Source organism: Gorilla gorilla, chromosome 15 (assembly GCF_029281585.2).
Source record: "Gorilla gorilla gorilla isolate KB3781 chromosome 15, NHGRI_mGorGor1-v2.1_pri, whole genome shotgun sequence".
NCBI lineage: Eukaryota > Metazoa > Chordata > Mammalia > Primates > Hominidae > Gorilla > Gorilla gorilla.
Genome location: NC_073239.2, coordinates 99,655,500 through 99,727,588, shown reverse-complemented (window position 1 = coordinate 99,727,588; position 72,089 = coordinate 99,655,500). Strand labels below are relative to the sequence as shown.

The 72,089-nt window shown below is 36.7% G+C and overlaps 1 long non-coding RNA gene across 1 annotated transcript; it reads right to left on the bottom strand.

The window, feature by feature from the left end:
- Positions 1-31,143: 31,143 nt before the first annotated feature.
- On the bottom strand, positions 31,144-67,305 carry LOC129526632 (uncharacterized). Its single transcript, XR_008671322.2, has 3 exons — positions 67,199-67,305; positions 65,068-65,208; positions 31,144-31,296 (listed from the first exon to the last, which is right to left on the bottom strand). It is a non-coding gene; the product is annotated as an uncharacterized lncRNA (long non-coding RNA).
- Between the last annotated feature and the right edge of the window lie 4,784 nt (positions 67,306-72,089).

Sequence of the window (72,089 nt, the reverse complement as noted above, 5' to 3'; positions counted from 1 at the left end):
AAAATAGGAGGGTTATCAGGAATATTTAAATTTCTCTCTCAGATGACTGAGAGAGTGCAACCAGCTGCACTCAAATTGCATTGAAAATAGATACTTTGCGAATTCTCATCTAAATGAAAGTTTAAATTACCAAAAGCAGTCTGACCCGTTATCTTTGACTAAAGTGGCTTACGATTTGCATATAAACTTCATTTCTTTTTCTAATTATGCTGAATAAAATGCATTCATTTTCTCTTTGATTATAGGCCAGCCCTGCCAAACACCTGTGACTGCCACAAATCCTAATTTGATATTTATTTACTTCGAAGCAATCTTATTACCTAAATGATTTGAGGCATCAAAGGCCTTAATTATTGATAGTCAGTTCAATAGGGTTAGCTTCCGTGTCCTTGGGTGGGTAGGAGTTTCTGATTTGCTCTTTCCTTTTTAAGCACTACTTGGCTGTAAGAGGCCATATGATTCCACTATTAAGGGTATTGGAAATCACATTCTTATTTAATTGAAACTAGATTTAAACAGTATCAAAGAGCCCAGATTGACAGGTGCAATCTGCAGGCATCCATGTATTTATTTTAGTAACATTTACTTATACTTAGTCTTCTATATTAGCACTGTATCTTTATGTACTTTCCAACCCTTTGGAGAAAAGGAACAACTTTCTCATTTCTCTGAAATTTTAGGATGAGCCCAAGGTTTTCTGGAGAGACAAGATGCTATAAATGGCATTCTTTAGGCAAAAGGGGGATACTGACGGGAAAATCACTGGATAAGGGGGCTGAAGACGGCTGGCATTGTTTTGATTCAAAATCCTTTTTCAGCATGAAATTTACAGAAATGGAGGAGGTAAGTGGATGGGTTAAATGTGAAGACCCACCTTAGCAAGATTTTACAACTCACAATCAGTGTCATAAATAGTTCATCTTTCTCCAAACAATATTTCATTGGAAATTAGTGGTCACTGAAGATTTGAGTGGAGTTTCAAAACCATTTGTAAAGGTTTTTCAAAATGTACTCCTGGGACAATCAAGGGTCCTAAAGAGTGATTTACCTTTTTTACTCTCATTTTCTCAAGAGGATACAGCGGAGTATTCCAGTGGCTACATGTGACATTTGATACTGCAACAGAGTGATCTCAGAGGCCAATATGAAAATCCAGTTGTTTCTATTAAGCCAAATTTTTGAGACTGGCAAACATATAAAAATAATGCTACTCTTTCCGTGAATTAGTCTTCTTGTGGAAAGTAGATATTTTTCATAAAAATATGGCATTTATTTTACCATACAACAGGTTTATTGCGATTTTAGGAAATGAATTAATAAGTATTTTTTAAATGTTAGGCAAATATTAATATATGTACTCCATATAAGCTGAAGCTGTTTGTGTAGTTAATACTTTGTAATCGCATAAAGAAATCCTGAGACTAAAATGTTTGAGGACCTCTGATTTATATGAATGCATATGCATTCTTCTTAACACTGTCTTTTTCATCACTCATACATTCTTTGACTGCATTCTTAGTGAGTCTTTCTCTTTCCTCTGTTTTGAAAAGCTCCTGTAATAGCAATGGGGATATAGATTTTGGAAAGCACACAGTCTGGTGTTAGCACACTACTTGCAAAAAGATAATTATAATATAATTGATATGCTCAGTTGCTGTGGTAACACACATGATTAATGTGACAAACTGCTTGGGAGAGTCAGACAGGAATGGGTAGATGATGTTTGGCTAATCATATTTAACCAACATTAAACCCCTGTTCTTGCCTTTCTTTCTACCATTCTCTCCCCGCACATTCCAACCAGTACACCTAGTGTTGCGTCCTCTCAAAAACACTATTGATACCTCATGTGTGGCTCCATCCAGCAACCTTGGGAAAGTACTTGGAGCATTTCTTCCCCAAAAGTAAACTTTTAGTGAAGCAAAACATGGGCAGGGATGTAGTAGGGCAGGTTAGGGTACGGGCTTACAATACTGTTGTAGATGAAGCAACATCATCTTCATGGCCACTAAATCAATTTAAATGGTCCCGTGATTAAATCACATTAGAAAAGGAAGGGAAAGGGGAAAAGATTACAGTGCTCACATGATTTGCAAATCAGGTGGTCAGGCAGATGGGCTGTGGGTTCTATGAACAGCCATCGCCAGATCAATGAAATGCTTTCTTTAGGCTCACTCTGAGCTATCAATTGTCAAGGCTGATCTCTTGTTGTGTTCTTCAGAACAGAGGCAACGTGAACACAATGTGACACTCAATTAACCACATGCGTCAATCAGGAGAAACCCAATGGATTCCACTTTGTCAGCAGCTTGGCTCGCCTTGTGTGGGTGGAAGACAAAGCCTTTTCATTACCAGCACTTTCTGGAGGCCTCCAGTTTCCAGGCATCACCCAGTTCAATTCTGTAGACCTCCACTAATGTCTCAGGATGAAAATCTAAAAGGTGAACCACAGGATTGCATTTATCTTCTCTGCTTGTTACACTGCTCAGGACACAATTTAGTCCAGGGAGAGGTTCACGAAATAACTTCCTTCTTCCTTTCTTTTTGGCCTTAAACTCAGATTCCTCACTTATTTGACTGCTTGTAATAATATCAGTGATGAGGACTGACGGTATTTTTTTGTGGGCGTAGTTATGCCTTCAGTCTGCACTTCTGGCTCCCGACTGGAACTTTTCTGAGTTAGGTAAATTTGGTTTGGTCAACAGAGATATTTTTAAACTTTTCTTTAACTTGTCTTTAAACCCTAAATTCCAAGGAGCTGTAAGGAAACCCCAGCTAACATCCCTAGTCTATGCATTTGTTTAAAAAAAGTATTTTGTTAAATGAATAAATGAATCTTGTCACACATTTTACAAAAACCCAAGTAAGAAAGATAAAACTTTCATTTTCCAAGAGCATGATTTTTATTACATTCATAAAAAAATCATTGGGTATTCTAACAACACAGATTATTTAATGCTTTTCTTCCATTTATTTTCTTATATAGGGATATATAAACACACACCCCCATATATATCTCTACATAAAAATAAATATATATTCATTTTTATTTATATTAATTTAATATAAATGAAATATAGTGAATATATATTCATAATATATTATATTAATATAAATACAATATAATGAATATATATTATATGAGTATATATTCATTTTTGAATATATAAATGAATATATATTTATTTATAATATAATATATAAATGAATATATATTCATTTATGTAGTCAAAAAATATATATATTTATATAGGATATATATGTGTGTTTGTATAATAGATAATAGAAAAATGAATATATATTATATGTATATATAAATGTATATATAAAATGTGTATTATATATGTATATAAAATATATATGTGTGTATATAATGAATATACATATACATGTACATATAATATATGTACATATGAATGAATATATGTATATATGTATATATAAATGAATATATAATACACAATTATATATAATGTAGAAAATAAATATATATGTTGACTGTATATATAAACACAAATATATATTCATTTTTCTAAATTGCCTCTAATTTCTAAATTACCTCCAATGTCTTCAGGAAATGATTAATTTCCTGAAGGTAAATCTGAAGGAGGTGGTCTGCCTTTACATTTACACAATGAAATTTTAATTCAAAATTGTAAGAATTAACATGCAGTGAGAAAATGTTGTATATTTTATGACAAAGCAAAGCACTTCTCTAGGTAAAGTTAGTTAAGAAAACCAAACACGCCACAGCATCTTGCAGTGAGGAAGTGCTTCCAAGTGAGGTCTACTCCAGCTCTGAAACCATGCAGAAGGCTTTCTGCATTGAGAAAACCAAGCACCATGGAGATCAGATTGCTCAAGTCTGAATGCCAACTCTGCCATCTACTACGTGTGTTGACTTGGACATGTTAGTTAGACTCTATCTCAATTTTATCTTTGTAAAAGGTGGATAATAATATTGACTACCTTATAGTGCCCTTGTGATTTTTGTGATTATTATGCATTTAACACACTTAGAACAATGGGCGAACCCTTGTAAGTGTCATAAAAGCTTTTGTTTGTATTACTTTATTGCTTGTGAAATAACACTGTCATCCAAGTACTGCTAGTCTCAGCTAGCCTATTCATTCCACTTTTATTGCTTAACATTTTTCAGAATATCATCTCTTTATTACGGGTTAAAGCATTTCTGTTTTTAAACTCCATCCATTGATCTCAGCTCTGCTTTATTTCCAGAGTACCCAGGGCAAATACAGTTTTTTTTACATGAGAGGCTTTCAGCCACTTGACTTTAATGATCAGGTCACCACTTCAACTTCACTTGTGTGAATGAATTACAAGCACATTGACTTCGAGTCAGGATCTGGAACCAGGCTGCCCAAGTTCATATTATTCAGCCACCTTTATATATGCAACTATGGGCAGTTTTTTAAATTTAATCTTGTCTATGCCTCAGTTTTGTCATCTATGAAATGGAATAGTAATACTACCTACCTCACAGTGTTTATCTTGAAAATGTGTAAATTTGTAAGCAATGCATACAACCATCCCTCAGGGAGGTGACACATAACTCCCCAACTCTGAAATATGGGTTGAGCCTAGTGACTTTCTCCCAGAGAATACAATAAAGAAAGAAAATTTTCTAACTTTACAGTGGAGAAAAATCTAACAAACGCTACCTCAACAATGCGATCAAAGTTAACAACAGTGACAAGCAATGCTGACAATGTGTATCCTTGATATGATGCGGTGAGAATAGCACTTTACCTTTGTAAACTAATTCCTAAAAACTCATAATCCCAGTCTAATTGCACACAAAAACATCAGACAAATCCTGACTGAGGGACACTTTACAGCACAACCTGATCAGTACTCTTTAAAGATATCAAAGTCATCAAAATCAAGTCAAGTCCAAGAAGTTGTCACAGAGAAGCCAGAGACATGGTGTATAAATGTAATATAGTATCCTGGATAGGATCCTGGGACAAAAAAAAAAAAAAGAATATTAGATAAACGCTAAGAAATACAAAGATATGTAGACTTTATTTAATAATAATGCTTCAATATTGATTTATTCATTAGTTGTGACAACTGTATCATATCAATATATGTTTTTTAAAATAAGAGTAACTAGGTGCAGTGTATAAGGAAATTCTTTGTACTATCTTTGCAACTTTTATGTAAAGCTAAAACTATTCTAAAATAAAAAGTTAGGAAAAGTGAATAAAAAAGTGCTCGAACATACTAAAAATTCAATATGTGTTGACTATTATTATTACACTTGTATAAGGTCTGTTCTTATATGACTTGAATTCCAGTTTAGTTATAGCCAGACTTAAGAAGCGTGTGTATGTGGGCAGGAAGAAAGAGAGGCATAGGTGCTGGGAGGCTTATGCACATACCATTGCCAAGGATTCCAGGTCTTTGCAGTGATATGGATTCAAAAGATAATTTTGCTATTGGGTTCTGGACTTCCCCATGAATTGCCACTATCTAATAAGCCTGTTTCTAGGAGGTCACCTGATTATCCCCCAAATCAATTGAAATCTGAAACTCTAAATTAAAAAGAGAGTGATTGCATTTTTTATTAATGAAGTAGTGTGAATTTCGGCTCCGTGCTGTGTCTAAAATGAAGGAGAGGAATTGACCCTAGAGGTACAGTTTAAAATGATTGGCATTTGCCTGGCCATAGGCAGCCTGCCTTTGAATACCTGACTGCACTTAATAAATGCCACGATTATTCCCAATTAGCTTCACAAAATAGAGGTCTCCAGGGCTCTCCTGCAAAAGCAGACTGCAGTAACAAGACACACATGCCAGTTGATGTTATTGCCTTTACATCTTCTGAAGCTCTCTGATAAAATTGTTGTACCTCTTAGGATCTGACAAGACGGATAGATGCAGGCCTTCAAAATCTGCGGGATGAACAAAATTCCCATGTCCTTTTCTCTGCCACATGTGTACTGATCCTTCGCCTGCAATGTTGGGGAGTGTATCCTTGTAATTTGATTTGGAACTATGTCATTTCCAGCAAACCAAGGCAAACATCATAGAGGCTGAATTATTTCTTGAAATCTGGAAATTTGGTGAATCTCTCTAGTTCTTCTTAGCACTTGTAGTTTTTATTTGACATTTTATTTTCTCTTCAAATTTGGTCATGTTTACCACATCATAAAACAAATAGAACCATGATGTCTTTTCTATTTTACATAAATAGATCCACGTATTTCTAACAATTTACACATAGATGCTGAGAGTATATTTTTGATACGAGGAGGTAAGGATACATAATTCTCCATCACCCCTACTCTACAATGATGCTGGTGATTTCGGATTGTTCACTTAAAGGTATATTCTAGAATTTCAAATCAGGTGTGTAAATCAGAACATAGCATTCCTGAGGTGATGGCCCAGATTATAGAGTAGGCAATTATCTTAATTCCTCACTTCCGTTACTGTACCATCAGTTATACATTCTTTTTCAATAAGTAGTATCCAGTTTCTGACTCACAAACTTTATGTTAGCCATTGACAAGCCCAGCCAAACCTGTTTGTGCAAGCAATGGATGATAAACCAAACCAAAAAAAAAAAAAAAAAAAAAAAACAAAAAAAACAAAAAAAAACAACAAAAAAACCCAAAAACACCTGACAATTTCCAAAGAAAATTCTATGGCAATTGTCATAGAAGTACTTAGTGTTGCAAATACTACTATTTATTTTTTTCTAAAGACAATTTAAGGTTATGATGGCACCTATAAAAAAATAAAATGGTAATTAATTGCATGATGGCGAAGCATATATTTCCATTAATCTTCCAGATTAGTGACTAAAAATATTAAGTGTTACATATGCACTTTCAGAGCATGTTATGTGCACCTGACCCATGATGCTGTTATTTTTTTACTTTCATGTTGCAATAAATTAAGAGTAGTATAGTCTTCACTCAAGTAAAAAGCCTCTAGATAGGCTGTTAATCTTCCCCATATTCCTCATAGTACCTCTTATATATTCATTCTACACAAATTTTCTGTGTTGGAATTACAAAAGTGGCCATATATTTTTAAAGGGGATACATTTTTAATACATTAGTGAATTGCAAAATTACTTTACAGAGTGTTGAAGAGGTCTCTTCAGTATGAGGCATCCAATCTGTGACTGAAAGAATGGGAAGGTGTTAGCCAGGCTGTGAAAGTAGGAAGAGAAGATAGCATTTCAAAGAGAGGTAGCAGTATCCACTCATTGCCTTTGGGGAGAAAACACTCAATATGTGTTTGCTGAATGAAATTTTGAACTAATAGCAAGAACAGTATAGTTTCTGTCTTTCTGTTAGAAGACTGAAGTGCAGAAAATAGTTTTAAAAGGCTAGTTTGATGATGCTGAATGGCATGTCATGGTACTGTAGAGGAACATCAACTCTACATAAAAAACTGTCCACTGAAAGCACAAGGCTATCTTTAAAAAGAATCATGACTGTTCTCACCCAAATATAACACTTTTATTGGCTCCAGGAGGAACCTTTTGCTCAAAAACATTTCCTCCGAAATTCCAACATTAGAGATTTATGCATGTGTCTTAAGAAGCTCAATTTTTTAAATGTCAGTACTACTCGAGGTTAAGCTGGGCTATAATTCATCCCTGGCTTGATGTGGAACCCTGTCACCCAGACGCTTTCTTTCTCTTTATGGCTTAATGTTACTAATTAGGACTGGAAAATGGGAACCTCCATCGGAGGATAAATGGAAAGGTCACCCTTCCTCGTTGTATTAGCAGAGAGAGGATCTGTGGAAAGAGCAGGGAGCTCCAAGGGGCTATAGAGGACACTCAGTGTAGAGAGAGAGCTGTGTAGCATAACACTCGTTAACGTGGCCTTTCAACAGATCCCTCAGTAAAGTATCACTAGCTTTGTTTTGTTTTATTTTGCCTTCAAATGCTATTATGCTTCCAATGTTTTTAGATAAATGACTTTCTTTTAATTCGAAAATCAATATTGTGTTTAGTTTGCTCTTTATCTGTTTTTCTATAACAGTGACCTATTTAGGCTACCGATATTTGAATTAGCAGTAGCTGGTGTCTTTATAAAATATTGGTAGTATATTATATGGTGCAGACAGGAGAGCAAGAAAAAAACACACTTTACTTGTTTTCTTGCTCACTCGTAGGAGTTGTCAGTAACTTCTTATTTCATAACCAGGAAAGTGTAAGAATAGAAGGCCAAGAGAGTGAAAATGTGATAAATTCATTAATAACCTTAAGGAAAGGAAGAATGATTTTATATTTGGATAAACCTGAGTTTAAATCTAAAATATTGAAAGTAGTATTAAACTCTCTGAATTTCATTCGTACCAGCAGTTAAACTTGAATAATATCTATTTTATAAGCCTTTTCAGAGGAGTAAAGTATAATAAAGTGTCTGTCACAATGGCCTGTACATATCAGGTGATCAACTAATCATAACCGAGATAGTAATTATTATGGAATAGTGATGTCATTCCAACTACTATTCAAGATAGGAACAATTAGAAGAGGGGAAAGTAGGACAATGAATCTGTGAAAGAGGTGATATGCAATTACCAGGAACCCTTATATAACGTTTTTTTATAATGGGTCAGGAATGATTTTTCCATATATTAAAAATTTTCTATGTATCTTCATTTATTTTTCCCAATAATCCAATGAAATAAGTGGACTATAATCACTTACATTTTACAAATGAAGAAACTAAGGCATAGATAAGTTAATTTTATCAAGATTAGAGACACAAACAAACAATAAAAACTAAGTGGCAGAGTCAGTATTTGAACCAAAGCAATTTGGCTCAATACAGAGCTCTTAACCATTGCAAAATAACGCTTGTGTAGTCTTTTAAATTCCTTGATCATTTGAAAAATTATTTGTACTGCATCATATTAACATTAAAAAATATTTGTATCATGCTCGCCTGTAATCCCAGGTACTCGGGAGGCTGAAGCAGGAGAATCGCTTGAAGCCAGGAGGTGGAGGTTTCAGTGAGCTGAGATCGCACCACTAAACTCCAGCCTCGGTGACAGAGTGAGACTCAATCTCAATAAATAATAATAATAATCGTCATCATCATCATCATCATCATCTTGTGGAAGGCATCAAAAGTTAATTAATAAGTGAAGATACTTGGAATTAGGCACATTTTAATTCAAAATAAGCATGATTCAAAACATATTCAAAATGGATGACTGTTTGATAACCTAATTTACATTGCAAACATATTGAAGAGGACTTTAATACATACTATATCTTATGCATGCAGTCTTCTCTGTGATAATTATTATTTCAGCATATATAACAAGCACAATGAATTGTCTTTGCAGGCAGAGGAGAAACATGACATCTAAATGAATACTTTCCCCTTCAAAATAGTCACTTTTAGAAGACAAGTGTTTATTTTCATGATGCTTACTGTCTTAGTCCTTTCAGGCTGCTATAAAAAATACCATCAATGACATGGCTTATAAACAAAAGGAATTTATTTCTCACAATTCTGGAGACTGGGAAGTCTAAGACCAAGGCATCAGCAGATTCAGTGCCTGAGGAAGGCATGCGTTCTCGTAGATGAAACCGTCTCATGGTGCTCACATGGAGGAGGAAGGGGCAAACGAGCTCCTTTGAGCCTATTTTAGGAGGTCACTAATATCATTGATGAGAGTTCCACCTTCATGACCTAATTACCACCAAGAAGTCCTACCTCTTAATACCATCACCATGGGATTTAGGATTTCAACATATGAATTTTGGGGGAACACAAATATTCAGACCATAGTACTAACTTTGTTATTTTTCATTTTATTTTTTAAGAAGCCTACAAATCTGAAATATGTTTAATTATTAATCTGTGTTTTCAATGGTAGAAAAATTACCTTCATGTATTGAGTTATACATCTAATTATATATATCCATATATTTCTATCTGTATATCTAGAAATCTAAATCTCTCTAAGTCTCCCTCCATCTCTCCTTTTCTATCTTATAGTGTTGAGGGCTTTTAAATGTTCTGACAAGACATTTTCTGTCAGAAAAAGAATTGGGAGAGAGAGATCAACAAAATTTTTGTAGTCCTTATTAATAGTAAGTAGAAATTCAGGGTTTTAATTATTCAAAAGCACTTCACTATGATTTGATTTGATTGTGACTGAATATGCTGCTCTCCTCGTGTTAGGTTCTTCACTATTTTATATGTACATGCTCATGTCATCATTTTTTTTTAAATGAGTAATTTTATTTCTTCTTTTCCAAACTTGATGCCACTTATTTGCTTTCTCTCTCTCTCTCTCTCTCTCTCTCTCTCTCTCTCTCTCTCTGTGAGATGGAGTCTTGCTCTGTCACCCAGGCTGAAGTGCAGTGGCGTGATCTTGGCTCACCGCAGCCTCCATCTCCTGGGTTCAAGCAATTCTCCTGCCTCAGCCTCCAGAGTAGCTAGGACTACAGGCAAGCACCACCAAGCCCTGCTTTTTTTTATTTTTCTTTTTTTTTTTCAGTACAGAAGGGGTTTCACCAGGTTGGCCAGGCTGGTTTCCAGCTCCTGACCTCACGTATTCCACCTGCCTCTGCCTCCCAAAATGCTGGGATTACAGGCGTGAGCCACCGCACCAAGCCACCTCTTTCTCTTCTCCTCCTCCTCTTTCACCTCTGTCTCGCTTCCACCTCTGCTTTCTTCTGCATCCCTGAACTCTTATTCCTGTTTCCTTTGCCCAGCAAGACCAATGCTCTCTTTTCGGGTCCCATTGCCTCTTTCTATAAAATGCCTCCAGACAGAATCCCAGTATGAATAAGGAGCTCATCTTGCATATCTTCCCTCTTTTAGGAACCTTTGCCCAGCACAGTCTGCTACCCTGTGCCTGAAAATAATTGCTGCATATATTGTGTCCAGATCTACAGCAGTTCACAGTGGGAGATTAGCTTTGGTAACCATTACTGAATCTTGGCCAAACCAATAACCTCTTACCATAAACATTTAAGAGCTGACGTAAAAATCCCTCCACTCCAAAAAAGAAGGTTTATTTTAAAAGCATTCTTTAAAAAAAAAATTAAATGCTTTGATTATATCTTAATTCATTTTCATTGAATTTACATGTTAGAAATATTTCTTTTGGTTTGCATGTGCTTGTAATTTTATGCACAGCCACATGCCATATCTTTGTAAAACCCTGGGGTTTTTGTTTTTCCCCCTATAGATTTTATACAGGAAGCTTGTGGTAGGCTATTTTCATTGATCTTAGTCTCAATACACCATAAGGATAAAAAGTAATGTATTTTTATGATAAAGACAATTTTTGTACTTTTCTTGGCTACCCAAGAATTCCACTATAATGCTATGACGTATAACATTGTCTAGAAAGGATGTATATTTATTTTCATTTCATGTTTATTTTTACTGAAAATTCACATTAATATTACTCTCCAAATATTTATTTTTAGACAGTGTATATTGCTCAAGTGCCAAAACATGCATGTAAAAATTAGGGATACTAAGACTTGTTTTCTATTCTATGTATTATATACTACCTGCTAAAGCAGAAACACACACTGGATGAGCTAAAACAGAACATACCTAGGTCATATTTGATGAGTAAGAAGAGTTCCGTCCGGATTGCTTATATTTAAGTTTCTGTTTTCTTATCCCCACTTTTGTTTTAGATGATAATTCACTGAATAATTGAATCAGTAATAACTTTTTAACATAAATTATTCTGGTTCTGTAATTCTAGCTGTATTGATGTACGTAACCTAAAGGTGCTATATTATTACCGTAAAGTTAATTTGAAATACGACAGCCCTATCAAAATACCAAGAAAAATATAAAGAACATCACTAATATAAACATAATACATTTATTCCCTATGGATTTTGTAACATTTGCTATTCCAGAAGATACTTCAGTCAAAATGCCAGAATAATTTGTAAGCATGCCCTTCCAAAAACAGATGCTAACATAAAACATTTAGGTCATTAAAATTAAATATTTCATGCTCAGACATATAATTAGACACTTGTGTGTCAATATTTATGTAATTTGGGTAGTTAAATGTATGTTTTTCCATATGGTCAACGAAGAAAAAAATAAAATGCATCAATTTTTCACTTCACAGGTTTACAACAAGGCAGGTTGCTGTTTAAATAAAACATGATGAAATTAGTCTTTTTTCTTTAAAAAAGGTGTTTTTAGTTTGATTCTAATAAAAATACCACACATGTGCATTACATGTAATATGGAAAATACAAAAAGTGAAAGGGAATTATCACTCATACTTCTCATACTATCTCATGCTTGCTTTCCCTTTTGTTGTTTGGATATTGTGATTAAAACTACACCAGCAGCCGGGTGCGGTGGCTTACGCCTGTAATCCTGGCACTTTGGGAGGCCCAGGTGGGTGGATCACCTGAGGTAGGGAGTTCAAGACCAGCCTGACCAACATGGAGAAACCTCGTCTCTACTAAAAATACAAAATTATCCGGGTGTGGTGGCGCATGCCTGCAATCCCAGCTACTCAGGAGGCCGCGGCAGAAGAATCACTTGAACCCAGGAGGCAGAGGTTGCAGTGAGCCGAGATAGCGCCATTGCATTCCAGCCTAGGCAACAAGAGTGAAACTCTGTCTCAAAAAAAAAAAAAAAAAAAACTACACCAGTAAACTTAGGACTATCATGGACTTCCTATAGAAAGGTACGACCTAAAAACAGCCATTGATATAGTTTTAGTATATTTTTTCCTGATTTGTTTTTGTTTGTTGTGGTTTTGTAAGGATGTGAGTATGTATGTAAATTTACATGGTGGTTATTGTTGTATTTGTTGGAGGCTCTCCGTAGGCCGAATAGATAGCATTTGTTAAATCCAAAATGTGTAAAAATAAGGAAATAAGATGATGAACTACTAAATGCTAGCCAAACTTCACATTTCTCATAAAGGCTGAGATGGAAGACACAGCTTAGCATGACAACTAAATGGTCCTAAGATATAATATAGACCCCCAAGTTAGGCAGGCATACCTAGGGAAAATACTGGATTGAAACAGATTTGGCAACAGGTGAGGTCTTCCCAGGTAGTACTAAAGCTATTAAAGAACGAGTCATTAAAGATACTTAAAACATTGAAGCACCCAATCCCAGCAAGTAGCTTGCTCCTAAGAGAAATGAAGAAGTTGCTGAGCCAAACTTTGTTTCTCCAAATTTACTCTTCCAAATTTATCAGTCAGATAAGTCACAACACCTCCCTTGGGCCAGAATAAATAATGGGACAAAGAGAGAGCAGGGATGTCACATTGTTGAGCTTCTGTTACAGGGATGAAACTAATAAGAGCGGAGAATACACATCTCCCACAATACTCTCTATATACATTATAAATTATATCCCACATCTTTTCTTTGTTTTCAGAGATAGGGTTGAGCTCTGTCACCAAGCTGGAGTGCAGTGAATTGATCACGGCTCACTACAGCCTTTGACTCCTGGGTTCAAGTGATCCTCCTGCCTCAGCCTCCTGAGTAGCTGGAACTACAGGTGTGTGCGACTGCACACAGCTAATTTTTTTTTAATTTTAATTTTTATTTCTTTGTAGAGACAGAAACTCACAGTGTTGCCTAGGCTAATATTTCATATATTGTAATATACATTCTATATGTTCATAGATTGTCTGTGCTTTTTTAAAAAAATTGAAGAGACCTTGATAAGAAAGTATGGAATAGTTAGGGATGCAATAGAGAACTAGCATGGCAGTGGTGTCCATGTATGAGAGAGTCTTTTAGTCATTATATCATAATGAAAGTTGGGCATAGTGAAAAGACAGGCTCAAATTTAAACATAAATGACTAGACGTCCAGGCATGAACAAGTTACCCAAACTTTTTTTTTTTTTTTTTTTTTTTTTTTTTTTTTTTTTTTTTGAGACGGAGTTTTGCTCTTGTTGCCCAGCTGGAGTGCAATGGTATGATCTCTGCTCACTGCAACCTCTGCCTCCCAGGTTCAAGTGATTCTCCTGCCTCAGCCTCCCGAGTAGCTGGGATTACAGGAGTCTGCCACTACACCCGGCTAATTTTTGTATTTAGTAGAGATGGGGTTTCACCATGTTAGTCAGGCTGGTCTTGAACTCCTGACTTCGGGTGATCCACCTGCCTCGGCCTCCCAAAGTGCTGAGTTACTCAAACTTTTTGAATGTCTACTTCAATTATGAAACAGGGATTATAATACCAATTCAAAAAATTGAAATGAGGATAAAAATCACATATATAAAGCACATGTACCATAATAGATCCTTTGTAAATAATAAATATTTTCAGTTATTATTTTAAACAAGTTCTGTTTTTTTTAAATTCAGTTCATATTATGTACTCCATGAGGCATTATATGGAAATTTTAAAATACTTAGCAAAATATTCATATAATAAATACTGGTAGTAAATTAAACTGTGGTCTAAGTGCATAAATATTATGGTACAAAAATATTTAAATCATCAATCCAATAAATACAAATATTTAGGTTATTCGTTTAATTTTTTAAAACAAAATAGGGGCCAGGCGCAGTGGCTTATGCCTGTAATTGCAGCACTTTGGGAGGCCAAGGCAGGCGGATCACATGAAGTCAGGAGTTCGAGACCAGCCTGACCAACATGGTGAAACCCCCGTCTCTACTAAAAATACAAAAAATCAGCCAGGCATGGTGGCGGTTGCCTGTAGTCCCAGCTGCTCGGGAGGCTAAGGCAGGAGAATGGCGTGAACCCGGGAGGCAGAGCTTGCAGTGAGCAGAGATTGCGCCACTGCACTCCAGCCTGGGCGACAGAGCGAGACTCCGTCTAAAAACAACAACAACAACAACATAAAAAACATTAGGTGTGGTGGTGGGCGCCTGTAATCCCAGCTACTCGGGAGGCTGAGGCAGGAGAATCGCTTGAACCCGGGAGGCAGAGTTTGCAGTGAGCCAAGTTCGCTCCATTGCACTCCAGCCTGGGAGACAGAGCGAGACTCCATCTCAAAAACAAAACAAAGTAGGCTATTTTACTTACCTGAATAAATTTAACTGATAGTCTAGATGTTTTAATAGAATCACTCCTGTGGTGGTAAAGCCAAAAGTCTTTTAAAGCATTTGACCAATATCCATATTTGATATCCAGCCTTAGGCTTAGCTCTCGGGAAAGTGTTGTAAGTTTCATCTTTAATTTATTAAATGAGTTTTGACCTAATATTTCTCAATCACAACAATGTAATTTCCCCCATATTTTGAAATGTTAGTTATATGTGTCACTGAAAACATGCAAATAGCAGGCATGTAAGAAAATATATTCAAAGATAGTTAATTATGGCAGCATTTCACTTTTGTTCAACAGAGTGAAGTATGTTTTCAACCATACACGTTGATATAAATATGACTCCTTATGGAATGTATGGAAAGTTGAAATAATGTATGTTTATTGCATATTTTCTTGGACACTCAGGGAAATGTTGATAGACCACATTATCTCTTTAGTGTATTCGACACGTTAAACAATAATTCTTTGATTTTCATTTGATTACTCATTCATTCATTGAGTCATTCATCGTAAAAATATGTGTTCAGCACCTATACCATAAGGTCATTGAGTACCAGCTATTTTGTAGGTACTAAGAACGCAGAAATAAATATCTTGCTTGCCTTGATTACAAAAACTCAATCTCAAAGGTTTTCTTTTTTTTTACAAGAAAATTTCCTTTTTATTGGAGAGAGAGGAACTCATCTGTTTATTTTATTTTATTTCTGAATTAAACCTTATCTCATTTAATATTTTCTGACACATTTCCTCTTCAGATGATGCATTTACTTTAAGCCACACAAGAGTGTATTTGCACCTTTGACAGCAAAGGAGAGACTGACTAATGGAATTGATGCTTGGTTTGAATAATGTAGGATGTTGTGACAATGACAGTAGCAAGGAATCTTAAATAATAGGCCCTACTTGATGCAATTTAAAAATATGCACACTATTGTCTTAGCCACAAATATGTTAGATTTCATTTCTGCTTCCACGAAGCAGCTGAGCGTAATCCATCTTGATGACAGTTGACAAGAGAAACTAATTTATCTTAAAAGCATTTCCCAATTACCTTTTTTTTCTTTGAAAAACACTAAACATTTTGAAACAAATTTTTTGCTATCTGGTTTCTATATGTAGAAGGACGATATGGAGGGATATGTGAGAACTTAAATGTTAGTTTCCTCCTTGGCTTCCAAAAATTAACTTTTTATAGTAAATGGCCTGGGAACACTTGATTGTAACGAATGTTTAGGTAGATGTGATATATATCTCTAATGAATATAATTTAGAGCAAATAGATCCATACATCAACTTCTTTTGTTCTTTAAACAAATACAGGAAGAAAAAGAAAGAAGGAAGGGAGGGAGGGAGGGTGGAAGGAAGGAAGGAAAGAAGGAAGGGAGGGAGGGAGGAAGGAAGGAAGGAAAGAAGGAAGGGAGGGAGGGAGGAAGGAAGCAAGGGAGGGAGGTAGGGAGGAAGCAAGGGAGGGAGGTAGGGAGGGAGGGAGGAAGCAAGGGAGGGAGGTAGGGAGGAAGCAAGGGAGGGAGGTAGGGAGGAAGCAAGGGAGGGAGGTAGGGAGGAAGGAAGGAAGGGAGGGAGGCAGGGAGGGAAAACATTTTTTTCCATCATCTAAGCAAAACAGAACAAAATGGGAGAATCTTCATTACTCGTATGTTCATTTGCAAAACTATTCAAAATCTTTAAACAAAAACAGCTAAGTTTAACAGCATGCACTACTGAAAAGATCTGAAATATTGTTATCTATACTCTTTTACTTAAATAATGGCCATGTAATGAAAGTTCTCCATGATGATAAAATGTGTTTCATCTCATGTCATTGAAGGAAATTTAAATAGTGAGAGAACGAGTATCCCTAGAATATCAGCAGGATTAAGTATTACTTAACGGACTGCATCTATCATTTCAGTACCATTTCATTTTGTATATTCATCCTAATTTATATCAATCTTTCCTCAACAAAATCGTAATTAATTTTGTAGCATGCCTAGATAAGTTATATGAACTTTTCCATCATTCATAGTGATTTAGTATTAGGGGCAAGATCAATAGTGTTTTAATGGATGAAAGAGTAAAATAAAATACTTTAAAGGGAAATGACTTGTTTTAGTAATGAGACATTATATTATTTTTATTAAGATTAAGAGAGTTGGAGTCCATGTAGGGAAAAAACATGGCCAGAACATTTAATAGGCTTGACGATCATAAAAAAAAGATGAATGTAAGAATGTTTGCAACTGAAATAACATGTAAGAATGAGAAGTTTGTAATATAATTCTAAAACTATAAAGAACATGTACAGTTGTTGAAGAAGAATACAGAGTAGGAAAGTACCAAAATAGTTCAGATATATTTCAAAGGAGATGCTAAAAAAAATTGAAAGTATTTAGAATGATTATTGAAATGCCAGATAACCTTTGATACCCTCACTGGTAACAAGGATATAACAAGTGATAGGACTTAAAACTTGAGAAAGGATTTCAAAAGATTTATTTTGACTGAGCTGTTCTATAAATCCCTCTTCCTTCCCTGCTCTGCCAAGGGGAAGGGCAGGGTTACTAACTTCATATGCCAAAAGTAATTCCAAAATTTTCTGAGCTTCCAGGAAATTATTTAAAGACTGTGTTCACAGAGATTTGTTAGTGTAGCCAGCAATAACAGGTCAGAAGGAGATATACCACCAGTTTTAGATTCCCAGAATTTGCAATTGGATCCTATCACTGATATAGGTACAGGACTTTTCCCAAAGCATTAAAACATATTTCTTTTTCAAAAGGCACAATTACTGCAAACCTCTGTGAATCCTCTGCAAATATATTTTAGCTCAATATATTAAATATTTAGAAACTATTCTGTTCTAAATTTATTATGGAACAAGACCTTCTGGTAAAGGTGAAATAAACATGTAGATTTCCAAATATCTCCATTAACTTTTCAGATAAAGGAACAAAATAAATGATATATTATTTGTCAGCCCTTCAAAGATGGAGTTTCTGTTAAATTTAATTACTCCAGCCTAGCTTTAAATCATGAAGGACTTTCGTTGACGGTGGCTCCCACTAAATGGAAGAAATTTCCCTAAGTGCTTGCTGGGTAAAAGAATGGTGACCAGATGAGTGTGGCTAGAAACTGAAAGCTTTGAAATAAAGTGACTGCATGTGGAAGATTTGCTTATTTATTGATTTAATTCCTGAGGTTGTTGATTTAATTCCATGGGTTTTCTTCCTACTTTATATTCTGAATTAAAACAGAGATTTATTATTTCCTCCCAATTCAAAACCAAAGCAGGCAACACCCATCAGGATGACTTTGATTTACCCCTAATTTATCAGGAAACTGAAACTGAAGGCTCTACTCAGCTGCTGTTTAGTCAACGTTGCGCATACAACTCTATCAAAGGAAATAAACCAATCAACCCACTAATTAATACATACCCACTACCACAGAGCATATAAAATACACCTAATAAAAGGGGGAAAGCAATTAATAATACTAAAAAGGCCTCAACAAACATATGAAAAGGGACAAGTGACTGAAGAGAGAAATTTACTAATGGGAAGTGTTGTTATTGTTGTTGTTTACCTTAATTCTGCTTTTTTGGTTCCTGTGTTGTATACTGAATTTTTTTCTGCAGAAATGCATGGTCTCCTTACCAGGGCTAATTTGTCGTATTTCCCTATATAAATCAATTCTGTTATTTTTTGCCAGTCCCTACAGTGTTGCCAATATTAGCTCTTTTTTGATCTTAGCTCTTATACTTTTATGTTTGAAGCACATCTGAGTGGTGCTTTCTTTATTAAGTGGCATACAAAAAGAAGAGGCTTAGGTATAAAGACAGGGCATAGCATCAAGAGTTTCTGGCTGCAGAGAAGGTGGCAAAGGTCTCATTGGGTGGGCAACCAGCCCTTAAGAAAGCAAAGAAGATGAAATTAAGATCTCATTCAAGGAGGCTGGAGAGGCAGGGTGGTACTTTAGTCGACCTGGAAATGTTGGTGTTTCAATGTTTAAGAAATTGAATCAAATATAACCGTAACATGAGACAAACCACCAAAGCAAGGACTTGGCGATGAACTGGTGCCTGGGCCAAGCAATGCGGTCACAGAAGAGTCATGCCGACTTGCTCTTGAACATGTTAGCCAGAGTTCGAAACAGTTCAGGATCCAAAAGCACAATGGTGGATTTTGGAAAGCTTTACAAACTGAAACAGGGCAGCAGCAGGGACACAGAGTGACTACAATTTTTAAAACCTTGTTTAGATCCTTTAATTCAGGGGTTCTCAACTAAGATGATTTTGCCTCCCAGGGGACATTTGGAAATCATCTAGTGGGGAAAGGCCAGGGTTAATATACTGCAATGCACAGGACTGCTCCCACAACCAAGAATCACCTGACTCAAAAATGTCAATAGGGCTGGGCATGGTGGCTCACACATGTAATCCCACCACTTTGGGAGGCTGAGGAGGGCAACTCTCTTGAGGTCAGGAATTTGAGAGCAGCCTGGCCAACATGGTGTCGCCCTGTCTCTATTAAAAATACAAAAACTAGCCAGGCAAGGTGCCGGGTGCCTGTAGTCCCAGCTACTTGGGAAACTGAGTCAAGAGAATAACTCGAATGAGAAAGCGGAGGTTGCAGTGAGCCAAGATCACACCACTGCACTCCAGCCTGGGCAACAAAAGGAGACTCCATCTCAAAAAAAAAAAAGAAAAGAAAAGAAAGAAAAAAAATCACTAGTGCAGATATTGAGAAACCCTGCATTTTGCCTCTTCTTGAATAATTATTAAAATGCTCTAATTTCACTGTATTTGCACAATTGTGTTCTCATTTTTTTCCCTTTCTTTGGTTATACACTACCTTTTCCCCTGAAAAATAAGAAAAACCTGAAAGGATAGAGAAAAAGTTAAATAGCATAGAGAACACTAGAAAGCAAAAGATTTCACGTTTTTCTTCATTTTATTGTACCCCCAAACCTAATCTAATTTAAAAGAAAGGTGGTACAAAGGATGTTAAAATCCACAAAAAAATTAGTTAGAAGTAAGTTTAAAAAGTACACGATTAAAACAATTTTCTTCAAACAAGAATCTGGAAAAAATTACCAAGTTTACAGATTTTATATTTGGGGAATCAGTAAGATTCCGACTTGCAAACAGAACTGGATTCAAATCTTAGATCTACCAATTAATCATCCTCTGATCTTTCTATAAACCTAAGTTATTTCAGATGTTGAAAAAGTTTGAAAATATTCTCTCTCAGCATTTTTGGTAGGGTTTTCAATATCATATGCAATGTTCCAGCAAACTTTGCATCTGACCCAGAGTAGGCCCTGAGAACTGCAAAAATTCTCAGCATACAACATTTTCCAAACTCCTGCACTAAGAGACTTCACCAAATGCTAGCATGGCTTCTAGAAGCTTAAGGTCGTGCCCCTATTATGACTCCAATTCCCCTAAAAGGTCTGTCCGAGAAAGTTCAATGCTGCTAGAAAAGCTTACTATCTGGTCCGGCTAAAACCTAGTGAGGCTGATAGCTCCCTAAACCTCCTCTTAGAGCAGTTACTTTAGAAAGTTTGCAATTATAAATCCTTTCTCTGCCCCTTTGAGATGGAAATCTACCACCCAGAACTGTCTCCTCAAGGACTGGAAATAATTCTTTGAAATGTAAAGATTCAAGAAAATAACTCTCACTCCGACTCCCTGTGGGAGGCTAAGGGGCTAACTTCAGTGGGCAGGCAATGGGCTTCTTGCTCCAACTTGCAAAACTACGCCTGTCATAAAGACATGAGAATTTTGTTTCTCTTCCAGATAAGTGCCAATTAGCAATCCTGAATAACCAAGTGAGTTACATGAAACAAACTCTCTTAATGACCTCTCAGTGTCTTTCTTTCAGCCCACCCCAGCATTTTAAAATTCTCCTGCCTTTTGGTTTGGCGAAGTTGAGCTCAGTTTACTCTGAACTCTCTTCCCTACTGCAATAGTTATCATTGAATAAAATCTGTCTCTGTTGCCTTTAACTAGTGTCCAGCTTTTTTTCTCTTTGACAACTCTTACAAACAACAATAGTAGCTGTCACAATGTGGCGATTTCTTAAATATCCTGCCAGCAGAATAATGAAAAGAACAATGAGGCATCTGTCTGTAAATGGGAATTTTCTTAAAGACTATTGTTACAACTTTGTAGGCGAAGGAAGACTTTCCTTTCACCCTCTAAAGTTTCTTTAATAGTCTATGAAATATAGTGACAACAGCCAGATCAGCAGGACAAAAGGTATACAAATTTACTACGTGTTGGGGGGCATCACTAGAAAAAGAGTAAATACACAAAAAATAAGCGAGATTTAGAATATATGCCCTCCTCTAAGGAGTGAGGAGAGGACAAATGTAGACAACTTAGGGGAGAGTAAATTATTTTGGGGAAGATAAATGCACCCTTAGAACAAGAGGTGATAGGTTTGTGACAAAGTCTGTCTGGGTGTGGTGCAAACTTCTAGAGTCTCCGCTCCTGTGATAAGAGTTAATCTTGTGTAGGGAACGGGAAAATGTTGGTCAAAGGGTACAAAGTTACAGTTAGACAGGGGCATATTGAATTCTACTAAGTATTCAAGATGGTGGCTTTGTTAATTAGCTTCATTCAATGATTCCGCATTGTGCCTGTGTGTGTGTGTGTGTGTGTGTGTATAATAACATCAATGTGTATCCCATAATTATATACAATTATAATTTGTCTAAAATTTGTATTTGATCTTAAGAAAAAGAATTTTTTAAACGAAACTCCCAGATTGATGAAACTTCCAGGGAAAGGACTGATGACAATTGATTTCCTTTTGGAATATCTGTCTTTACACAGATAAGAGGAGTTCCGAGAAAGCCTCTTCCTGCATTTGCTGTGTTTCAAGTGTCCTCCGCTCAAAGTAATCCACACACCAAAGCAGCATATGTTAGGGTGGCATGTCCTGATCATCTTCAACTTGCTCCTCAGACAAAAAGAGATGAAAATGTCACATTAGTTAAGGTAAGACTAGATATTGTGTATGTTTGCTTTCAAATTTATCATCCATCAAAGAGCTCTGTAGGGGTCACCACAATCTGATCAGGAAAACATTTTGTGTTTGAATATAAGTCCAACACTATTTCCCAAAGCAAGAAAAGAAAAGTCAGTTGAGTCAGGGATGATGTACAGGTACTTACCTCCTCAACTGGATCTTAGGCACAGATGAGCTGATGATCAACACATCTCACATCCCTGATTCAGTAGACGTCTGTAGGAGTCAGTCAGGTTTGCATGCAGGAGTAGGCAGAAGATAGCAAATAGGATTCAGATACCAGTCAGGGGTGGATTTTTCAGTTGATAATGTGAAACCAACTTAATGATTTTTCTCATGATAACAAGCAAAACAGCCAAATACAGGGCTTTGTGCAACCAAGTCACAACCCAAAGAGACCATTAACATCACACTTAATTTCAGCCATGTTAATTTAAAGGAGAAAATGCATGAATCTTGACAGTGTCCCACTTGGAACTGGGGATAGGAGAAGACAACACAGGAAACCTTTCCCTACTCCCCTGCTTCTTTACTCCAAAACATCCAAACATATGTATTTGATCTTCTTGCAAATAATTTAGTATAAGGAATGATCACTTTGATTTGAGCAACAAAGTTACTTTAGGAAGAGCATAAGATTCTAGTCCAGAATCCACTTTAAAAAATTATTTCTATGGACAGTACTGCCACAGTAACTTATCACACCCCAAATCCTCTGAAATCTAGGCACTTTGGAGGGCAACCTAGATGGCAAAGGAAGAACAGGCTCAAGTGACAAGATCCATGAGTCATAGTTCCAATTCACTAGCAGTTTGCTGTGGGAAACTGCCTCTATATCTACAAAATAATGACCTTCAATTGTTTTTTGTTGTTGTTGAATGCCCTTTCAATTGGAACCTTCTCTCTTATTTTTCAAATTGTAGGAGTTGAAAGGTCTAATACTGGGGCCATTGTAATAGGAAAGAGACCTGAACATAACATTTTAGCTGTGTATTTAACAGAAACCAAGAATCAGACTGCATCTGTTTGCATCTTTATATCTTCTATTATTTTCATAATAGTCCTACTTTCCAGAAAGGGAGTAATGAAAAGAAACAATAATAGATTTTATAAAATTAGGGCTCCTTTGTAAATACAGAAAACAAAATTTCATGCCACAAATTAGAAATTGTAAAGATTAAGGGATAGCATGTGGTCATCTATGTTTCTTCGGCTCTGCTAGTTTTAAAAATAATGTAGTGAACTGGGTTTTCCATAGCACTCTCAATAAATGTGCATACTCATTAATTTTTCTACAAATATTTTTCCATTTGTTGACTCATTTGATTATCAACCCTGTGGTAGTAGCTACTATTAGATGTGTGAACAGCATTTATGTTAATACTCATTATATATTGTGGATTTTCCAACTACGTCCAATGGCATAGACGGGTAAGGGAGGAGACCACCCCTCATATTGTCTTATGCCCAATTTCTGCCTCCAAAGAAAGAAGAAGTAAAAACTAAAAGGCAGAAATGAAATCCACAAGCAGACAGCCTGGAGCCACACCCTGGGCCTGGTAGTTAAAAATCGACCCCTGACCTAATCAGTTATTTGCATAAAAAGGCACTGTGAAGATCCCTGTCCTGTTCAGTTGCTTTCTAATTACCTGTGTATGCAGCCCCCAGTCAATACCCCTGTTTGCTCAATCGATCATGACCCTCTTAAGCGGACCCCATTAGAGTTGTGAGCCTTTAAAAGGGACAGGAATTGCTCACTCTGGGAGCTCAGTTGTTGGAGACATGAGTCTTGCAGAAGCTCCCGGCCAAATAAAGCCCTTCCTTCTTTAACTCAGTGTTTGAGGGGTTTTGTCTGCAGCTTATCCTGCTACACAGGTATAGCAAGAAAAAAAAACAGAAACAAAAACAAGAACCAAACTGATGGCACAGATTGGAGGTCATAGATAGCTTTGATAGCGATGAGGAGGGATTAAGAGCCTGAGTATAGTGAACCAAGACAAGAATGATAGATGAGAGAATTGAAGCAGCTAGTATAGACAAACCATTCATGGAGTTCTACTTTAAATGAGAACAGATTAACAGCAGAGAACAAGTAGGAGACACAGAAACTAAGTTAGGGAATATTACAGTATGTTCAAATGCTGATGGGGATAACAAAGCAGAGAGAAAATTTGATTGATAAGATAGCAGATGGTTGAGCTAGTTAGAAAGCTGCCTGCAGGAGGCTGGGTGCTGTGGCTTATGTCTGTCATCTCAGCACTTTGACAAGCCAAGGTAGGTAGATCGCTTGAGCCCAAGAGTTAGAGACCAGCATGGGAAACATGGTGAAACCCAATCTCTGCAAAGAATGAAAAAAAAAAAAAAACCTGGGTGTGGTGGTGGGCGCCCATAGTCCCAGCTACTCTGGAGGCTGAGACAGGAGGATCACTTAAGCCTGGGAGATAGAGACTGCAGTGAACCAAGATTGTGCCACTGCACTCTAGCCTGGGCAACAGAGTGAGACCCTGTCTCAAGAAACAAAACAAAACAAACCAAAACAAAAAAACTTCTTGGAAGAGATAGCATTTTAGCTTTGATTCAATATGCATTTGAGAAGAGAGAGTGGGAGGTGTGCACTTCACTAGTGGTAGTGGGCAAAACATGGGCTTTTGGTTAAGCCCTATCCCATCTGAATTTCCTGTCCACAACAAAGTTAATTATCTGTTGTCAGCAGCATCTTAAAAGGCATTAAAGTAGAAAAGCCACAAGTATCATCAGGCTTTATAACACCATTATTAATGCACATATTCCACAGACCTAATACCTGTAGCACCATCTTGGAAATAGGCCTGTGGAAAATGTTCCTCAAAATGAGAAACATGCTGCCCTATTTATTTCCTAATGTTCATGGTGTTACCTGCTCAGTTTGTGACTCTGATGCAGGCATCAGCTGGTGTATACTGAACTCTTGGAAATCTGTGTATAATGAGATAGGAATTACTTGCATAGTGTGGGAGAGTCCAAATCTCTTCCCAAAGATGTTCTGGTTTCCCTTCTAAGGTTTATGATTATATGGTTGAGAACCAGTAACAACCTGTGCTATGTTTGGTGTTGTTCACGTCCCTGTGATGAAAACAACATCTTTTATCATTTTATTCAAAAGTACACATACTCCCAAATTCCAGTGACTTTAGGGACATTGCTGAGGCCAAGAGGGAGGGCAGGGAAGGGCAATTCATGTTTTGTATGACCCCCGTTGTGCTCAAAAGGCCTTCTCCTATTTTTTTTTCCTTCCTACATTCTCTGTTTGCGCTTCATATTCTCCTTCCCAGACCCCCCAGCTGCTGCATAGTCTCCTCTCTTCTTCAGAATAACTCCTCCCTGATGAGAAATCTCAACTCAAGCTGAATTACCCAAGCAAGCTTATTAAGCTATTTTCCCAATAAAGAAAAATAAATTTTGATGCCTACCTCCAAGAACACAGAACTTTTTCATCTTGTTATTCAACTACTACCAGGAGTATTATTCTTAATTCCTTAGTTAATGAACTAGTTAAGGAATTCAGAATAGGAGTTACTGTGACTCCTGTAAGTAAGAATGCAGCTTTTTTTCGGGACAAACTTCATGCAAAGATTCAGGAAAACAAAACAAAACAAACAACAACAACAAAAAGATGACCGCACTTTTGTCTTTTTCTTCTCCTGAAGCTTTATTCTTCCTAAAGTGTCTCTCCACAGATAGAAAAGTTGGTGCCCATTCAAGTCCCCAGGTTATCCCAGAATTTACTGAAACAACAACAACAACAACAAAAATCTATCAGGGAGTCTGATTGGTTGGCCTAGATAACAGATCCATTGTGAGGAGACCAGTCCCTGGCTTTGCCCAAAAGCACTTGATTTGGCTACTGCCATCACCTTTAGGCCTATATAAGCCAACCCAGGTTGATCAGTAACTGTGGCGAATTTCAATTGTTCTCAAAATCTCTACTTGCATGTGGCTAAAAGCAGGGATATGCCCTGGGATGTTGGGCACCGTGACTGAATACTCCACTGAAAAGCAAGAAATGGGAGAAAATTAAATGGAAAATTGTAGTGGTATTATTCAAGAGAAAAGAACAAGTAAGAATACTGGTTAGACCAAAAGAATAGTTACCAGCATTAATATAGGGAGGCAAATTTGTCCACAGCTATAAAACTCACAAAAGAAGATAGTACTTGCTGAAGTACTGAATAAATTATATATTTATATGTAATTAAAAATAGACATGCATACGCATAAAATTGTCTATATATTGTGTACATATATGTACTAGATATGTATACATGTACATAGATTGCTATGTGTGGATGTAATACACGTACATATAATCTACTATATATTATATGTATACATTTGTGCACATATGTATATTCTAATATACAAATATTTTTTCTACTTAAAATATAATTATAATTAAAAATCTTAAGATATTTCCAAGGAGAAACACATAAAGCCTTGAGCAGATACTTGCCATCGTGAACTACTCTGCAGTCTTCTGAAACAAGTTACTAACTTGGGTTTCGATGTCTTTGAGTGCTTCTACAAAATCCCATTAAAGACAATTTCGTCTCTTATAGCCCTTTGGCTGAGAATAAATTGTAATATAGAAAGTGACCTGTGTATGCATTTCTTACTATGATGGTATACGTGTAAGCCAGAGGAGCAAGGGCCAAGTCCTCTGTGTTAGAATCTTTACCTTCAGTATTCCTCTTATTGCCTGTAACAAAGCAGGGCTCTTGCTAAACTCACATCCCTGCCTTTAGCCCCAGGCAAGTAGAGATTTTGAGAACAACAATTGAAATTCGCCACAGTTACTGATCAACCTTGGTTGACTTATATAGGCCCAAAGGTGATGGCAGTAGCCAAATCAAGTGCTTTTGGGCAAAGCCAAGGTCATTCTGAAGGGCATCAAGGCAGTTATTGGACAAATCCCATTATGCTCTTTGTCCACCCGATTATCTCAGATTGTGTGTGTGTGTGTGTGTGTGTGTGTGTGTGTGTGCATGTGCACATGCATGCATTGCTTATTCTGCTTTAAATAAGCTGCAAGATTCTTTTGAAGGGAAACAAAGGGAGAATAAATTATAGATGGGAATAATCAGTTTGAGATTAAAATGTGGAACTAGAGATTAGAAACCCTTCCATTGCATTCACTTGTTTATTTCCTTAATCATTTATTCTATTAAATTTATTCCACTAAATGTACTATTTAATGAGGTTTTGCTCAGTACCCGGTAGTGCACGCTGACGGTAAAACTGTGCTAAGATAACTTCAGTTATTCCCTTGTTGCCCTTTTGTTTGGTGCTGGGTTATGAGTTAGGTCTTTTGTGTCACCAGCTGGTGAAGGTCCATTGTCATCCTGCTCAAGTCTGCTCTGAGCCATTCTGCAGTCCTAGATATGACAACTGACAGCAACGGTGGACACTCCAAATCCTAGAGCTGTGGTTCTTCTATTAAGGCTGTGGTTCTGTAGGACACAGAGATATGAAGAAAGAGTATATTTGCAGTCAGGATGTATAGTCTCTGGAAACCAGGGGTAGTGATTTGATAGAAAAACTCTTGAAATTGGTCTATTGAGGTTCAGTTTTGGGTATTTCCTCTGGTTCCTACCAGTAGGAAGGGTTAAACTGATTGGCAGAAGAGAAATAAAATTAAGCGCCATAACTTTACTTTTTAAGAGAAATAAAAAATCCATTTTCTTTTAAAATAAAAAAGAGGGCATCTGTCTTTGATTTTTCAATGCTGACTTAATGCTCATTCCCATATCACACTCAAAGTGACCCTGGCAGGTGTTTGATAATGAATCTGCTTTGAAATTCATCCCAGAAAGTTAAGTCTGCACGGGGAATCCAAGACTCTACTATGTAGGGGATAGTTTCACATAAGCCCATACCCTGTTAGCACAGTTACATTTACACTGAAGTTTTCATGAGCTAGTTACAAAAAATATGAGTGAAGGACAGCCAGAAACTTCCATGCGGCCAGCATCTCCTCCGTCTTTCCACAGGGAGTAATATAAACTGTGCCCTTTACTGAGGGATATTAAAACTGGTATTGAATTTAGGAAGATAGTACCTATGTAACTTTCCCTTCAGAACTCGGTTTGCAAATCTCTTACATTTTGCTAAATGTAATATAACTTGAATGATGGTTTTTTAATGTAATAACAAAGTCTAGGAAAGATAAGTAGGTTGTACGTATTCACACATAAATTTATGCAACCGTGTAACAGAATAATTATAGTACAATGAGCCTGTAGCAAACATTTCTACAGAATTTTCACATTTCAATAATTTCTTTCATGTATTTTTAAAATTCAACTTTGGTGCCTCCTGATATAGAAGGGAGTTTGAGAAGTATTGTTTCTCCAGTTTTTGGATTTAAAAAAATGACACCCAGGTATGCTAACTGATTTTCCTAATGTCTTATCTACTGCACTTATGACTCTCTCTGATTCTCTTTCTACCAAAATCTCACTGTACCAAAGTCAGAAAACAAGTAGCAGTTAAATTAGGTGGACTTTGGGATACAATGCAAGGCTGAGTCCGCTATGAATGGGCAGAAGTTCTCTTTACATGGCTCTGCAATTCTCCCATGGTTCAGGTTAACAGTAGAGTCACACAGTGACAGCAATAAAAGCTCCAGAATCAGACCAGCTCAGCTGGGCTTCATTCTCATCTTAATCACTGTCACAGTCAATTACTTATCTTCCCCAAGTCTCAATTTCCTCAAATGTAAGATTTAAAAAAATAGCATTTCCCTCCAAAGCTTTTTTGCAAGGATTTACAATTTGAGGCAAGTAAATCATTGGGCACCATGCCTGGCATCCTGCAAGCTCTCTACAAGTGTTGAGTTGTTACCATTAGCATACACACATATATTGGATTCTTGTAAATGAAAGAAATCTTTCCACACCCACGTATTGTCTCTGGGATCTGAACTGATGGGAGGGACAATTTCTTAGAAATGTGGAGCATGGTATGACTTCAGAAAAAAAAAAAAAAAAAGACAATTTGAAACCCAGGATAGATGAGCTTTCTGTTTGCAAAGACCTATAGCAACTTTTAAAATAGTTCTGGAGCATGGTAGAAGTTCCATTTTAGTAAGTTAAAATGCATTTTATAATGAAATAACAAGGATTTGTATTCTTTCTTAGAGAAATAAAGATAAGGGTGATGGTGGGGAATAAAATAGGTGAAAAAGAAAGACTAGAGAAGGATTCAATAGACAACTAGAATCTCCAGTAACTTGTTGGCAGGTAGGAGGCCAAATAGAACAAAGGTCAATAAAAATTTTACCGTATTAGAAAACACTGACGTACCTCAGGATGGTATTTTTTGAGATAGTTATTTTTGGTGGGTTGTTTATAAGTTTCTTTCAGTAAAATTTTGTTTCATGAATCAACCATATGTTAGTGATACATTGAGCAAAAACAGGTGGGGAAACATGGCTAGGCAGGTAAGTACTGAGTATGGGAAGGTGAGAGGGAGCAGCACTAGAGCCTTCAATACAAATAAGATCATAAAGTTGATGGGGCCAGGAGCCGGGAACATGCAAGCTCACCTGAGAAAGCTCCGAATGTCCTCAATGCACAGAAGGCAGAAATGATTGGAAATAATGACTCTAGAAGGCCAGAGGAGGTAGAGGTGTGCAAATTACACATACACATATATAATAAAAAAGCATATTCCATATATAAATATTTGGATAAAATAGCATGTCTTATGTCCATTGTTTTGAATTCAGTTTGCTCAATTCATGAATCCTTTGCTATGTCATTTTAATGAGGCAGAAAACATGCATTGTTTCCCAAAGTTGTTTGGCATCTTTGGATTTAAAGGAACATAATGGCTGGAATTTCACATTGATTTCTAGACGTTATAGTACTCTTTTTTGCTACCATATAAACCTTCCCCTAACGCTGTGCCTTGTGGCTTTTAAAGAGCAAGTAGCCCTGTGAGTGGAATGGCCCGGTGGGGGGAAAGGATCAGCTATAGCATCTTCGCTGCTCCTCTGTTTCTGGGGTGCCATTTCAGTTAATGATCATTTGCCCCTGCACTCAGCCAGATCCCCACTCAGATCTCAAACTCTTATACTGCCACTGCCAACATGCCTGGCTTCTAGAGACCTCCAATTCCTCACAGGCTAATAATTAAAGACCCTACAAAGGCTGCTGCAAAATGCTAATCTCATTTATGTTAAATAAAGCATGACAAACTGGTAGCTTTGCAAAGGTCAAAGTTACAGTTTTCATTAGGTAGACTTAATCTTAGGATAGTGTCAGCCAAGCACCTAAATAATTTTTATCTAAAAACCACAGAACAGCTCAGACTATTGACACTATTATTATTAAATTGTAACATATTTTGCTAATTACTAACACTAATTAAATCCATAGTCTGTGTCAGATATTTTACTAAGAACATGATAAGAATGAATGCTCACCACAACCCCGTGAGTTATGAACTCATGTTTTTCCCAGTTTAGGGATGAGAAAACTGAGGCTATCAGGTGCAAAATTACTTTCTTAAAGCTGCACTATTGGGAAATGGCAGAATCCAATTCAGAACCTGCAGGTAAAGTGGAGCGATAATGACACCTGTCAATTCAATTCCATTCTCTGTTTGCAGAAGTTGCCTCCAGAAAGAAAGTGTCACTTTCATTCTTGGGACCCAGATGTAGTATCTCGCACCTCCATTCTTGCCTAAAATGCCCCACATGCAATCTCATTCATCTGATAGGCTTGTCCAGCCCCTACTGCATGTCACTCTATATCAGGCAGAAAGTGAGGCCAAATTAAATCTGTCTGTTAAGACACCCAGATTTGCAGCAAGTAGAGATGCTCTTTACTCTTTCTGTGAAAGCTCTGACTGAAAAGACAAAAATAATTTAATCAGTCACTCTGCAATGCCGCTCTGGTAATTGCAAAGTTTTTGACTTGCTTCCCCCATTTGCCTGTCTGCTTTCATTCCAATGCCAATGTGCATTGCTTTGTTTGGGATAAACCCTTCTGGCTAAGCTTTGATAATTGGATTACTCACACACTCTGTGAGTAGCTCTTAGAAGTCAGCAGTTTATGGAGGTGAGCACACAGGCAGGTGCTGGACCAGAAAGGACACACTTTTCCAGGCTTGGCTCGGGGTCTTCATGATGCTTTAAAGTTTGATGGTCTGGAGCGGAAATGCCAGAGCAACCTGCAGGTGATAAAGAAGAACAGGTCAGTGCTGCTAGTCACTCAGGCAAAGAAACACAGTACTGGAAGGCAAACATGCATTTGGACGAATTGTGAATTTTTTGCCGGAATCTCTCTGAATATCCTGTGAGATTAAGGTCAGGAGATTATGGAAATACTTTACCAGTGGCAAGACAAGCTTCCTTAGCAAGACTTATTCAAAAGTAAATGCCCTGGTTTCAGCGACCTTGGTAAAATCTGAGGATGTACATAACTATTTGCCACAAGTCATTAACCAGCTATATTGCTGAACTAAAAGAAGTAGAAGTAGGTCCCATTCATACTTAAACAAAACTTCTCTGTAGTGAGATAAAAAGTGAGAACCCTTGAAAACTGGTTGACGTTTTTGAACAAAAAGGTGAGGTGAGTCATCCCATTACCACCACATGGAAACTCATACAATTCATAAAGTGGGTTACCTTACTGCTCTTCTGCCTAGGTATCACTGTTGCTACCAAACAGAAGCTAAGAGCCAGGTTCATGCACCTCGGGAGGATGCATGTTACCTCTTAAAGAAGGTATCACATTGTAATATATAGTAATTATATGTTTTCTCCCCACGTGACTATGAGTTTCTTTTACATGGCAGTCTTATTCATCTCATTTCTCTGGCACCTGGTATTATCTCATAGAGTAGGCACTCAATAAATACTCCGTTAAATGACATGAAAATCACAATCGTTATTTGGGCATTTGTTCAAAAGGATTTACTTATGTTAATTCTGATCCTTACAGCATCTGTTCAAAATAGAGGCCAGGTATGGTGGCTTGCACCTGTAATCCCAGCAGTTTAGGAGGCCAAGGCAGGTGGATCACTTGAGCTCAAGAGTTTGAGACAAGCCTGTGCAACATGGGGAAACCCCATCTCTACCAAAAATGCAAAAAATTAGCCAGCTGTGGTGGTGCACACCTTTAGTCCCAGCTACTTGGGGGCTGCGGAGGGAGAATTTCTTGAGCCCAGGAGGTGGAGGTTGTAGTGAGCTGAGATTGTGCCACTGAACTCCAGACTGGGTGACAGAATGAGACCCTGCCTAAAAAAAAAAGAGGAAAAAAGAAGGAGTTATATGCATTTTATGAAACAAGAAAATTTAGGCTAAAAAGCAAATTGCTGGAAGTCATATAGCGGTGAGAGGTAGATCAAAGATAATGCTAAAAGGTAGTCTGAGGCCGTAAATCAAGTTTTTCCAGTACCAGAAGGAATGACATAAAAAAACAAAAAAAGAGGCCAGGAAACTTCAACTGCTGGAAGACCCTGTACAGCCTTGAACGAATCATTTAACCTTTACTGCCTCCATTGCAATTCTGCAAATGTAATAATCATTTATTGCCTAAAGGTGGCAGTTAATTTAGATAATCTCATAGGTCACTTCAGCTATAGAAAAAAATAAATTCTTAACAATTATTATTATTGGATTAACATGAAGTCATTATTTAAGACAATATTGAAATATCTTTCATTTTCAAATAAGAATTATACTGTGATGTAAATATCCTTAAAACTGCCCGGTTTGTTCTCTTGTCTAAATATTTTATAAGCATTTAACACAATCTTGAAATTCTTTAAGATAGATAGTATCAAATGACTCGAGACATCTGAGACAAGTTGATAAAAGCTTCTGGAAAGCCTGTTTTCTTTAATAAACCCCTCTTATTGACGATTAAGTATTAAGGAAGGTATAGGGTTGAGAATGATTACATTGAAACGAAACATAAGCCTGTTGTTGGAGGCCTATTTTCATGATGTGCAAAATCATGGAGTTTTGAATAAGGTCAAAAATAAAAACAGCAGCTCTACCAAAAGGAGCTTGTGTTTCTTTTTATCTTTTAGGAGACAGACAGAACTTACTAGGCTGGAGCATTCTAACCAGAAAAAGGCATTGTTCAGGGAAAAACTGAGGCACATAGGTCAGTAAAAATAGCTTTCAGGACCAAGTTCAGGTTAGGTGAAGAGAAAGAATGAGAAGTACATAGATCAAAACTCGTTAGAACACTGACGACTGGTGTTTGGATAGCTGCTTGAATGACTGAGATCTACCTAATACATCCTTTTACTATCCTTTCAAACCCATGTTATCGGTATTCCATACCTATGATTCTAATAAGAGTCCTTTCTTCTAGATTATTTTAATAGTTACAGGTGAAAGCTACAAAATATCTACATGGCAAAAGATTCTTAAAATAATGAAGAATTCATTCTTAAAATAATGAAGACATAGATTATGCATTTATTAATGAAATGAAAGAAACAGTAGCTATATAAATATAAGATAAAGTAAGCCTCAGAGAAAAATAAATTAAAAGAGGCAGAGAGACATTTTATAATAATAGAAGAGTCAATCCACTAAAAAGCCATAGCAACTTAAATGTGTATGCACCAAAAAAATGCAAAATATGTATAGCAAAACTGATTAAACTGATAAAAGCATTAATATTTCTCCATGTTCTCAGTAGAAATGCAAATATTTGTCAAACAATGACTAAAGAATGGAGGATAAAGGCAACCAGATTCATAAAGTGCAACAAATTCCAAAGCCCTACAGAATGAGTTTGATTTCTTTTTTTTTCTTTTTTTGTTTATTTATTTATTTTTTTGAGACAGAGTCTCGCTCTGTCACCCAGGCTGGAGTGCAGTGGCGCAATCTTGGCTCACTGCAACTTTCACCTCCTGGGTTCAAGCGATTCTCCTTCCTCCGCCTCCCGAGTAACTGGGACTACAGGCACATGCCACCACACCCGGGTAACTTTTTGTATTTTTAGTAGAGACAGAGTTTCACCGTGTTAGCCAGGACGGTCTCGATCTCCTAGCCTGGTGATCTGCCCGCCTAGGCCTCCCAAAGTGCTGGGATTACGGGCGTGATGATTTCTAAGACATACAATTCTGAAACAGAAGTTACAAGGAAGGTTCTGGGGCAACAAAAATCTAGAGGATGACTATCAGCGCCTGAGGAACTTCAAATCCTGTTATATTTACAAGGACATGTTCCAGATTTCTCTTCTTTCGTCTTTTATCCTAAATCAAATGAAGATATGGCTTCTGCCTTATACTTCTAAGTGTAGAATAGAGACTGGCAGGAGAAAAACTAGGTTAGATTCGGTACTAAATATGTGTGAAGGGACAGAAGCTGTGTTTCACAAATTCTACAGGGTGCTAAACTGTGTTGCCCAAACAGCTGCTATCAGTTCAGAGGGTCTGAAGCTTCCTTTTGTCTTGGTAACCACCCTATGTGTAGCAGCAAGCATATAAATGAATATTAAATATATATTTGGTGTTGAAATAGAGAATTAGTGAATGAATGTAACTCAGTATTCCAGCAAAAATATCACCACACCATACAAATAAATACAAATGTACATTTAAAAAATCGCATGAGAATATCTTTGGCATGGCTTGAATCTTAATAGAAACCAAGCAATAACAAATAAATTAAAAGTGGCATAGCATATTTAGACCACGATTAGGTTGTGTACATTTTCATGGAAGGCCGTGGTGTTATCAGGCAAATGTGAGCTCATTCTTGATGATAAATAAATGCCAAAGTAAGTCAGAGTATGATGAATATTTTACTGGCCTTTTTTGTCCTTCTTCCAAAGAAGTAACATGTATAAGATATGTGCTTTATCAGTTTTAACTTTAGGGCTGACATCCATCATCACTGATAAATGGCTTAAGAAGAGGGGCTCTCTGCAAAGCCACACCATCTCTTTCCTTTTATTCCTACTTGCCTGTACTTTGCACTTTTGTGATAGATACCAGTTTGGCAAGCATACCTTCATCAATAGGAGAGGATATTAAATAAGTCATCTAACGAACTGTCCTCAAGCCCCACCAACCCTACTCCCTCTTTTCACATATGGGAATGACTATAGAGGGATTTATGCTTCTATGCCATTGGGCTTCACAATCAGCAGTCAAGTGTACATTCTTAATTTAGGATTTGTCCAGTATTATCAAAACTCACCAACCCTGACAGCATATGGATTTTACTTACGGCTGAAGTTTATTTTAATTCGAGGAGTACAAATAGAAAGTAAACAGGAAAAGAGCCACAATTTTCTTTCTTTTTTTTTTTTTTTTTACTGGAGGCTTAGGGCACTGATAGCAATCAGTGTTTGATAAACAGAGAAGGCAACGCGGATACTATAAACTAGTAGATGTAAAATCCATCATCAACACACAACCATATTAAATTACTCATTTCATTGTCCTGTCCTGGCAATGTTCAAGTAAACTTTAGGCTTGCAAGTAAGAAAGATTAATGACAAGTACTAGGAAACAATTAGAGAAGGCTTTTTTCCCATCTTATTTCTTCATTAGTGAATTGGAAACACTGTCAGTTGCATAACCCATAACCTTCCCCCAGATTCCTTGCTAATATAATGCTGATTGTATTTATTACAGCAATATGCTTGGCCTCAGTATCCCTACCATACCTATAATGGTATGCTATAGTTAGGCATACCATTAGATGGTCAGTGAGAACTAGAGCTTCCTGGGAAATCTCTTGGAAAAAAAAAAGGTTCAGGCATAGTGGGCACCTATCTTTTCTCTTTTACTTACTTTGAAAATTAACATGATATTGGGGGTGTGACAATGAGGAGACAGGCATGAGTGACACCTAACATAGAAGGCATGGCAGAACTGACATGTTTGGGTCCCAGATGACATCACTTAGTTTTTGAACCCAATACCCGAAAATGTCTACCTTTTATTATCTGGGAATAAACAAACCAAAAAAAGCAAAATGGACAAACACAAACACCTGTTTGCTTGAGCCATACTTTTTCTGTTACTTGTAGGATAATACAAATCAAATGAAAAATGTGTTATAATTCCTGATATTGGCACTGGACTTGAAATAGTTGATTGTACAATTTCTTAAAAGGGCATGTGGATGTGAATTTCAGTCCACAAGTTCAGGTGTGCAAATAATATAACTATTTTTTTATTCCACTGTGAGGCAGGATAAAACATAAAACTTTTCCATTGTTTCTCTGAATCAGGTTTATCACACAGTTATGGAGTCCTATGTTGCACCAAGGTCTGGGGAAAGAAATAAGAGAATCTTCATCCATCCTGTTATGGGTTCACTCAGGTTAAATAAAAATTGTGCCTGTGGACAAGGCCTCTCTAAGTCCAGGAGAGTTCTGCTATTTACTTATCTGCCCAGGGTCTACAAATTTTGTGACATTGTCTATGATTCTAATTGCCCAGATGTTTACCACAGTTATGCCTTTTGAGAGTACTGATATCTTCCTGGTGTTGTTTTTAAGAAGCAAGATGTTTAGTATTCGTTCCTTTTTATGCACTTAAAACCTGCACGTCTTTATTTCTCTATCTACTTCCTCCCACTCTCCCTCCTTACTTCTTTCCCTCCTTTCCCCTCACTACTCCAGGGAAAAGGTTTCTAGTTGGTACAAATCCTTCTCTTTTCTGTATGATCAAGGGGTTCTGTGTGTGTCTTGGTATCCCATTACCTCTTTGTTGTACTTCACATTTTCTGAATGGAGTAGAGAAGAATGGGAAGAATGGAGGAGTAATAAAAGGAATTTAGAATAAAAGAGTTTATTATCTAATACATGCAGATATGGTGGTGGTTGGCTACACTCCCCCATGGTATTGAGCATAGGGGCATCTTGTGAGCTGGTCTAGACAAGACCCCATTAAACAAATCCCTGTGCACGCTGGATGGTTTTTGTAGACAAGATTGTATGTCACAGCAGAATTCAGAGCTGTTGATGAGATTGTAGCATGTGTGAATAATAAGTTTGAAGACTTATTGAGGGAAGTAGGATAAATAGGTTGTGTTTTTTCAGTTAAATGCCATTTTAGTCAAGTCAAAATATCATAAGCTATTATGAGTAGAAGAAGGTGGTAGCAGCTAGTAGATAAGGAGTAGCTAATGACCCAGCCTGTGTTTTGATTTTTCAGCTTTCATACAAAATGAAACAGCTTGAAATTAATATAAACCAACTTCTGTTCAGGTGAGGTAATTGATTAGTACTTACATGTGTGTGCATGTATATATGTATTTACACACACACATATTTAAATACATTTAAATATTTAATAGTTCATGTCTCCTCCTCTATGGATCTAAATTAATCCTCTTCTTTGCATCTTGAAGGCCAACACTCCAGGCTAGGCCATGATTCTCTCTTACCTAAATTGCTCCAATAACTTCCCCCACTCAATATGATAATTTCTAGATTTAATTTGTAAGATATTCTCATCACCGAAACCCTACTGAAAACACCAGCCTAATAATACTACATGCTTATATCATTCTCCTAAAAATGTTCTACTGGTTCTTAAGCTAAAGTCAAAGTACTTTAAGGGGATTTGAAAGGCCCTGCCCACTACCTGTCATCTCCTCTCTCTCCTCACCCTCATAGGTGTCCCAATTCCCCAGGGACCTTCTCCTTCGCTGTTTCCTCTTTTGCCATGTTAATCCTATTTAACTTTCATGTCTTTCCGTCTCAGCTGGGGATTGACCTAGGCTGAAAAGTGGCATGTTTGTTGCCTCCCCAGCATCCATTCACCCCAGCCCCAACCCTGGACTCCTACCCTCCTACCTGAAAGATGACTGCTCTTGTTCTTGTCCACTTGGCCACCATAGAGCCCATAGGCCTCAGCAAAGGACACTTCCAAGACCCTAAGATAGCCTGACTGTAAAGAAGCCATACTATCTGTCTTTCCAGTGACTGGGGCAAGAAGCCAGGCTGAATTAATTACTCACAGCATTCTCTTAGCCAAGGATATTGACTTGGAAGTAGATATCTGGGCTAATGAAACACAACCTAAAGTTTGTGAGGGGCTTCTAGGAACTTTTTTCTCTTTTCTAAAGAAATAGACATGCAAAGAGACAAACTCATCTTCTGCATGTGTTGTGTGACTGTAAAGCTACAAACTGCTACAGTCATTTATTTAAGAGAGGACAATGCTATCACCAAGAAGAAGGCACAGATAACTGACTGTACAAGAAAGAAATAAAATGGCAGCCACTGAGTTAAGCTAGCTCTGAACTGTACCTGCATATTAGGTTTCCAATTATATGATCTATGTTAGTTTATCAGGGTTTCATTAAAAAATTATCACAAACTGGTTGACTTAAAACAATGCAAATTTGTTCTTTCACAGGTCATACAGTCAGAAGTCCAAAATCAAGGTGTCCACTGGGTTGGTTCCTTCTGAGGGCCCTGCTGGAGAAACTGATCCATGCCTCTCTCCTAGCTTCTGGTGGTTGCTTGCAATCTTTGGAGTTCCCAGCTTGTAGCTGCATCACTCCAATATCTGCCTCCATCTTCACATGGCACTCTCTTCTGTGCGTATGTGTCTCCTCTCTGTCCATCTCCAAATCTTTATAAGGACATTGCCATTCAGGATTAGGGCCCACTCTAATCTAGGATGACCTCATTTTAACTTGATTACATATGTAAAAACCCTACTTCCAAATACTGTTCATAGGTACAGATGTTAGGATTTCAAAATATATTTTCGAGAGATGCAATTCAAACCACATAAGCCAATATATTTATTATGTTTTAAAGCATGCTGTGTCATAATTTCTATTAATTGCAGCTGAAACTATTCTATTCCAGACTCCCTTTCTTACCCTGCCTTCCAAATTTGGGGTGCTGATCTTTATACTCTCTTAGAAAATGGCATTTGCCATCATAGTACTTAATTAATTGTGTGCTGGTTATTTTGATTTGTGATTTTTTATTAGTCTTAGCATGCAGTTGGAGAATTCCTTTTACCTATCCCAATCACAATTCTATGTACAACACTTAGTAGAAAACGTGACTTATATACTTCATGATATATAAATATTTTCTGAATAAATAAGTTAAATAGAATTTAAGAAATATTTAAAAGTAGGAAGTGCCTTTAAATAATACCACTACCCATGGGAAAATACTGTTAATATATATTGGGCAAATCCTAGCACTTTTATGCAAAGTTTTTTATTCCACAATTGTCATATTAATTATAAAAGTGTGTGTCCTTTTTTCACTTTACATAATAAAAGAAACTTTTTTATATTATTGCAGGTCTTTACAAGCTTTAAAAAATTAGGTAAATTCCATTGAGTGATTATCCAAGAATACACTTAAAAATTCTTGAAGGTGGGACATTTTGTATATTCTAATCTTTTTAAGAGTTTCTTAAAATTTATCATTTCTTATACATAAATATTGTTCCAATATATGGGAATATTTTATTTGCATCACTTTATAACTTGATTTGACTAAATTAAATTTTAAGGCCCTTGAAGGGATCAGAAATTCGGGAAAAAGAGAGGTCTGTTTAATGGACGGGAAAAATAAAGAAAGTTCCCATGATGTTGAAGGAAAACAAGACATGTTAGGGAGTAAGCAAGACTGCGCATGGTGAATGAGAATCCAAGTTCCCAGATCAGAGCTGAGTTTCTCACTGTGGAATGTGATGTTCATTGTCGAGACATTTTTAGAACTCCGTGGATCTCTGGATCTTATCTGACTCATAATAAATCAGAAAGAAATAAACTCAAGTTTACAAAATGGAGGTAGAATGTGCTGTAATTTTCTCTTCCTCCCATCCCATCAGTTAATGCATTTACAATAGCATACATATTTAGCTTGTGATATGGTTTGGCTGTGTCCCCACCCAAATCTCATCCTGGATTGTAGTTCCCATAATCCGCATATCTTGAGAGAGGGACCTGGTGGGAGGTAATTGCATCATGGGGATGGTTACTCTCGTGCTGTTCTCATGATAGTGAGTGAGTTCTCACAAGATCCAATGGTTTTATGAGACGCTCTCCCACAGCCCACCCCCTTCACGCTCTGCACTTCTCCTGAAGAAGGATGTGTTTGCTTCCCCTTCCACCATGATTGTAAGTTTCCTGAGGCCTCCCCAGCCATGCTGAACTGTGAGTCAATTAAACCTCTTTCCCTTATAAATTACCCAGTCTTGGGTATGTCCTTATAGCAGTGGGTGAACGGACTAATACAGCTTGCTTTTAGGACACATTCAGATGTAACCTACAAATAAGTCATAAAAATGCCATTTTAAATATGAGGTCTTTGATAAAATAAATTAATAGACTGAGCCTTATTAAATAACTTAGAGTTATTAAGTGGACTGAACACAAAGCCACAGAGTTTGGGACTTTAGATAGAGTGGAAAACAAAAACAAAATCCTCAACTGATAGAATTGTTTATTTTAAATATGTTGAAAACTTTTATTTTCAACCAAACTCTTAAGCTCTTCATCTGCAGACCAGGCGTGCCTGTTAAGCAATAATATAGAGAAATGAATTCAGTACCGAGGGTTGGCAAGTGGTTCTAGTTCCAGCTCTTCCTTCTCTGTTTTGTGCTTTGGAACAAAACATTCTACAGGTTTTCCCACAGAGTTTAGCTCCTACATTCGCAGACCTAATATTGCTTTAGATGCTTTACCCTTTACCAATCTTTGATTTTCAGCAATGCATAATGTAAAGCTAGGCAACTAATTTAAATTTGTTAAATATTGATTTTATCCTGGTAGTAAGGTAATAAGCCAAAGACACAAAGAGTTAATTTCAAAAAGCAAACTTCAATTCAATTTACCAAGGTAGCCCAAGCTCTTGGCAATCTGATAAATGAAAGCTGAAATTGTTTACAAGAAAAAAAATTCCAGCATCCTTGAAAGTTTTTCATGGTTTATCTGAGGAAAAATATTTTTCTGAAATCCACATTTTTCTTCTATAATGGAAACAATTTGGACCCAGCTATATATGACCACGGTGCATCTGTCAGGAATAAAATGTTATGGAAAATTTTTGCAAATATGCGTTACAAATATAGTAGAAATTAAAAGGCAGCTGGCATCATACAATGGAGAATATAAAGAAAAGCAATGACATTTGGATTATTCAATAAACTCTCCTACCCATTCATACACAGTCTGAGTGATTTTGCTGTACTGAATTGAGGTATATGAATGTGAGATTTTTGTTCTGCCTTTAGGCCAAGGGAAATGGAGTCCAGTTCTAAAAAGAGAGGAAGCCTGGAATGGTTGCTGACTTTCCAAGAGCCCACCCTGGCAGATGGCAGTCTATGTATATGTTGCCACATTTTTTTAGTTCTTTCTTGTTTGGGCTCTCATTCAATGATAAAAGTTAAAGAATGGATTGCTATAAACGAGCTTAATATATCTGTAGAGTGATGCTAGTAACACTTCAAATGACAGGACCATGCATATATCAAATGGCATCCAAACTCACTGGAAATTTTGATAATTATTTCAGGTAGCTGATTATGATTATAACATATGGGGAAAATATTAGTACCTGTTCTTACAAGTCATCAGGTAATGGTCTATAATTTTATTTAGACAATAATAGTGGGAGAAAACACAGATATCAGCAGTCATCTGTCCCGCGTCTGATGTTGTTCAGCCAGCAGCCATACTCTATACCCTTGTAAGCCAAATTCTCCCCACCACCCGCTTCTGACTGCCCCAAAAAGCAGTATTTATCAGTGTGATGAAAAGAACAAAGGTGAGCCTTTGGAGGAAATAGAGATCCTCCTTTGGAAGAAATAGAGTTGTAACTTTAAAACCAGTACTTCCAAGTAGTATGGCTGTTAACAAATGCTTAACATTTCTGAGCCTCAGTCTCCTCATAGATAAAATGGGGACCCTAACACTTTCGCATGGTTTCTGTAAGGATTGAATGAAGTCATATGCATGGAACATCTAGTGCTGTGACTGAAGCATGTCCAAAAGCAGTGCCTTCTCTGATCCCCCGCCCAAGCCTTTCTCCTCTCCCTCCCACTGTGGCATCTTGACACTCGGAGGCTCAAATACAAGTAAGCCATGTGAACAATAGATGTTAAATAGGAGAAATTCAGTAAGATATCTTTGAGTTCATCATTTTGTAACTTGATCTTTTATATAAAATTGGGGCAGAAATGAAATGAATTGGAATGGAAGGGGCAGATTTTGAGTCACTGGGACCTGGAACTGGATACACACATTTACATGTAACGAATAGCCAATGAATGAAACAAACTAATCGTTAATGACAATGGAACTGTTGTTAACTATACACCAGTGGCAGTCTGGATTCTCTCTCATTTACTCATTTACTCTGGAGTTTGCTCTGCATCACATCAACTTGCTGTAGAATAGCCCATCTTCAATAAAAAGCATGGTTTCACAAAAAGCAAAACAAAACAAGCATTCAAAGTAATGCAAAACCCACTTGATCCTACATCTCCTACAGCTTCTACCTACTTTCTCATCTCCTTTTTTTTTTTTTTTTTTTAAGAGACTGGGTCTCAATTTGTCACCCAGGTTGGAGTACAGCAGAGCAATCATAGCTCACTGCAGCCAGAAACTTCAGGGCTCTAGTGATTCTCCCACCTCAGCCTCCTGAGTAGTTCGAACTACTGGCATGTACCACCATGATTTTTTTTTTTTTAAGTTTTTAAGGATGGGGCTTCACTATGTTGCCCTGTCGGGTCTTGAACTCCCAGGCTCAAGCAATCCTCCCACCTTAGCATCCCGAAGTGCTGGGATTATAGGTGTAAGCCACTGCTCCTATATTCATCTCCTCTTTATAAAAATATTTTCACAGCCATAAAAAAGAACAAAACCATGTCCATTGCAACAATATGGATGCAGCTGGGGTCCCTTATCCCAAGCAAATTAACACAGGAACAGAAAACCAAATATTGCATGTTCTCATTTCTAAGTGGGAACTAAACATTGGGTCTCAAGGATATAAAGAGCAATAATAGACACTGTGGACTACCAGAGGGCAGGTGTTGGTAAATGTTAAGAAATGAAACTTTGGGGACTCTGCTCAGTACCTGGGTGACAGGATCAATCGTATTCCAGTCCTCAGCATCACACAATAAACCCATGTAACAAATGTGCACATTTATGCCCTGAATCTAAAATAAGTATTGAAATTATTACAAAAATAAATAAAAATTTTCTCAACCAAGTAAAAGTCTCTGCTTTACTTCCTAATTTTATCTTCAGTTAAGCTTTTACTTCAACCATTCCAACAAAACAAGGCAGAGTCCATCAAGAAGGGAATGGAATTACCAGAATTGGGGTAATCTTTAGACTTTAATTTTGGAAACAAAACATACTGGTGACATGGCCAGATTTCATTTAAATGATTTGTTTGCAATTGATAAAAGTGGACAAATATCCTGAACAATTTGCTTTATGTTTACTTGAAAAGTTCTTTCATATAAGATTTATATATATAATTAACTGTGCTTAAAAATAAAAGAAAACAAATTGTTGTAAAATATTTATGTAATGTACTCAGGACTGAATGCACTGCTTATGTATTAAGATTCACGCTAATAATCCCCAAATCTCTGGATGTTCTTCTAATGCTTCCCCTCACCCAATTATGCAATCATAGGCCAGAAAACAACAGGAAGAGAAATAAAAATTCAGTTACACTTATATTCACTGTATGGTAAATTCTGTATCAAATATCAAAGAATTGCTTAATTTGATGTGATCAGCACAAATTAGCTACCTTAGCAACCTGCATCTTATCCTGGGGGAATCAAGATATTGGACATAAATGCTCACTTAGTGGACATGTGCCTCTGTGTCTAAGATCAAACGAAATGCAAAGGTGTCTCATTTCCCCATAATTTATCTAATTCCATTGTCAATTAGCAACTCACACCAGTTTAGTTTTCTAAAAACAGGGGAAGGGGATGTGCAGGGAGCCACCAAGTAAACAGCTCTTCCTATTACACAATATAACATCCTTGAATCATAAAAATTCTAGGAATCATTCAAGTGTTAAACGTTTTTAAAAATGCAGATAATTTAGGATGATAGTAGGGTTGTCGAGGAAACTGATATATTGCTTACTGTTTATTTGTGAAATAAGAGACAGAATCATGTATCTTATATTGAAAGAAAATAGGACTCTTCAACGCAGCATTTTGAATAGCTTGGACCCATATATACTGCGTTAAGCCTAGAATGAAATAGTCCAACTGTTACTTACTTTAGGCAAAGATATTGGAAGTGAAGAGCAGTATTTATCTTTAAGAACAGGCTTCAAAGCCATACCATCAGATGCTTGTAAGTTTCTACCTCAGGCACTTTCACCATTCCCTTTCTAATCAGACAGAGGAGGAGGAAGAAGGAAAGCCAGGTTTTCAGGGCAAACTGGGTTCTGACACTAGACAAGATTTCCTCCCTGGCAGATCATTTCTTACCCAAAATGATACAGCCAAAGGAGTTAAATCCTCTCCTTGAACTTTTCCAGATGACTAATAAGCTTTTCTCAATTGGGGTTTTAAAACCATAGAATTTTTGAATTGACTTCCAGACTGCCTGTATGTAGACTTAACGGAATATGGAAATAAAAAATAGTGTTATGATATTTCTCTGCATTACAGAGCTAGAAGACCACTTAGTCTCTGCCTGAAGTCTGGAGATGACATGGAACTTGCAGCTTAGCCTGGCTGCTGGCTGTCAAGTGAACAGCAACTGATAGAGTAGAAGGGAGAAACTTCACAGAGAAAAGAGAATTCTTCTGTCTTTCAGTTTCCTGAAATTTTATTCTATTTTTTGGTGTTGATAACAACTTTTTACTACTACACAAGGTTATTTCCAATGCTAAAATACACAGCTTTTAAAATATTAATTAAAGAATTCTTTTCGGTGTTTGGAAGATTAAAACAAAATGCTAAACCTTGTATGTGACCTAAAAATTTGGACTTTGTAATACAGAAGAAAACTGAAGAGAGACAAGCCAGATTCAGTTTCTTCCTCTCTGTTATGGAAGAAATTGTGTCTCCCTAAAATTCACATGTTGAAGCTAAAATCCCCAATGCAACTGTGTTTCAAGATAGCACCTATCAGGAGGTAATTAAGGTTACATGAGGTCATAGAATGGAACATTGATCTGATAGGATTAGTGTCCTTATGAGAAGAGACACCAGAGAGCTCGCCCCCTCTCTTTCTGTCACATGAGGACACACTCAGAAGGCAGCTATCCGCAAGCCAGAAAGAAAGCCTTCATGAGAAACCAAATGGGATGGCACCTTGATCTTGGACTTCCCAGCCTCCAGAACTATGAGAAAATAAATTTATGTTATTTTAGCCAAAGTTAGCCAGTCTATGGTATTTTGTTACAGTAGCATGAGCAGACTATGATATCCTCTCTCACCTTCCACTATCAGTCGCCAAGTACTATTTTTTTGCTCTTAAATGCTGCATAAATTTCTGTTGTCTCATCCTAATTGACCTTTACCTTAAGTCTCTCTAACTATAATCTGTAACCAGCATTTCCTATAATCTATATTTATTCTCATCTATTTGCCTTTAGTTTCCCACTTAGTGTAAATATTTGGAGATAAGCTGACAGAGTCTAATTCCAGTTGAATTTGAATTCTTTCTCAAGCAAAAATCTGGATAAGGTCCTCTATTTCTGAAAAACCTACAAAGGGGCTGTAGACATGTAGAAATATTTGAAATCACTCACCCTGACATGCAAAGGTTGTCCAGTTTGTCTTCAGCCTGCCTTGCCATATGTCCAGTATTTATCTCCATCCTCTACAGCCTTTACAGCACACTTGACAGCCTTGAAACATTGGATTCCCTAACTTCATTCCTGTACTCAATTGCTCCCTAAGAGTATCAATATTCTTGGCATCACAACAGATACAGTATTCTATTTTTTTTTTAACTCAATTGTAAAACTTTGGAGAGAAGGAACCATCAATTTTTGCAGATATACAAACAGAGATATTCCACAAAGACTAATAGAAAGCAAGACTCACATGCACATACCTATGTATAAAAGAACACCTACATAAATTAGAATAAGGAAGGACAGGCCAGGCGTGGTGGCTCACACCTGTAATCCCAACACTTTGGGAGTCCGAGGAAGGTGGATCACCTGAAGTCAGGAGATCGAGACCATCCTGGCCAATGTGGTGAAACCCTGTCTTCACTAAAATACAAAAAAAAAAAAAATTAGTCAGGCATGGTAGTACATGCCTGAAATCCCAGCTACTTGGGAGGCTGAGGCGGGGGAATCACTTAAACCCGTGAGGCGGAGGTTCCAGTGAGCTGAGACCGTGCCACTGCACTCCAGCCTGGTGACAGTGTGAGATTCCGTATCAGAAAAAAAAAAAAAAAAAAAAAAGGAGGAGGAGAAGGGAGAAGGAGATAAGGAGATATAGGTCAGAAAAAAACTCTTTCCTCCTGCAACCTCGCTTCCATAACGACAAAAGAAAAAAGAAGGAATAACAGTCTTGCCAAAAAGGGCCACAGCTACATGCAGCTTATTCGCTCCACAAACTGTGTCCCATGTGGGTCCAAGAACAAGGCCATTAAGTTCACATAGCAGAGTCCACAGCTATCAAGGGCATTTCTGATGCTCGTATCTCCAGTGCTTGTGTTCCTCACAGCTGTTTGTGAAAGGAATCATTCTTGTGAAGCTTGGAGGGATCAGACACCCCACCCCAATTTAGACCCAAGGTGCTGCCTGCCAACCTCCACCAAGATCCACGTAAGGAGCTGAGTCTTTAAAAACTGAGGAAAAACTACCCTCTAGAAAAAAAAAATACAATAAAATGGAAGTTATGCTTAAAAAAAAGAAAAAATCGGGGAAAAAAAGACTTTTAGCTATCATACGCCAAAGATTTAAAGTAGTTACTTATGAAGATTTAGCAATACCATTAAAACACAATAAGAAAAGAATATCTGAATATTATTGTATTATGATCATAAAAGTAGCTATAGTGACAGCTATATATAATTCACATTTCATAGAACGGCTTTAAGTCATTCTGGAAAAAATATTATTGTCAAGTTACAAACGAAAAAAACAAACTAAACAGAAGATCCTTCCAGATATTTTTACTGGTGGATTTTGGGCCTGAGTAAACTTTGCATGACAATTTTAGTGAAGATATTGACACTCTGAGTAAAACTGCCAGAAAGAAATATATTTTGCCCAATTCTACATTGTTCTTATAATGAGGTAGTTAAGAAAGCTGCCTTTTTATTCCTACATGGGTAGTGACATTTATTCCTCGTACCACAGCAGAATCTAAAGGTGTAGATTTAGGGGATCATCATGGGGATGCGGGCATTTTGCAGATGACAGTACAGAGGGTTGTTTTCGTTTTTTGTTTGTTTGTTTGTTTTTTGTTTTTTGAGACAGGGTCTCACTCCCATTGCCCAGGCTGATGTGCAGTAGTGTGATCATGGCTCACTGCAGCCTCGACTCCCTGGGCTCAGTTGATCCTCCCACCTCAGCCTACCAAGTACCTAGGACTACAGGCACATGCCACTACATCAGGCTAGTTTTTTGTATTTTTAGTGGAGATGGGGTTTCACCATGTTGCCCAGGCTTGTTTCAAACTCCTGGGCTCAAGCAATCCACCCACCTCGGCCTCTGAAAGTGCTAGGATTACAGGCATGAGCTACCATGCCAGGCTAAGTGCCAAACTTAAGGTTTGGCACTTAAGGTTTCTTAAGTGTGCCAAACTGTTCTGAGTGCACCTTGATGATACTAGAATTCCCACTCAACATTAGAGATAGGGGGAGGCAACCTGGAGGTTTTGGCCATCAGAAGGGTATACAGCGACCTTGAACAGAGCAACTCTTCATCTTAGACAAAGCAGAATCCAATGACATAATCTCTTTTCACTATTGTAGGGTATGGATGTGGGGCTTTGATCTTTTTCTTCCTCAGCAGTGTGAAGTTCAGTGAAATACAAATAAATTTGTTTTTGTAAGAACCTTTTTTAACCATGAAAGAGAAAAATAGTTAATCTGCCTAATTATTTAATTGCATACACTAGTAATCAATTTTTCTTCTCCAATGAGTGTGTGTGTTAATATTTCTCATGGTGACCACAAGATCCAGGTGGATGACAACAGCAAATATTTCGAGGTTTTGCAATGTCATTACAAGTAGTGATGGCATTTGTTAACATTTTCCAGTGACTTGACAAACTACCTTTTATAATTAAATCTAACCAGTATGTAATATGCATTCTTAATCACGCTTGTGACCTTGCTATGATTGTAATGAGAGAAATTTCAGCCACTTCTAGCTAATGAAATCTGTTTTATCCCTTTGACAACTTCCTACATCTGCATCCATAACCTCAAGCCCACACAGTGTCCTCCACGTAGCAAACATACTCACTAATGGGAAAAAAATTCATTTTGGCCTTGCATCTGATCTTATTCGGCCAGGCCTCCAGGGAGGACACATTTAGCATGGATGCTTGAGAAGAGAAGGCTGGATTTGGTCATTTATAAGCAAAGTGGAAGGAAGAGACAGTTTTGTTTTTTCTCCATTTGAGATTAAGAAAAAACATTATTTTTATAAACTAACATATAAAATGAATTATAGTAGAATCTAATAATCTTTTCCAAATGATTGATTACACAGACCAATTTAAACTAACATATCTGTTTTGGCCAACATTCTAAGTTGTTTAACCAACTTTCTTTTCTTGGAATGAAATCCAGTGAATGAAGACACTGTATCTTTCTCCCTTGAATAGATCATGCATAGTTTTTACAATGACTGGTAGCTTCTTTGGGAATGACAGACTTATTTCTGCCTTGGCCACTGTCCTTACATATAGGTTAAGTAGGCTGTCACATAAGTGATATTTTCAAGAGGCCCCAGAAGACTTCCCTGAATAAAAAAATAATACTTATCATGGTAACTGAAATTCCACTTTCCATCCAATGGACCATTTATTCTTCACTTAATGAGCAAACAGTACTGAGCACCTAGTAGGTGCCAAGTCCTGCTTCAGAATTAAAAAGCAAACAAGTAACAGAGAAAGAACAACTCCTTCACTTTCAAAGCTCAGTATCTACCATGGAAATGAAAAAGTACAGATGATTGAAATACAGTAAAATGAGTGTGGGTGGCTATGATACACATAAGGGAGGAACAGGATTACGGCACCATTAAGGATCTTTTACTTCACATTTGTAATTTTTTTCTTTCCAATAGTCTTTTTTAAAAATGGTTACTAGCTCCTTGGAGAGGCCATGTATTATTGGATGGACATTTAGTGCCTTAACCCTTCTTATACAAGAAATTATTTTCTAATAGTAACTACAAGATTTACATTTTAGTCCAGATTATTTCATTATCTGTGGAACACTGAACACTTCACCTGGATGGCAATATGTTCTAAGAATTGCATTGTTAGACAAAGCAGACATTATGTAAACATTATAGGTTGTACTTACAAAAACCTAGATGGTACAGCCTATTACACGCATAGGCTATATGGTATAGCCTGTTTCTCCTGGGCTATATACCTGTACAGCACATTACTCTCCTGAATACTGTGGACGATTATAACACAGTAGTAACCAGTGGTGTATCTAAACATATCTATAGAAAAGGTAAAGTAAGATACAATATTATAATCTTATGGGACCACCTTTGTATATGTGGTACATTGCAGACCTAAACGTTTTATGTTGCCCATATTCTCAGGAATCTCTAGGAATATATACACATTTATCATAAGAAAGTTCCAAAGCCACATTGAGGTTCTATAATTCTAGTAGATTATGAATTAGAAGGATGACAAAATAACAGCAGGACATCTGCAGAGTGAGACAAACCTGATTTTTCTTCTCAACTTTATTTCAAATTGAAATATGTTGGCATAATATTTACTTACTTTGAGATTAATTCTTATCTTGCAATGATGTAAAGATTCATTATGATATGGAAACTATCCACTAATATACCTATGACCTTGTTTGTCAACACCTCAATGCCAACCAGCACACACACACACATGCTCACACACACTCACAACATTACTCATCTCCTTACAGGTGTCTGAGATCACTTCACAGATGAGTCAAGATGGTGACTGTATGCACATAGGCTTTGTTGGGACAAACTGACATAGCTTTATGGAAAGCTTTGGAGCATGAAAGGGGATTGTTCAAAAAAGACCTGGTGATTTGGACAGTCAAGAAGCACATCAAGTTGAGATGTATTTCAGATATTAAGGGAGAGAGAAATGGAGCTTATAAGATTTGTCAAAGGCACATCCTGTGTTTTTGAAGTTTCTTTGATTTGATCATTGGGCGTACATTTATTGAATATCTTCTCTGTGACCATTGATCTTCCAGGCATTAGAAGTGAAGGATGCAAAACAATTTCAAAAAAAGGATGGTTGTGTCATTTGAGCATTTTATGTATGACCAACAATAGATTTTATATTCTTCTTGAACCAATTATCATATGTGCAATTTAAAAAGCAGAAGGTTTTCTTTATGCCTCTGTAACAAAGTAAGCAATGGAAAAATTTCCACTGTAATATTAATTTTATATACAGAAAAGTTCTACATGTAATCATTGCATATGTGAATACACATTGAATATACCTGTACATATACATGTATAGGTATATTTATGCATTTATTTTTACATTTTTATTAAGATAAATCTTAGTAAAGTATACTGATCTTAAACATACAGCTTGATAATTTTTCACATGCAGATACCCTATATACTTATCACTGAGATCAAGATATAAAATCTTTCCGGTTTATGATAGGATTTTATCTCTTCTTAGTTGTCTTTTCCCCTTTATCAATTTTAGGAGAGGATAATTGATTCTTAGCCCTCTGTATTTTTCTATAATAATGAAAATGGAAAATTTCTCGAACCCGGGAGGTGGAGGTTGCAGTGAGTCAAGATCTTGCCACTCCTCTCCAGCCTGGGCGACAGAGCAAGACTCCTTCTAAAAAAAATTATTAAATATTAAAAAGCGCCCCTCTTTTGCTTAACTACCCCAAACAGGAAACTGCAGAAAACTCTGCTCCTTTCAAACTCAGTTCTTACAACTTCTATCAGTGACATTTGTAAAAACAGTAAAATACCATTCTAGGGATTGGACCAAAATCTTCCAATTACTGACTGTGATCCCAGACAAGTATCCTTTTTCTGTTTCATTTACCTAATCTGTAAAATAATGAAATAATAATCCTTAGTCTATATTCCTTACAGAAAAGCTATAACAATCAAATGAGAAAATGCATATAGTAATCCATTTTAAATTTCAAAGAACTATAAAAGACAGAGTCCTACTTTTTATCAGACAAATTAGTTTGAAAGATTTCAAATTCTTCTGATATGTTCCCAGAGGAAATAATTCCTACCTCATGATTAGGAAATCACTGAACTTTTCAAAAAATAATCAAATGTTTATACTTCATTTGCTTTAATTTAATTTAATCTTGGTAACAAATATCTTCATTTTAAATTTTATCCCCTTGGGTATTTATGATTTTCTGGCTTTTCTGCTACATGAGTAATTATCTGTGATATATTAGAAGGGCACTTTACTGTAGTGATAAGACCATCATTATCAAGCCTCATCCAGAGGTATCTTTCAGAAAGAACCAGTAAGCATTTTGCAATCGACACATAAAACTCCAGTGGAATGCAAAGCTGATCATAAACATGATTCACTCTTCCAAACCCAAATTTTTAAACAGAAAACACTTGCCAAAAAATATTATTTGATGTATATGCCTTCTTTGGTAATTTTATACAAATCTCTATTTGAATCTGTACATGTTTACCTCCCATAGACAATTTGGAGACCTCTTTAGGGAAATACTCTTGTCCTCACTTTTTTCTACATACTGCATTAGCTGAAGTAAAGACATAAACTTTCCAGATTGTTTAAATGTGCCTTCTGAAAATCTCTTGAGTATGGAAAATAATACCTATATCCTGAAAGTTTGAGTAGCAACATCCAGATTACATTGCTCTTTACTCAAATAGGATATTTCTTTTTTTTCCTCAAGGAAAATGTGAACAGGAGGTAGGAAAGTGTGTTATTTTTGAGATCCCATTACTTCAGATGACAAAGATTTATTTTCAAATTTATAGTGCATAAAAATGAGCTGGGTGCTCGCTCATCCTCTGTACTTCTAGGAAAATCCTTCCCTATACATACTATTTTACTGAGAAATTCAGACATTCTGAACCCTTCAGTCAACCTAGTATTTAGAAGAAGCCTAGTGAGAACTGTACAAAAATGTGGATGCCTTCATATGTTCAATGGAAAGAAAAATCCTCTCTAGAGAAGTGTCAGGTCACCTGAGTCTAAACGGTAACACTGCCACTTACCACTTATACAAAAATCAGTCAAGATACTAAGATTCTCTGAGGCTTACTTTTCTACTATTATATCATTTACAATGCTTTTTGCTGCGTGTAACAGAACAGTTTTCCTGTTTGAAAAGTGGCTCAAACAAGAGTGTTTTCTATTATTTGTTTCATGTAACAAGAAACCTGAAGAATGAAGCCTGAGTGGGTTCAGTACCTGTGCCCAGCTTCATCTTCCAGTGCCGTGGCTCCTTCCACCTCTCTGCTCTCCATTCCCATTGTGCTGTCATTGTCACCCTTTGTGGTCTGAAACTGGATGCAGCAATCTATATATCACATTCTCACAGAAAAGCCAGAAATGATGGCTTGCACTTTCTTATTTGACATCTTTCTTTGTTCCTCTTTTTTTAATCGGGGAAAAGACTCATTTCCAGGGTTCTGAAGGAGAGAATGGGATCACATGGTCATCCCTAGCCACAGGAAGGCTGGGAACAAATCTGCCATTGTTAGCCATGACAATACAAGGTAAGCTCTGCCCACAAGGCCACAGGAGGAAAGAGATGTCTACCCCAAATGCCTGGTCTACGTGGTAGAGGGGAGGCTCAAACAGATCACACACTAAATCATTTAGTGTACTGTCTCAAACAGAGCAAATATTATAACTACATAAATAATATGATAATATAAAGTATAAAAATATTTTAAAAACACAAAATCTGAGTGGATTTTGCGGTGATCTGAGATTCAGTTTCAACAACTATTCCACTGGTAATTGTCTTATTCCTAAGCTCATACATGTACATGTTATATGCCTCAACTCTGAAGTCATTTGTGCTTGTGACCCACTATAGTAAAATTTCCTGTGTATTTTTAAACAATTTATTAATTTTTATAAAAGAACAGAGGAAGAAGTTACATTGTTTTTGAACTTTAGTTTTATCATTTATAAAATAGCAATAATAATACCACCACCACCTTTAGGTTCACCTGAAGACTATCTGTCTTAGATTAAGTTTCCTAGAGACAGAGCCTGACGAGCAAGTTCCTGTGGCAGGGGTTCATAGAGAGAGAGTTTTCAGAAGGGTCATGGAAATCAAGGATAAAACAGGAAAATATAAGTTAAGTAAGAATACGGTCCCAACTTGAGCTTCAGCCTCGGTCTAATCCCATGGGAAGCTTAAGGGCATGAAATATCCAGAGTTGGTCCCAGCCTGAGGAAGATGGCTGACTTTGGTAACCTAGTCAGTAAGTCATTGGCTGGGGGTAAAATAAGGGGTGAGAGTGAGCAGTGTGTAACCTCAAAAATGAGGTGGCTCCCATTTGATGGAGGACACCTCTCTATTAGCTATTAGCAGCTCACATATCTTTATTAGCTCTCACAGCAACTGGCGATGGTAACTGGGCCAATAAAGGGATCTGGCTGGGACATCAGCAGTGTCCACTATAAGAAATAAGTATTATTATGCATGTAAAGCATAGGCATAGTATCTGAAAGAGGACATATTCAATCAATATTTCTTTTCTTTTTTTTTTTTTTTTTTTTTTGAGACAGAATCTCACTCTGTCACCCAGACTGGAGTACAGTGGTGAAATCTTGGCTCACTGCAACCTCCACCCCCTGGGTTCAAATGATTCTCCTGCCTCAGCCTCCTGAGTAGCTGGGACTACAGGCACACGCCACCACACTCGGCTAATTTTTGTAGTTTTAGTAGAGACGGAGTTTCATGATGTTGGCCAGGCTGGTAACAAACTCCTGACCTCAAGTGATCCACCCGCCTCAACCTCCCAAAGTGCTGGGATTACAGGCATGGGCCACCGCGCCCCACCTCAGTCAATTTTCGATGAAACAGTAAATAGATTAGTGCGGCTACAAGGGAGAGTTACTTGAGCAGGGATAATTGCTACACCTCAAAGTTTGTTCTTTATTCTGAGTGGAGTGTTCGGAGTCAGACAGAGAGAGAGTCAAATTTTGAGCAGAGGAGTGATATAATTATATTTGAATGTTAAGAAAGAAAACTCCAGCTACAACACGGAGAAATGTTTGAAGAGGAGTGCACTAGGAGCAAGGGGAATGATTAGGAAATGATTATGGAAGTCTGGGAGAGACATAATGTAAGTCTAACTTAAAGTGATGAAAAATGCCAAGAAAAGGGAAAAACATCAAAGCTTACAAGGACCATTTTCTAAGCTAATCTATTTAATATATACTAGTGTGAGAGGTGGCAAATAATCAACATAATCAATGATTATAACAATATGATATTTTTCTAATGGTAAGCACTCTGGAAGAAGAAATAATTTTCTAGTGTTTACAACACATTTTAATAGTTTATTTGGTCTCATTTCTTATAAATCTGTTTCATACACTAAGGTCCAGAATCAATACAATGTTGAAGAATGATAAAGATTAGGCCTATTCTACAGAAATCAAGAAGTTCTTTGAAGCTGATACGAACAAGGATACAACATACCAGAATCTAACACAGCTAGGTCAGTGTTAAGAAGGAAATGTATGGCACTAAATGCCCACATCAAATAGTTAGAAAGATCTCAAGCTAACAACCTAACTTCACAACTAATGGAACTAGAGACCTAAGAGCAAAGCTAGCAGAAGAAAAGAAATAACCCAAATCAGTGCTGAACTGAAGGAGATTGAGGCACAAAACACCATTCAAAAGATGAACGGATCCAGGAGCTGTTTTTGAAAAAAATAATAATAAAATAGATAGACCACTAGCTAGACTAATAAAGAAGAAACGAGAGAAGATTCAAATAAATACAATCTGAAACAAGGGGGATATTACCACTGACCCACAGATGTAAAAATTTATTCCATCCGTCCCTTATTTCATCAGAGACTACTGTGAACACCTTTATGCATAGAAACTAAAAAATCTAGAAGAAATGGATAAATTCCTGACACATACACCCTCCTAAGACTGAAACAGGAAGAAATTTAATCCCTGAATAGACCAAAAATGAGCACTTAAATTTAGTCAGTAATAAATAGCCTACCAACAACAACAAAAAGCCCAGGACCAGATTCACAGATTAATTCTACCAGATGTCCAAAGAAGAGCTGGGACTATTCCTGCTGAAACTACTTCAAAAAATTGAGGAGGAGGGACTCCACCCTAACTTATTCTATGAGGCCAGTATCATCCTGATACCAAATCTGGAAGAGACACACACACAAAATAAAATTTCAGGCAAATATCCTTGATGAACATGGATGCAAAAGTACATATGCACCATGGAATACTATGCCACAAACAAAGAACAAGATCATATCCTTTGCAGGGGCATGGATGGAGCTAGAGGCCATTATCCTTAGCAAACTAACACAGGAACAGAAAACCAAATACCACATGTTCTCCCTTAGAAGTGGGAGCTAAGTGATGAGAACATATGGACATGTAGAAGAGAACAACACACACTGGGGCCTTTGGGAAGGGTGGGGGATAGGAGGAGGGAGAGGATCAGGGAAAAGAACTAATTAATACTAGGCTTAATACCTGGATGATGAAACAATCTGTACAACAAAACCCCATGACACAAGTTTACCTATATAACAAACTTTCACATGTACCTCAGAACTTAAAATAAAAGGTGAACATAAATAAATAAAGTATTACTATTAAAAAGAAAGAGAGGTTGAGACTACTCTTCACACTAAAAGAACATAATGACCTCCAGTTCTTACAGGTATCTAATTCATTTAACCAGATGACTGGTTTTAACTTTCTGTCATTCATTGAATTCATTGATATATTGATTAACCATATACCCTCTGTTCTCTATAAAATACATATTCAGTAATGTTTTCTGGACAATAGTAATTACAGGAAAAAACTGATCACTTTTAGTTTATTAATAAAACTATAATCATAGTTTCTGAAACCATTTTCAAGGTCCTCATCCCTGTGTTGTCATTATGGAATATTCAGGTCTCCATTTAGATACACACCCCTCCCTATCACTATATCCCTTCAAGACATCCCTGTCTTGCTCATTTTATTTGATTCTGATATCTCTCTAACTTGAATCTTAAAAAAATCCTAGGCCAGGTGTGGTAATCCCAGTACTTTGGAAGGCCAAGGTGGGCGGATCACAAGGTCATGAGTTCGAGATCAGCCTGGCTAATATGGTGAAACCCCATCTCTACTAAAAATACAAAAATTAGCTGGGTGTGGTGGTGGGCACCTGTAGTCCATCTACTTGGGAGGCCGAGACAGGAGAATCTTTTGAACCTGGGAGGCAGAGGTTGCAGTGAGCCGAGAGATCGCGCCACTGCACTCCAGCCTGTGCAACAGAGCGAGACTCCATCTCAAAAAAAAAAAAAAAAGGATCCTATTGAGAACGATGTGTGTCCCCAAGATCTAAAGTTTGAGATAAATCTTGAACACTTTTAAATTTTAGACATGCTTTTCTTCAACCACTTTTCTGGGTGAAACATTTGATTTAGCTTCATGCTCTGTCTAAAGACCAAGGGAGGGGCTCAATTTTTATTTACCTGTGTATTTGATGTCTAAAAATTAAAAAAAAAAAGTTTGGTTATACTGCATGTAATTTAACAAGTAAAATGATAAATAAATGGCAGAAGTTTTGTTTTGAAAAAGAATTGCTTCATCTGAGTTGAAATTTCCTTCATAAGTCACCAAGGTATTGAGGCGTTTTGTGGAAATTTAAGTTATTTTATATTTAATAGGTTATAATATCAAATTACATCAACTGGAATGTTCAGTTCTTTTGTTACTAATTTAATGCTTTAAATTTCTAGTATTTTTTTTCCTATTGCTATCAGAACCCAAAAGATAAATGCTTTATTCATAAAAGGAACTATAGTTACCAGCCCTGCATTTGTCAACCATAATTGACTCTCTCCAGCTAGTTCTCAAGATCTGACCTTTTTTATACTGTTCCTGGAATTAAAGTCATAGGACATTTGATTCATGAAGATTTACTGAAAATGGCATCCTGGAATCTATGCTGGGTACTACTGGGATGCAAAGATGGATGAAAAACACTACCTGCTCCCAGGTATATTAAAATTTATTACTTGTGACAAATACATAAAACAGAGCTGGACAGAGTAGGAACACTGGAAACACACCTGGTGCTATAAGAACCGAGCAAATGATCATAATCCCTTGGAGGAATTGAGAAAATGCTTCCCACATAGAAATGATAGGGTTTTCAAGTAAGTTTTGAAAGGTAGAGATGGAATAAAAGAGGAAATCAGAAAGAAAAAAATGAGCAAAGACATAATTTAAAATATCTTTGTAGAGAATAACAAAACAGAATTAAAATAACAGCTTAAATATTTTGATTTTATTTTATTGTTTTGAAAGCTGCTGAAGTTTCATTTCTAAGGATGAGAAAATCAGAGAAGTTTAAAAACATGTTTGATATCTGATATCTATTTGATATTGTTACATCAAATCATCTAAGCATTTAAATAAAGTTTTATTCATTATCTGGTTATTTGCTAAACTATAAACACAGCTTGAATCATAAACTTTCAATGTATAAGGTAGCAATACTTTTATTACTATTTCCCAACCCTTTTATTCTCCTTTTAAAAATAATACTATTAAGACCTATGTTTTTAAAAGTAATGTTTATGAATTCAACAATATAAGAATAGGTACTCCTCAGCATTTCATGATTATAAACTCACAAGATAAACACTGTAGTGACCCATATAATGTTGGTAACCCTGTCTTTAAGATAAAGTAAAAACACTTGTTCGAAAACTTTGCAATCTCTAAAACGTGAGGATTGCTTGATTCTCACAAAATTGGCAACCAAGAATAAAAGCACTTTTGTATGCTAGGAATAATGAGACATTGTAAATCTATCGTGATTTTATTCAAAAATTTCCAAACCTAAATATTTTCTTTTTCTGTAATATATATGGGCTGTATATTTTTCTTTTACTTTTATATGGAGAGAAATCATGTTCTCAAGTACATTGCCAGGGCTATGACTATACATACGAAACCATTGTTCATATGGCAAAATTGGATGGTGACGTAGATTTAAAAATACACCTTCATTTGACTTTGAAGTTTTTGTTTTCGAAAACTGTGTCCTGTTCATTAGAGATTCTATACCCTGTTAAAGACCAAACTATAACTCTTCACAATTATATATGAAGCATCTAGGACATGCAAAACGTACTTATTAAAAAACTACTGAGTGATGGGCATGTTTCAGTATACAGGATACACTATGTACAAAATCCAGAATGTGGAGAAAGAAAAAAATGTAAGTACTTAACAGAAAAAAAAGCAATTAAGACCACAAATATTAAACAAAATGACAGAGACACAATCATTAAAATGTAGACACAGAAAACACTATAGAGCAATTGATTCACGTTCTTCAATAAATAGTAATATGTTGCAAGAAAATAAAATGAGACAGATGGAAGAAGACCTGTAGCTTAAGAGATATGTAAGGTATAGCAACCAATCATAATATGTTCATATATTTAGATGTCTATTTAAACCAATAAACTATCAAATAAATTTGAAATAGAAAAAGAAACTAGATGAGTCAAAGACTGCCACTTTGAGGGAGTGATATTTGGATTCCATTGTAAAGGATGAAAAATAACCAATCATTTAAAAAGCAGAAGTTGGAGGCTGGGTTGGGCAGGGAAAGAGTGTTGCCAAGAGATGCAACAGTAAGTGAAAACTCTGGGCTCTGGAGATGTATAGAAACATCTATACATTTGTTTGTTAGTTCAAGAGAAGCATGTGGTCAAGTTAGAACTTGAAGGACATGGAAAGAAAATTGGAGTTTGCTCTAATGGCAGTGAGAAGTTTTGAGAAGAATATATGCAGAGAAATATTATGATTTGGCTTATAGTAGGTACTAAAATAACTTTACTGAAAATGATGAATTAATTCAATGAAAACTTTTTATGTTATACTTGCATTTTACACAATAATTATATTTCATTTATATTTTATCTCTTATTTAAGAGAAATCTGCTTCTGATTATAATATCTAAAGTTGGACTAGTTGCTTTTTTCATACTAACATTTGGTTAGGACTTCTGTCTCAGAAACAACAAACAACTAATCTGAAATAGATATGAAAACATTTTTAATAGCATTTAATCATAAGGTTGGTTTCACTTGAACCCACTTAAGCATTCATGTTAATGTCATAATTTATTTAACAAAAATTTCCTGTTTAAAAAAAAATGATTTCTACTACGTAAGAGTATCATAATTTAGAGATGGCAAAATTTTCAGGCAAGTGATTTTACTTTATCTTAAAGACAGGGTTACCAACGTTATATGGGTCACTATAATGTTTATATGGTGAGTTTATAATCATGAAATGCTGAGAAAATTGTGTTTTTATTCCAATAGATCAAAGGATCCCACAAAGTCTGGAGATGGCAAAAACTGTCCAGGGCAGAGGAACAACTGAAAAACAACAAGAAATTATACTTATTTCATTGGAACTCATAACACATTACAAGTGAATTTATCTCTCTTTTATATTCTCCTCTTGCATACTTTTTATTCCTAACAGTAATGGAAAACAAGAAAAGAATTTGCCAAAATTTCATGCTGTAGAGGGATGCCAAGTTCAGAATTTCATCCAAATAACTTGTACACCACATTCGAAACATTGTGTTACTACAGTTCATATGAAATATGCCTGCTTTATTGATTAAAGTTGTTTGGTTTCCCTTCACTTGATGAAATCATCCTCATTTCTTACCCAGAATAGTATATGCCTTGCTATTCGAACAGACTAAAAATAACTCTTTGATTCTGCAGGCCTAATTCCAGAATGGATATTAGGATGGCTAATCTAAGAGATTATGATGGCCATAGCACACATGGATTATCTTTATTTTACATAAGGAAATATGATTGATCCTAGCCACGGTGGTCCTCCAGTTCCCACAGCTGTGGCCACTTGTTACAGGTCAAAAGTTGCCTCAGGCTCTGGGATTAATTCTCTCTTCAGCAAGAATTTAAACGCTAATAAATAAAATCTGAGCAGAATGGACCATGTCTTAGCTAGAGACCAAGATCTATTAACTTGATTTTTTTTAAACCTGTGAATGGATGTTGAGCTTTTACTCAGTTCTATTGGAATAAAAACACAATTTTTATTCCAATAAAGCAGTTTATCTTCTTGAAAAATTGCCAGATTCTCAGTCATGCCAACACATCTCTTTGAATATTAAGACTACCAAACTCCCCTTCTCGTATTTTTTTACTAATAAATTCTGCTAATAAAATAAAGCATCTGAAAATCTAAGTACAATTACCCCTGTAAGCATTGCTTCCTAAGAAAATATGTTTACTCTGACCAAGTTAGCATACTCTCTAGAAGTTCTAGGTCATTCTCAGATAAATACTAGGATTGAAAATGATTTTCTATATAAATAGATAGCATTGTCTGTGGCAAGGACTAACCACACACATAGGACATGGAATGAAAACATTCAGACCACTGGGGAGAAGTGCCCCTTGCACTCTCTAAGAGTGGCTATAGTTGCTGCTTGGACGACTGCAAAAAACATGTGAAACAGAGGAGAGAATGATCTAATGTTCAGCCATGTCTCCACGGAAGAGGGCATCGCATTGGACTTGTTCCAAACCACCTGAACAAATAGGCTCCAGTTAGATTTATCTCTTTGCACCAAAGCATAGGAAACAAAACTGAACTTTAAGACTGACAAAAAAAGAGAAGACATTTCTGAAAAGAGTTTGGTAGTGCTAATGTGAGGGAATGAAGGGTTAGAGATACTGGCTCAATGGAAAGTACTGACTTCAAGATGAAGGAATACATGACAAGAGTACACTTCATAAGAGACTTTTTTTTTTTTTTTTTTTTGAGATGGAGCTTTGCTCTTGTCGCCCAGGCTGGAGTGCAATGGAGCAATCTCTGCTCACTGCAACCTCCACTTCCCGGGTTCAAGTGATTCTCCTGACTCAGACTCCCTAGTAGCTGGGGTTACAGACACTCGCCACCACACCCAGCTAATTTTTGTATTTTTAGTAGAGATGGGATTTCGCCATGTTGGTCAGGCTGGCCTTGAACTCCTGACCTTAGGTGATCTGCCCCCCTTGGCCGCCCAAAGTGCTGGGATTACAGGCATGAGCCACCACGCCTGGCCAAGGGATACTTTTCTTCCTTCCTCTCCACTCTCTTCCTTTCTCTCCCTCCCTCCCTCCCTCCCTCCCTCCCTCCCTTCCTTCCTTCCTTCCTTCCTTCCTTCCTTCCTTCCTTCCTTCCTTCCTTTTCTTTGTACACTTGTCACTTTTCCTCTAACCTGGCCTCCTTTTCTTTTTCTCTGATGTTCTGAAGATAACGAATAATCCATCTGAAAGGACACATGCAGGAGCCAAATCCTAGCCTGATTTGCTGTACCAGCATTAATGGGATTACTTAAAGACCCTCATCAGGGCACAGATTCTTTATGCAACCTTTTCTCTCACTGTCCCATATTCTCCTTTTATTCTATTATCCATTCCCAGAATCTTCTAGTTTGATCCACTTCAAGTATCTGCAATTAACCAGGCTGTACAGGCTCTTGTTTAGAAAGGCACAAACACTAGAAGTCATAGAGGATCATAGTCATTTGTAAACATGACAAGAAACAATGAGTTTTTAAAGACTTTAAAATACATTATAGGTTAGCATCCATTACTGGTTAATTTGCTTTTGGGAAATTTATATTTACAAAATATTAAATCAGATTCACTGTTACCTTTTTTCCTAATCTCCACCGTGAACTTCTTATTTAGCTCTGTATTTCTCATGTCTAGAATAGTACCTGGGCTATAGTAAATACTGAATAAGTATTTAAGAGAATTAAATTGAAATACACGATATTTAAAATATATTTTGTGATTTTATTTCTTATCCCATCTTCAAAACTAGAAATATCCTTAGTAGCAGCTCATAATAGGCAAACTGAATTATATATTTGAGTTAATTTTCTAAGCAATTTGAGATTTTATCCTCTCCCTCCCTTATAAAATGCAGTAAAAGAAAAGAATCCTCCTTAAATCCCACTCTATTGTTTTACACAGAGTGGGACACTAAAGAAGAATTTAGTGTCCATACAGCTTGAAAGAGATAATACTTCGAATTTAGAAAATTGCAAATATAAGGCAAAGTATGTGTGAAAAAAATCAAATTAAAACTCTCATTCTACATAAGTTTAAAAACTATATACAGAGGCAATTTTTTGTCATTTTATGAAGCGGGGACTCACTCTAGTTGCTAGGGAGACATTTAGGGAATAAATATTTGATGTGAGCACAGAGGAGAGACATTTGATGCTGCCTGATGAGTTCATAGTGAGATGGAGTTTGCTCATGCCCAGCACTTTTCATAAAGGACAATGAAGGGTGGAGTAGGGAGAAGGAAAGAGTAAGGTTATTCCAAACAGAGGAACAGCATCCACAAAGTCCAGGAGCATTGGATAGTCAGGAAAATGCAACCAGCACTGTGCAATCAGATCTTGAAATTCTTGTAAGAGCCAAGCCTAGAGGAAGGGGCAGAGTAGTAAGTCAGAGTCTAATCCAGATTGAGTGATTGTTTGCCATCAAAAAGGAATGAAGGTCACAGGGCCCCTTTTTACAACTTGCTCTTTGCATGGGACCACACTTACCCATGCAGGCAGAGTAAAGAGCTGACAACACTGCTTGATGCCAGAAATTAGGGAGATGGTTTCTTGCTTAAATCTTTATCCCTTTGTCACCCTGCTTTTGTGCTTTACTCTGAACACTAGAGACTCATGAAAATCTTCTTTAGGACAAACAGCAACAAAACTTTCCAGAAAGTAAAACATTAAATTCCCTGCCTTTTAAATCTTATCTCTTCCCAACTAATCCTGGAATTAAAGAGAGGAATGATTTTAGAGGCTAGGGCACTCTCTGCAAAAGTCATTCCAGGATGGGTGGCAGAGAATTGGTAAATTAGAAAGTCCAGGGCTGCAATCACCCAGGCAGGCAGGTGCAGGGTCAAATGGACATGAGTAAACAGGACAGACTCACTAAAAAATAAAGTCAAAGAGGGCTAAAAAGCAAAACTGATTTAATAAGCATCTGTTAATGTTTATTCTGAATCTTGTGAAAAGTGCTGCTAATTATGCAAAATTGCATGGGGCACAGCCACTGCCCTCAAATCACAGGCTCTCTGTACTCAGAAAAATATCTGGACACCTAGCAACTGGAAGTCTCAATTGTCAGGTGTCTAATTTGGTCTTACGGTTTTATTTCTACATTGTGTGAGCATCACTAACTTCTTTAGAGAAAGGCCTGTACTGCTTTCTGCAGAGTCACTTTGGAGCAGGGAATAAGTCATGGAATCTGGCTGTGTTACTTCTCAGCTGTTTGATCCTAACCAAACAGCTTAACTGTTCTTTGCCTCCGTTTTCTCATTTGTGACATGAGAGATATGGAAGCATCTCCCTCACTATGTTGTTGGAAGAGCTAAAAGTTTTAATGCTTACAAAGTCCTTGGAAGAGTTAGGCCGGGGGCAGTGGCTCACGCCTGTAATCCCAGCACTTTGGGTAGGCCAAGACAGATCATGAGGTCAGGAGTTCAAGACCAGCCTGGCCAAGATGCTGAAACCCCGTCTATACTAAAAATACAAAAATTAGCCAGGCATGGTGGCATACACCTGCAATTCCAGCTATTCGGGAGGCTGAGTCAGGAGAATCACTTGAACCCATATGGCAGAGGTTGCAGTGAGCCGAGATCACGCCATTGGAATCCAGCCTGAGTGACAGAGCAAGGCTCTGTCTCAAAAGAAAAAAAAAAGAAAAAGAGTTTCTGCCATGTGGTAAGTCTGCAAAAGTGTTAGCTGTTATTACTTCATCCAGGAATTGCAAAAATAAAATGAAGCAACATGATTTTTATTAAAATCATGATTTTTATTAAAATGTTTTTATTAAAAGCAATGATTTTTTATTAAAAATCGTTTAATAAAGAAAGATGAGTTCAATTTTTTAAAAAGTCAGCCTCTTGTAAACATTGTACATGATGGAAATTTAATATCTTGCATAATAACTTTTTAAAAGATGATGTTTCACCACTCAGGCCTTGACTTTTGCTGTGGCCATCTAAACAGTAAAACAAAATAATAATAATAATTAAACAGAACAAACAAATATAAAGAGTATAAGCCCATGACAAACGTCTACTTGGTAAGAAAGTTGAGTTGCTAGAATAATCATAGTTCAATTCCATTAATGTAACAATGTCTTATTATTGATTTTTATTTTATGTTGTGTTGAATTTTGCCCCAGGATAGTCATTACTTCTTATTTTATCAGCAGAAGAACCTTCTTTCCACTTGTAGCTCAGGAGGCCACAAATGAGTCTGGGAACTCTGCCCAGTGATGATTAATTTGCTCAGCTAATTTTGCGTTGTGGTGAGATTCTGATAGAGATAGCTTGGATCAAAGGCCCCTACAACCTATGCAAACTGCATTAATCCGCACTCACCATTCTCCAAAAGAACATCTAACAGTTCTCCAGACATGAAGAAGGCTCTGGAGGAAAACATTCCTCTTTATCCTCTCCTTACCTCTCTGAGCGGACTCAGCTCAACATTGGGTAGTGGGGAGAAGAGGTGCTAACATGTTGCTTGTGTAGCCATTTACATGGATGACTGGAGCTCAGGGTCGTTTTGAGTTTGCTCCACATTTGCTGCTCTTTCTTTGGAGATCTGTTGAAAATAACAGCCAATATTTGTATTGATTCATGATGAATCTTGGTAGCCTCACTGCACTTACATTTGTTTTATTAAAATTTAAAAAATAAAACTCTGCTACATTTCTGGCTTTCTTTGTATGTTTTTTTTTTTTTGGAAAGTCTGACATCAGTCTAATTCTTTTCAGTTTTATTTTCTTCTTGTCCCTTCTCCTCTGCCCTCAACCCCCCAGCACAGGCCTTGAGAATTTATATTTTATCTTTCAAATCAGTAGACCCACTATAATATTTCTCAGAACTGATTTTTTAGAATAAATTTTCCCACATATCCAGTGAAATTTTACAATACGTAAATTTATGTCTTTTTTGATTTCTGAAAGCTTTTCTTGAATTGTAATTTTAAATATCAGTTCTCTTCTATTGTTCCATGTTTCTTTATTTTTAATTTACACTGAGCCCATAATGGGTTTGTGTTTATTTTCATTTGTTTGTCTTGTGTTTTCTACTTCAAAGAAAAAGTATCTTTGACTTAATTCATTGTATACAGAGAAAGAACCCAATAAACAAAGTATTACTTACTCACTAATGGATATTTAAAACTTAGAAACTTTAGAAAAGCATTTGCAGCTCGAAATAAGTTCCTAATTAGAGCACTGTTAGCCCTCATAAAATTAAATCTTTACGTCGGGCGCGGTGGCTCACACCTGTAATCCCAGCACTTTGGGAGGCTGAGGCGGGCGGATAACGAGGTCAAGAGATCCAGACCATCCTGGCCAACATGGTGAAACCCTGTCTTTACTAAAACTACAAAAATTAGCTGGGCATGATGGTGCATGCCTGTAATCCCAGCTGCTCGGAGGCTGAAGCAAGAGAATCATTTGAACAAGCATGTCGGAGGTTGCAGTGAGCTGAGATCACGCCACTGCACTCCAGCCTGGTGATAGAGCAAGACTGCATCTCAGAAATAAATAAATAAATAAATAAATTTCGAGTTTCTATACCTGAAATGAATTGGAACACAGTTATTGAGGAGTGTCCTGCTACTGAATGAATATAAACAACTTCCTGTCACTAAAGGTTTCCCAGCAAGAATGACCAGAAAAATACTCAGTCTTCTGGTTAAGATTCTTTGCAGCATTTAACATGGTTTTTCCTGAATACATCAACAGCAGTAGCTAAGAAAGCCTGGACCCCAGTAAAGTTCTTGGATTATATGAAGATGATGAGGCAATGGCAAAAGATGTAATTTTTTTTTTTTTTTTTAAATAGAGCACGTTCCAGTGCATCTGTGTTCCTTGCCTAACTTGTTTACTAACTTGGGCACAAATCTCCAACTAGTCTTCAACTATTCTCAATAATTTTTCTAAAATAGTCTCTTAATGTTGAATATTTTACCTTTGCATTCTCTAGTCTTTCTTCTTCCTGTATCACCATTTCTGGGTTCATGAACACAACCATGGATTCAAGAAAATCACACCGACCAATGATCAAAAGGTATTATCCTACCTTTAATGAAGGACTACACATTCATATTTTATCACTAATGCTGTCAGGCCTCTGAGCCCAAGCCAAGCCATCGCATCCCCTGTGACTTGCACGTATATGCCCAGATGGCCTGAAGTAACTGAAGAGTCACAAAAGAAGTGAAAATGCCCTGCCCCACCTTAACTCATGACATTCCACCACAAAAGAAGTGTAAATGGCCGGTCCTTGCCTTAGCTGATGACATTCCAGCACAAAAGAAGTGAAAATGGCCGGTCCTTGCCTTAAGTGATGCGGTTACCTTGTGAAAGTCCTTTTCCTGGCTCATCCTGGCTCAAAAAGCTCCCCCACTGAGCACCTTGCGACCCCCACTCCTGCCCGCCAGAGAACAAACCCCCTTTGACTGTAATTTTCCTTTACCTACCAAAATCTTATAAAACAGCCCCACCCCTATCTCCCTTCGCTGACTCTCTTTTTGGACTCAGCCCGCCTGCACCCAGGTGATTAAAAGTTTTATTGCTCACACAAAGCCTGTTTGGTGGTCTCTTCACATGGACGCGCGTGAAAAACGCCTCTTTCTTTTCTCTCCCACGAGTCAGGGGCTTTTTTTGTTGCTGTCGTTCCACTACAACAATCTGTAGAAATGAGAAACAATCGCAGAGAGAATAACATTGAGCAAAATGAGACCTTTCTAACATCAGTACATGACGTGCTTATTGTCATTTTCCTCTCAGAAAATTTAGGAGAAGAAAATGCTGTCTATAGTAGATGACTTCAGGGACAACACTGGTGTAGCCCAGATTTATGTCTTAGCCAGCAGCCACCGGCACTTCTTTCCACAGAGTTCTGAAGAGGCTCATTAAGTTTCATGATCCTGCTAAACAAGTATCACTGACTTAAATCCCTCACTATATTCTTGTTAACTTCTCTAAACCTTGTGGTATAAAGGCCTCAAAGACTACATGTAAAATAAAACCAAACTAAATAGTACCTATCATTATAAATGGAAAATTACCCTGGGAAACAGCAGCATGTTTTAAGGACAAAGGGTGAATACTGTGGTCACTGAAGACTGTTCTCTTTCTGCTCATATCAGAATCAGGTTGTTATAAAGATCATGCTTCCCTGCAAACCTTTCAGTAGGAAATGTGTCCCGCTCAGGGGAATCTGCGCAGCAGAAGTGTGAAATACTTTTACTCTTCTATAGAAACTCCGCGAATGCTTTGCTACCGCTCACACTCTGTTTACTCACACTTCCACTAAACTTTTCTAACTGCATTACACTTCAGTTGAATGGATTTATATGAATCCATTCATATTTAAATTCTTTATACTTACATAACTTTTACAACCTTCCATGTGATTAATCAAAACATGCATACTGATATATGTTTTTGTTAAGCTATTTTTCTGTCTTTAGATTTAGTTCTAGCCAAAGATTTCAGCCTATTTGACACAGGTGAAGGGGAAAAAAGGAGTAGAAAGAATAGGAAAAAAGTACTCTGTAAAAGGTAAGGCCAAGAAATATAATATCACAAATTTTCAAGTTGACATTCTTTATCACTCTACTACTGGAAATGTATGAGATAAGCAAGAATGGTTACTAACTTTTCCCAGACTATGTTTCTTAAATGTTACTACAGAGCCAAAATATCTCATCCTTCAATTTATCTCAGAACTGAATACAATTTTGGAGTTCTTACATTAGGACAACTAAAAATTGACAGATGTTTTTAACCATTACAGATCCTTGATGATTTTATAAATGTGCTCCTTGTTAATGAAATAACATACACAAAGCACTCATTGTTCCTGAATTTAGCACTCTTGAACTACAAAGGAATTAGTCTAGTAGGTAAAGGCTTTCCATCGGTGTTCTAAAATAATCATCAATTTTCTTTTTAAATTACAATCCCTGTAACATTATATTTAGAGAGTATGTACTCCAAAAGGAAATTGTTCACATTTTAATTTGACACAAAATAAAAACATAAGATCCTATCACTATCAGTAAAAAAATTCCAAAATAAACTATTTATTGCTATTTTGTTTGTATTTCATTTCACAATAAGACTTGAACCAACTATCTTCCAAAGGCTGCTTCTGATAGCTAGAAATGTTCTCTCAGGGGAATAATTATCTACCTTTATTACTTGTTTGCAGTCTTCAATGAAGACTAGTATATTTTCCATTTGTTTTAAAAAGTAGGATATAAAATTTTCTAGTTGATGTTATCAGTATAATTCAATTCCATGTTAAAATCTCATCCTCTTATGTTCATTAAACAATATGTTATTTTATGCTGGAAAGGGGAATGAGGCGAGGATTACAGTAAAGATCATTAGCTATACAACTGTGTTTTCCAATCCCCAGCCCCCTCAGCTCCCAGAATTCTATCAGAAAATAACACGTGCATTTTAGAAAGAAAAGTTATGATTCTATATAGGCTTCTAAACTGAAGAGGAAAGTATGGAATCTTTCAGAATCCCTGGCAGTCTTGATGCCCAAGTTATTCCCACACATAAACAGAGCTTCATTTTGATTGTAATTAGAAAAGTATATTGTTCAGGGTCAGAAGGCACTTTCTGACACTAGCAAATATTTTCAGGGAAAGCTCAACTGATTTTCATCCTAAAAAATATGTAATTGCAAAATAGCAAACCTAGATAAGAGGGTATAGGATGACTGCAGTTGAATGACTTACGCTTTCCTGTCTAAACATTAGTGATGCTTCCCTGGACAGACTTGACAATTGATCATAAAAAGATGCTCACTCTTGGCAGGGGGAGAGGTAAAACATATGGCTGAATAGATTTTGATGCACAAACAGGGAAGTCAATCACCTTCAGACTGGATTGTTTGGATTTGATGCCAAGTGGAAATTTGCAGATCTGATTATTAAAATGGCAAAGCAATCCTTTATGATGACCACAGGGATAAACATCATTTGGAAAATAGGGCACAAGCCAAAGTTTTAGTAATGCATAATTTTTCGGAAACTCAATCCACTTCCTTCAAAGTCAGAGGTTAGTATATACGTAGTCTTGCTTCCCCATAAACCCCACCAAAATTATTCCTGACCCTGAGAAATGTGGCTTTTTAAATACAATGTCCACACTGGTAGCCTCATGACCAAAGCTGGTGTTTGAAGGAGCTTTTTATTTGGAGATCATCTTACAAGGTTCTGAAAGGCAAATAACCACTTTGACATAAGGTAAATTAACATTAAAAGCATTCAGACAAAAGAATGAGAAGAGGTGTGAAATAATAGTGAGAATGAATATTAGGTTAGTGGAAAGTAGAGGTGTGGCAGATTGAAAACTCAAAGTATCTTTAGTTTGTTACTTAACTGCACCTAATTTGTTTTACATACATATAAACATACAAAAAATAATGCACCAAAATAAGTAAAAGCAGTTACATTGGAAAGATCTATTTGAGAATTCCAGCAACATCACTTGTAGAAATACCTCGGGGACAGTTTGTTGAGGTAAATGAACAAATTTTTCCCTCTAATTTAGATTCATGTCTTGCTTTTGATCTAATATAACAATTTTTTGTAGGTTAGGTTTTTAAGAGTAGCTTTAATTTTTAAAGTTGCCTCTATAGGTGTGTATTTCAGAGAATTCTATTACATGTTAAAGGGGAATATAATGTGTTAAGGAGACTTAATTTATAGAACTTCTCTATAAATCAACAGATATATACATAAGCATGTATATTTTCCCACGGAAAAGCAATTCAAAGATGTTAAGCTTCGCTTAATATTGCAAGTGTAAACATTGTCTAAAGACCGTAATTCTGGTGATTCTTTAATAGTTTTCTTCATTTGCTACTGACAAGCATGTTGTCCATTTTGAGTTCTTTATATGGTCCTTATATAAAAGGAATAATTAGATATTTAAACAGATTCTGTTTACATAAATAAAAAAGCTATGAAAGAATTTATACTCCCAACTAGTTGAAAGGTAAAAGTTGAAGGCCTTTTAATAATTAGTCCTTAATGATATAATACTGGATATAGTCTTATACTTTCATCACATACCTCGCCAATTCCTATTCTGATGTATAAAAACGTTAACTATACTATTAATTAACTATTATGACTGGGCGCCGTGGCTCACACCTGTAATCTCAGCACTTTGGGAGGCCGAGGCGGGCGAATCACTAGGCCAGGTGTTTAAGAGACCAGTCTGGCCAACATGGTGAAACCCCATCTCTACTAAAAATACAAAAAGTTAGCTGGGCTAGTGGCAGATGCCTGTAATCTCAACTACTCGAGAGGCTGAGGTAGGAGAATCGCTTGAACCAGGAGGTGGAGGTTGCAGTGAGCCGAGATCACGCCGTTGCACTCCAGCCTGGGTGACAGAGCCAGACTCCGTCTCAAAAACAAACTAACAAACAAATGAAAAAAAAAGCTATTGTATGTGTTTGGATTGAAGCATAAAATGTGTTTTAGAACAGGGGTTGGAAAAATTATTTTAACCCAGCAAACAGTAAATATTTTAGGCTTTTCAGGCCACAGGATCTTTGTGGCAGCTGCTCAACTCTGCCGTCATACTTTGCAAACAGTCAAAGGCAACATATAATGAATGAATGTGGCTCTACTGGAACAGAACTTTATTTACAAAAATTGGTGAGAGGCCAGATTTGGTCTGAGGAGTGTAGTTTGATGACCCATTATTTAGGAAGTGAAAAGAGCAGTTTGCAAATAACTTCTGCTGTGAAAAACTTGCAAATATACAGTACTTCTTTTTAGATTCGGTGAATTAAGATTTTCTCTATAGATTTTTTGTATCTGCTCTGGTCATGCTGAAGATAGATTATATTATGACATCATTTCCCACAATTATTCCCCAGGAGTATCTTCAATGTGTCCTTATTTTGTTTTATGTTACAATTTTGCTCTTTTTTATTGATACATAATAATTGTACATATTTATGGAGTACCAGTGATATTTTGAGACATGTGTACAGTAAGTAATGATCAGGTTACGGTAATTAAGACATCCATCACTTCAAACATTTATCATTTCTTTGTGTTGAAAACAGTCCAAATCTTCTATTCTAGCTATTTTGAAACATACAATGCATCATTGTTAACTGTAGTCACTCTACTGTGTTATTGAACACTAGAATTTATTCAGTCTTTCTAGCTGTGTTTGTACTCATTAAATAACCTCTCTTCCAAACCCTTCCTTCCTTTTCTTTCCAGCTTCTGGTAACCAGCATTCTACTCGCAACGTTTTTACCTCCCACGTATGAGTAAGAACATGTAATATTTGTTTGTCTGTGCTTGGCTTATTTCACTTAACATAATGTCTTCCATCCATGTTGCAGCGAATGACAAGAGTTCTTTTTTACAGCTGAATAGTGTCCTATTTTGCATATATACCACATTTTTAAAATCCACTT